Consider the following 71,850-nt stretch of genomic DNA (forward strand, 5'->3'; position numbering starts at 1 on the left):
GTAAGCCAGAGAAAATGTATCCCTGTGCCTTTTTCTCTAAAAAGCTTACCCCCACAGAGAGGAACTATGGAGTTGGAGACAGGGAGCTGTTGGCGGTGGTCCTCGCTCTGGAGAAATGGAGACACTGGCTGAAGGGCGCAGTCCATCCATTCCGGATTCTCACTGACCACCGGAATTTGGAGCACATACGGGCAGCGAAACGAATGAACTCTCGTCAAACCAGGTGGGCCCAATTTCTTGCTCGCTTTCAGTTTATTCTGTCCTACTGCCCAGGATCCCAGAATGTGAAAGCCGACGCACTCTCCAGGCTGCACCATACCGGAGAAAGGAAGGATCTGGGGGGATCCTATCCTGCCTCCGTCTCTCATCGTGGCACCTGTCTCAGGAGGACCCAGCGCCTGCCAACGCCCCTCCGGGGCACGTGTATGTACCCACCAGGGTCCGTGACCGCCTGCTGATCTGGGCGCACACCACCCTTACGGCAGGGCACTCCAGTATTACGCACACCCTACATTCTCTCTCACAAAAATATTGGTGGCCCACCTTGGCTACTGAGGTCTCCCGCTATATCAACTCTTGTTCTGTATGTGCCCAAACGAAGACACCTCAGAACGCCCCGGCAGGCAAACTAGTTCCTCTCCCAGTGCCTCAGCGACCTTGGTCACACCTGTCCATAGACTGTCACCGACCTCCCACGTTCTGATGGCTTCATCATAGTCCTGGTGGTCGTAGATCGGTTCTCCAAATCATGCAATTTTTTGCCACTAACTGGTCTTCCTTATGCTCTCCAGGTCGCTGAGGTCCTGTTCCAAAAGGTCTTCCGGCATTATGGACATCCGGAGGACATCGTCTCGGACCGTGGCCCCCAATTCACCTCCCGAGTGTGGAAGGCTTTCCTGGAGAAGATCGGGGCCACGGCCAGCCTGACTTCCGGGTATAGGCCTCAGTCGAATGGGCAGGTGGAGCGCATGAACCAGGAGCTGGGGAGGTTTCTTCGTTGCCAGTGTCAGGACCGGCAGGGTGAGTGGGCGAGGTTTCTATCCGGCGAATAAATGAGGTATCGTACCGGCTGCTCCTTCCTCCTCACTACCGTGTCTCACCCACTTTTCATGTGTCTCTCCTCAGGCCGGTGGTTCCTGGTCCTCTGGCGGATGCCGTCCCCTGGGGTACGTCCCCCCCCCCCGCCGCCCCTGGACATTGACGGACCTGCTGTACTCCAGGTTCCGTGGTGGACGGCTCCGTTACCTGGGGGACTGGAAGGGTTATGGTCCTGAGGAGAGGAGCTGGGTTCCGGCTGGGGACGTTCTGGACTGTACCTAATTCGGGACTTCCACCGTCTCCGTCCTGACCGGCCTGCTCCTCGTCCTCGGGGTCGTCCTCCTGGCCGGCGACGTCCTGCAGCAGGAGCCGCACGTCCGGGGGGTGGGTACTGTCAGAGTCTCCTCCTGTTGCTCCCCTCCGGTGCTCTGATTCGCCGGTCTACTGTGCCACTGGTCTGAGCGCACCACCTCTGCAACACCGGAATGGAAACCCAACGCACCCTAATCACCTCCAGCGCACCTGCACCTCATCTCATCACCACCCCTATTTTGCCCTGGTCTGTTCAGTGTTTGTGTGTGTGTGTGATTGTTAGTGTCATGTTGTGTATTCTCTCTTTGTTGTTCTCTTGCTCAGTGTTAAGTAAACCTTTACATTGTTGATTCCTGCGTCTGCGTCCTGCCTCTTCGTATCCTCAGTACTCGTCACAGTTTTGAAGGCCTCTATTAAATAGAGGAGGATCCCATCCGCTTTCTATAGGCTAGGCCTACTATATTTATTTCTCAACTTTCCTAATATTAAGCATATTGCTTCACTTTACAACAGGAGTATAGCCTACCTGGCTGGCATGAAAATGAACTATGGGAAAAACATCCTCCATTCGCTATTTAAGTGCATAGATGACATATATTTTTCCCCTGCCCCTGTTTCGAGACAGGTGCATGACACGGTCCATTCTAAATCAAAACTCATTTCACACATACAGCTCTGGGAAAAATTAAGAGACCACTGCAACATATTCTGGAATCAGCATCTCTACATGTATGACAGCCATTCCATTCCAGTGTCTGTTGAATTCCAACACAGGCACACCTTATTCTACTGAATTAGGTACTGATTAGGTGATCACCTGAACCAAATCTTATTTAACGAGGAAAAGTATAAAAACCACTGCTGTGGTCATCACTATCCTCTTGCAATAGGACCAGCTTGATGGCAAAAACAGTGCTAATAGTACCTCAAAAGTAATATTAATCAAAAAATAACTATTGACCATGCCAAAAGAGTTGAAAAGGAAAGTTTTGAGTGAGGAAAAGAAGGGTTCAATTCTGGCTTTACTGGCAGAGGGATACAGTGAGCGTCAGGTTGCTTCCATCCTTAAAATTTCAATGACGGCGGTTCATAAGAACAAGTTCAAGCAGCAGACATTGGGGACAACAAAGCTACAGACCGGCAGAGGGTGAAAACGACTCTCTACTGACCGGGATGACCGCCAACTCATTCGAATCATGTGACCTACAAAAATAATGGCAAACGGCAGCTGGGGTGAAGTGCACGGCGAGGACGGTTTGAAACAGGCTCCTAGGGGCAGGGCTGAAGTCGTGCAAAGCTAGAAAAAAGCCCTTCATCAATGAGAAGCTAAGAAGAGCCAGGCTGAGGTTTGCAAAAGACCATAAGGATTGGACCGTAGAGGACTGGAGTAAGGTCATCTTCTCAGATGAGTCCAATTTTCAGCTTTGCCCAACACCTGGTTGTCTAATGGTTCGACGGCGACCTGGGGAGGACTACAAGCCACAGTGTCTCGCACCCACTGTGAAATTTGGTGGAGGATCGGTGATGATCTGGGGGTGCTTCAGCAAGGCTGGAATCGGGCAGATTTGTCTTTGTGAAGGACGCATGAATCAAGCCACGTACAAGGTTGTCCTGGAACAAAACTTGCTTCCTTTTGCTCTGACATTCTTCCCCAACTCTGAGGATTGGTTTTTCCAGCAGGACAATGCACCATGCCACACAGCCAGGTCAATCAAGGTGTGGATGGAGGACCACCAGATTAAGACCCTGTCATGGCCAGCCCAATCTCCAGACCTGAACCCCATTGAAAACTTCTGGAATGGTGTTTTCCCGCTAATTGATTGCATTTTGGAACATTCGCGCTTATAGCCTACTGCCGTGTACGCATTGCTGCGCTTATGTGAAGAAATAGCCTAATAGTTTCTAAAAAGATTTAAGCTAAACAATCAGCCTCATTGCTTTAAAAAGATGTTTGATGCGAGTGGTTGTAATCATTTGGGATCTATCACATCCCACAACTGTCCCAGAGTATTGGAATATTTATTTATTCCACAGAAGGACAAGTTGACCAATAGAATAGGTCAACTTTTGTACTATGGGGCTAGTGCTTTTGCTGTTCGTTAGGCCTACTCATCTTTTTGGCTGATGAAAAGTGAACGTAGACAGTTCTAAAATCTTCAATATGCGCCTCGGAATTCGATAAGAAGGAAGCACACAGTTGCGTCCCCGATGTGTCTGTATTCACTTGTAGCCTACTTCGGAGCTGAGATGCCTGTGAGAAGGACCAGATCACGTGACGGGCATTGGCTAATAAGAATGTAGATATCTGAGAGAGCCATGTGAGTGAGAGGTGCTTCGGAGCACGGCAATTGGTAGCCGGGAGAAGGTAATTATAATTATTATATTCAGCCTAAGGGCACAACGGCCACTTTGGCAGCAAAACGCATTGATTTATTTTAGGGGGCATTACGGCCACACAAGGGGAATGCCGCAGGGAAATTCGAGACTTGTCAAATTGTGAATGAGAGACTGATGAAGTGTGTGCAGTCTGCACAAGAAACAAAGCAGAGCTCATGCCTTTCATGCAACTTTTTTCAAATCATCATTAGAGTCTCATCATGCAGCCTTAGAATGTTTTTGTTTTTTTCTCAACACATACAGCCCAACGTTTGTATCACAAATAAAGTTGCATAAATAACTGTAAATTAAGCATATACAGTGGCTTGCGAAAGTATTCACCCCCCTTGGCATTTTTCCTATTTTGTTGCCTTACAACCTGAAATTAAAATTGATTTTTTGTGGGCTTGTATCATTTGATTTACACAACATGTCTACCAATTTGAAGATGCAAAATATTTTTTGGGGTGAAACAAACAAAAAAGAAGACAAAAAAACAGAAAACTTGAGCGTGCATAACTATTCACCCCCCCAAAGTCAATACTTTGTAGAGCCACCTTTTGCAGCAATTACAGCAGCATGTCTCTTGGGGTATGCCTCTATAAGCTTGGCACATCTAGCCACTGGGATTTTTGCCCATTCTTCAAGACAAAACTGCTCCAGCTCCTTCAAGTTGGATGGGTTCCGCTGGTGTACAGCAATCTTTAAGTCATACCACAGATTCTCAATTGGATTGAGGTCTGGGCTTTGACTAGGCCATTCCAATACATTTAAATGTTTCCCCTTAAACCACTTGAGTGTTGCTTTAGCAGTATGCTTAGGGTCATTGTCCTGCTGGAAGGTGAACCTCCGTCCCAGTCTCAAATCTCTGGAAGACTGAAACAGGTTTCCCTTAAGAATTTCCCTGTATTTGGGGCCATCCATCATTCCTTCAATTCTGACCAGTTTCCCAGTCCCTGCCGATGAAAAACATCCTCACAGCATGATGCTGCCACAACCATGCTTCACTGTGGGGATGGTGTTCTCGGGGTGATGAGAGGTGTTGGGTTTGCGCCAGACATAGCGTTTTCCTAAAAAGCTCAATTTTAGTCTCATCTGTCCAGAGTACCTTCTTCCATATGTTTGGGGAGTCTCCCACATGCCTTTTGCCAAACACCAAACTTGTTTGCTTATTTTTTTCTTTAAGCAATGGATTTTTTCTGGCCACTCTTCCATAAAGCCCAGCTCTGTAGAGTGTACAGCTTAAAGTGGTCCTATGGACAGATACTCCAATCTCTGCTGTGGAGCTTTGCAGCTCCTTCAGGGTTATCTTTGGTCTCTTTGTTGCCTCTCTGATTAATGCCCTCCTTGCCTGGTCCGTGGGTTTTGGTGGGCGGCCCTCTCTTGGCAGGTTTGTTGTGGTGCCATATTCTTTCAATTTTTTAATAATGGATTTCATGGTGCTCCGTGGGATGTTCAAAGTTTCTGATATTTTTTTATAACCCAACCCTGATCTATACTTCTCCACAACTTTGTCCCTGACATGTTTGGAGAGCTCCTTGGTCTTCATGGTGCTGCTTGCTTGGTGGTGCCCCTTGCTTAGTGGTGTTGCAGACTCTGGGGCCTTTCAGAACAGGTGTATATATACTGAGATCATGTGACACTTAGATTGCACACAGGTGGACTTCATTTAACTAATTATGTGACTTCTGAAGGTAATTGGTTGCACCAGATCTTATTTAGGGGCTTCATAGCAAAGGGGGTGAATACATATGCACGCACCACTTTTCCGTTATTTATTTTTCAGAATGTTTTGAAACAAGTTATTTTTTTCATTTCATTTCACTTCACCAATTTGGACTATTTTGTGTATGTCCATTACATGAATTCCAAATAAAAATCCATTTAAATTACAGGTTGTAATGCAACAAAATAGGAAAAACACCAAGGGGGATGAATACTTTTGCAAGGCACTGTAGGAGGACCTATTTTTTTGTTAACCGCTCAACACAGAATAGCCGCATGTGCGCACTCCCTCCGAAATCGTTTGGGGAAAATATCCTTTCTATTTTATTCAGCTATGTTCAATTGTATTCTACATACTTAAAATAATATAAAATAATGCCACGGAATTCTAAGCAAATCTTGTCTGCTAAATGAACTAGTGTAGCCCACAGCCATTTGGCATAGCCAGATCAGGGCCTAACAATATTCTGTTCTTTTGAAATATACTTTCTTAATATCATGTTTATTTAGACCTGTCTAAAATAAATAATGGATTTATTGTGATGGTATATGATATAAAATGTATTTATTTGATTTTTTTTATGTAGATGTTCCAAAGGTCTGCATCAGTGACTTGTAGGCTATGCGTGGAAGCCAGGAGATGCTAAACATGTTTATGTTAATTAACGGTCAATTACCGTGAGACCGGCAGTTATTTGCTTGACAATTACCGGCTGACCAAATTTCATGACCGCCACAGTCCTATTCATGACAGAATGTTAAAATTAGGTGAAATATCTATTTCTATTTTTTTTTTTACAAAATTACACTACCAACAATAACTCTATTGGTGGAATGACACAAACTTAATTGTTTTCAGCAGCTGTAGCCCTCCTACTGGTCTATCTTACAGAAATAAACTGGCAAAACAAGTTATTATTGAGGCTTTGATCTGCAGGTTACACCTGGTAACACCACAATTGAGAGAAATGTCCTTGTAGCTTCAGGGCAATTCCACAGTAACAGTGTGATGCTGAGAGAGGTTTTTCACTTTAAAATGTTTGTCAAACAAAAATCAATGATCGCAAAGTTAAACAAACCACAACTCTATGCACAAGGACTACTTTTAACAATTTCCACAGATTTATTTTTCTTTCAAAAACACGTTTACTAAACTAACAGTGCGGATGCAAAGTTTGGTAACAGAATGACGGCTTCTGTTGCAATGTACTTTAAGTAAATGTGTTTTTGTAAAATGTTCAGTGGAAATTGTTAAAAGTAATCCTTGTGCGTAGTATTGTATGGTTTAACTTCGCAATCATTGGTTTTTGTATGACAGACATTTTAAAGTAAAAAATCTCAGTCTCAGCATCACCCTGTTACCGTGGAATTGGACTGGAATAATCAGTGGTCTAATGTTACATTTCTTCAATTTCATTTTATCTTTACTTAATGATAGGCTAATTAAAGAGATCAATAATAGTCTAATTAAAGAAATCAATAAACAGAATAATTAGGAGGAGATTACACACTATCACCTGCCTAACCTTTCAAGTAATTTCAAAACCTGTTCTTCCTATTTGTGACAATAGAATACAATAATTATTCATATTTAACCATGTGCATGGAATAATTATGGATGTTGATACAGCTTATACAAAAAGTAGGTGTAGCCTACAAATCTTTTTAATTAGGCGGATTTTGCTGATGCTGCTTGACGCCTACTAAACTGCCTCACTGTAAGACCAACGAGGAATATAGTCAATATTGCTTTGGAAATCTTGTTTATGATAGACGCAATCGCTGACACAGCTCAATTAATAACAATAAATGTCGGTATAAAGCACTGTGTTTTGCTTAAACCTATAGATAGTTTCTAGTCAATTGAAAACGAAATATTGATCAACCTGATGGTAGGCCTATGATTCTGCACTGTGGGTTACATTGGTTGTTGCAAGAGGATCTGTGAATGGGCTGTTTATCACCGTCACATAGGCTACATTTTTGTCGGTCCTGATAGTAAATTTCGGACAAAATATGTCCACGGCCATTCAAAAAGCTAACACCTACTGTAGCCTACAAATCGAATATTTTCAATATTTTCAACTTTCACTAACATTGTGTTCACCTAATTGACTAAATGTAGGCCTAAGGAAAACCATGTGTTTTGCAAAACGTTAAAACATTGGAATAGCCTACATAGCCTAATGGTAGGTAGCCTAGCCTATGTTAAAGAAGAACATTAAAAAAGTTGCACTACATCACAATTAGGCTATGTCAGCCCACCCGAGTCAATGGGACACTGGTTTCACATAATAGAGCCGTTCACTTCAATGTTGTCCTCGCACTTTATTTGGGTTGGGGAGTCGGAGCGTTATAAATGGGCAACCACCTTCCCAACATGACCATAGTTATAGCCTCAGCTTCTGCGTACATTTGAGAAATTAGGCTACATGAGTGTTAGGGAAAGGGGAGTTATGGTTCAGTTCACAATGGAAAATAAATGAATAGAGGCGACATACCATTAATTGACTTGCTCCGATCAGTGTACTCAAATCCATTTGTCCTCTTCTCAATCTCCATCCTCCGACCGCTAAATAGATCTTCGTCTTGATTTTCCTCTGGAAATTACGAAATGTGTTATGTTTTCGTCCAGGTCGCTAATTATAGAAGAACCACTTCATGCCTCTCTGTCAGTTCATAGGAAAAACCTTTTTGCGCCACTCTCGTGCTTCTAACACACCTTGACGTATTCATGATTCAAGTGACGAAACACTATTTGGCGTCTGCATTCTGGGATTTGTAGGATTCAATCATTGTGGGGTTGCATTAGGACAAAATAGTAGTCTAAAATGTCAGAAATAACCTACTAGTTCATCTATTGCATTTAAAACAATGTAATATTTTGTAGTGTCTGTGATAGGGCAAATTACAAATCACAGTAATATAGCTACACTGCATTGACTTTCTTCTCACCTCTGAAAAGCAAAAAATATGTCATCCATAAGAGACCATGACACGACAATGCCTTGTTTGTAATATGGAACTGATTTCATATTAGGTAAAGGGTTTGTGGATGGAGGATCTCTCTCTCTCTCTCTCTCTCTCTCTCTCTCTCTCTCTCTCTTAAAAGTTTGGACATACCTACTCATTCCATGGTTTTTCTTTATTTTTACTATTTTCTACATTGTAGAATAATAGTGAAGACATCAAAACTATGAAATAACACATATGGAATAATGTAGTAACCAAAAAAGTAACCAAATCAAAATATATTTGAGATTCTTCAAAGTAGCCACCCTTTGCCTTGATGACAGCTTTGCACACTCTTGGCATTCTCTCAACCAGCTTCATGAGGTAGTTACCTGGAATGCATTTAAATTAACAGGTGTGCCTTCTTAAAAGTTAATTTGTGGAATTTCTTTCCTTCTTAATGTGTTTGAGCCAATCAGTGTTGTTGTGACAATGTAGGGGGGGGGGGGGGGGGGGGGGGGGGGGGGTATACAGAAGATAGTCCTATTTGGTAAAAGACCAAGTCCATATTATGGCAAGAACAGCTCAAATAAGCAAAGAGAAACGACAGTCCATCATTACTTCAAGACATGAAGGTCAGTCAATACGGAACATTTCAAGAACTTTGAACGTTTCTTCAAGTGCAGTCGCAAAAATCATCAAGCGCTATGATTAAACTGGCTCTCATGAGGACTGCCACAGGAATGGAAGACCCAGAGTTACCTCTGCTGCATAGGATAAGTTCATTAGAGTTACCAGCCTCAGAAATTGCAGTTCAAGTAACAGACACATCTCAACATCAACTGTTCAGAGGAGACTGTGTGAATCAGGCCTTCATGGTCGAATTGCTACAAAGAAACCACTACTAAAGGAAACCAATAAGAAGAAGAGACTTGCTTGGGCCAAGAAACACGAGAAATGGACATTAGACCGGTGGAAATTTGTCTTTTGGTCTGGAGTCCAAATTTGAGATTTTTGGTTCCAACCACCGTGTCTTTGTGAGACGCGGTGTGGGTGAACGGATGATCTCCGCATGTGTATTTCCCACCATAAAGCATGGAGGAAGAGGTGTTATGGTGTGGGGGTGCTTTGCTGGTGACACGGTCTGTGATTTATTTAGAATTCAAGGCACACTTAACCAGCATGGCTACCACAGCATTCTGCAGCGATACACCATCCCATCTGGTTTGGGCTTAGTGGGACTATCATTTGTTTTTCAATAAGACAATGACCCAACACACCTCCAGGCTGTGTAAGGGCTATTTGACCAAGGAGAGTGATTGAGTGCTTCATCAGATGACCTGGCCTCCAGAATCCCCCGACTTCAACCCAATTGAGATGGTTTGGGATGAGTCGGACCGCAGAATGAAGGAAAAGCAGCCAACAAGTGCATATCTGTATTCCCAGTCATGGGAAGTCCATATATTAGAGCCTAATGACTGATTTCCTTATATGAACAGTAACTCAGTAAAATCTTTGAAATTCTCGCATGTTGCGTTTATATTTTTAATCAGGAGATTATATACAGTACCAGTCAAAAGTTTGGACACACCTACTCATTCAAGGGTTTTCTTTATTTTTACTATTTTCTACATTGTACAATAATAGTGAAGACAAAACTATGAAATAACATATGGAATCATGGAGAAACCAAAAAAGTGTTAAACAAATCAAAATATATTTAGATTTTAGATTATTCAAAGTCGCCACCCTTTGCCTTGATGACAGCTTTGCACAATCTTGGCATTCTCTGCAAATAGTCCGGGTAGCCATGATTAGCTGTTCAGGAGTCTTATGGCTTGGGGGTAGAAGCTGTTGAGAAGCCTTTTGGACCTAGACTTGGCACTCCGGTACCGCTTGCCGTGCGGTAGCAGAGAGAACAGTCTATGACTAGGGTGGCTGGAGTCCTTGACAATTTTTAGGGCCTTCTGTTGACACCGCCTGGTATAGAGGTCCTGGATGGCAGGAAGCTTGGCCCCAGTGATGTACTGGGCCGTACGCATTACCCTCTGTAGTGCCTTGCGGTCGGAGGTCAAGCAGTTGCCATACCAGGCGGTGATGCAACCAGTCAGGATGCTCTCAATGGTGCAGCTGTAGAACTTTTTGAGGATCTGAGGACCCATGCCAAATCTTTTCAGTCTCCTGAGGGGGAATAGGCTTTGTCGTACCCTCTTCAAGACTGTCTTGGTGTGTTTGGCCCATGATAGTTTGTTGGTGATGTGGACACCAAGGAACTTGAAGCGCTCAACCTGTTCCATTACAGCCCCTTCGATGAGAATGGGGGCGTGCTCAGTCCTCTTTTTTTTCCTGTAGTCCACAATCATCTCCTTTGTCTTGATCACGTTGAGGGAGAGGATGTTATCCTGGCACCACACAGCCAGGTCTCTGACCTCCTCCCTATAGGCTGTCTCATCGTTGTCAGTGATCAGGACTACCACTGTTGTGTCGTCAGCAAACTTAATGATGGTGTTGGAGTCGTGCCTGGCCATGCAGTCATGGGTGAACAGGGAGTACAGGAGGGGACTGAGCACGCACCCCTGAGGGGCCCCCGTGTTGAGGATCAGCGTGGCAGATGTGTTGTTACCTACCCTTACCACCTGGGGGCGGCCCGTCAGGAAGTCCAGGATCCAGTTTCAGAGGGAGGTGTTTAGTCCCAGGGTCCTTAGCTTAGTGATGAGCTTTGAGGGCACTATGGTGTTGAACGCTGAGCTGTAGTCAATGAATAGCATTCTCACGTAGGTGTTCCCCTTGTCCAGGTAGGAAAGGGCAGTGTGGAGTGCAATAGAGATTGCATCATCTGTGGATCTGTTGGGGCGGTATGCAAATTGGAGTGGGTCTAGGGTTTCTGGGAGAATGGTGTTGATGTGAGCCATGACCAGCCTTTCAAAGCACTTCATGGCTACAGACGTGATTGCTCCGGGTCGGTAGTCATTTAGGCAGGTTATCTCAGTGTCCTTGGACACAGGGATTATGGTGGTCTGCTTGAAACATGTTGGTATTACAGACTCAGTCAGGGACATGTTGAAAATGTCAGTGAAGACACTTGCCAGTTGGTCAGCGCATGCTCGGAGTACACGTCCTGGTAATCCGTCTGGCCCTGCGGACTTGTGAATGTTGACCTGCTTAAAAGTCTTACTCACATCGGCTACGGAGTGCGTGATCACATAGTCATCCGGAACAGCTGATGCTCTCATGCATGCTTCAGTGTTGCTTGCCTCGAAGCGAGCATAGAAGTGATTTTGCTCGTCTGGTAGGCTTGTGTCACTGGGCAGCTCGCGGCTGTGCTTCCCTTTGTAGTCTATAATAGTTTTCAAGCCCTGCCACATCCGGCGAGCGTCAGAGCCGGTGTAGTACGATTCAATCTTAGTCCTGTATTGACTCTTTGCCTGTTTGATGGTTCATCAGAGGGCATAGCGGGATTTCTTATAAGCGTCCGGGTTAGCGTCCCACTCCTTGAAAGCGGCAGCTCTACCCTTTAGCTCAGTGCGAATGTTGCCTGTAATCCATGGCTTCTGGTTGGGGTATGTACGTACGGTCACTGTGGGGACGTCTTATTGATGAAGCCAGTGACTGATGTGGTGTACTCCTCAATGCTACTTCACATCCAGGCATTACTGTAACCTGACTGTGGTCAACTCAGGGCTAGTACATTCCCCCCATTCCCCTGTATATTGCTGCCCTCTAGTGATGTCATTACATACTTGCTTTGGTTTAGTCCAGCAGACTAAAAATAAAGAAGATACTACATGTAACAAAACAGCAAGGGACCATTGAAAATGCAGGTTTTCTAATTCTACCCACAGTTTGAATGTACAACCTTGTCCTAGGCTTACCCTGCCAACCACCCTCACATCCTCACATGTGAAATTCATGGGATTTTGCTGGAACATTGTCCCTATTTATAATAAATAAATACATGTTGAATTGTGTTTTGCTTACTTGTAATGTGTTATGCTGACATTTGACATTACATTTTAGTCATTTAGCAGACGCTTATCCAGAGTGCTGTACAATCCGTGCCATCAACTAAGGTAGGTAAAACAACCACATCTCACAATAATTGTTTTTATAGTAGTAGGCCCATAATAAGCATTTTCCATAGTTTTTGCCTGCATAATTGGCACTGGCTTACATATTATGTACAGTAGCATCAAAGTCGGAAATAAAATAAAGAAAAACACAGAAAGGAAAAGTTTATTGATTATTGTGAAAACAATGTATGGCCTATGCTGTCTTCAGAGGTAAAACCTCTAAAACATTAGGTAGATTAGATATGAATACATTTATTTTCCCGGTGAGAACTTCATTTTCACAAACCTAGAATTTGGGAGAAATAACCTCTAATCTATCTAGACTACAGAGAGCTTAATCTGTGACAGTCAACCTTCTGAGATTAATTTATCGGCAGGTAGCATAGCGGTTAAGAGTGTTGGGCCAGTAACCAAAAAGTCGCTGGTTCGAATCCCTGAGCCGACTAGGTGAAAAATCTGTTGATGTCCCCTTGAGCAAGGCACTTAACCCTAATTGCTCATGTAAGTCGCTCTGGATAAGAGCATCTGCTAAATTACTAAAATGTACAAATGTATAATCGATTCACAGAATAGGGCATGGTAAAGCATCACTCTGACAGGGGAGGAGAGAGACAGAGAGAGTTTGACAGTCAATCAATTAAGCTCTTTGATGTTCTACAAGAGGTGTGAGTCTAGGTCGGCAAGATAAATAGTGTTCTATATGTACTACTAGCTACCTATGAAGAATTTGGGAAACCCACCCCAGAATAATGAGTACCTTTTTCCAATAACAGACAGACAATCATTCAGTGAGGTTACCTCCAGGAAATGGATGTGAGCCTCTGTGTGAGCTTCTCCAGCTCAACTTCTCTCTTCTTCAACTCAGCGATCTCCTGCTCCAAATGCTCCATGAAGGCTTCAGCTTGACTCACAGCTGCGTTCTCCTGGGCTACAATCAGCTCCTTCACCTCAAAGCGTAAGTCTTCTCTCAATGGCGTTGATCAGCTCAGATCCTCTCACTTTCCTCCACTGCGGAAACACCCAGGTTCATTGCTGCTAATTTTGATGCCTTTCCACAAATATAGGGCCTCAAAATTAGCAGAGTCGACCCTGGGTGTTTAAACTCTGTGGATTTGGATACTAGAGGTTCTCCTGAGTACAACGGACCCCACTTTTGCTGTCTGTATGTTCAATTTGCAAAACCCATTTAAGCTGATTTCCCATGCTTTAAAGGCCACAATAATAGCAGCGACGACCCTGGGTGTGTTGATCATTTAGGCTTAAAAAATATAAATGAAACAAATAATATCACATGCAATCTTTTAGAAATACTTTTAGCAATTCTTTGTTTGATAATTAGTATAAAATATATCAATAAATGTGCATATTTCCCATAATTTTCGCCTTAATTATTCATTGACAAAGTATACACAGCACCATCATTATGTTCGCCGACGACATGAAGGTGGTAGGCCATATTACCGACAACAATAAGACAGCCTATAGGGAGGAGGTCAGATACCTGGCAGTGTGGTGCCAGGACAACAACCTCTCCCTCAACGTCAGCAAGACAAAGGAGCTGATAGTGAACTACAGGAAACGGAGGGCCGTGCACGCCCCAATCCACATCACGGAGCTGTAATGGAGCAGGTCAAGAGCTTTAAGTTCCTCTGTGTCCACATCACTAAGGAATTATCATGGTCCACACACACCAACACAGTTGTGAAGAGGGCACGACAACACCTCTTCCCCCTCAGGAGGCTGAAAAGATTTGGCATGGGCCCTCAGATCCTCCAGAGTGTAGTGCGTACGGCCCAGTACATCACATTGGCCAAGCGCCCTACCATCCAGGAGCTCTATACCAGGCGGTGTCAGAGGAAGGCCCTAAAAATGTTAAAAGACTCCAGCCACCCAAGTCATAGACTGTTCTCTCTGCTACTGCACAGCAAGCGGTACCGATGCACCAAGTCTGGAACCAACAGGACCCTAAACAGCTTCTACCCCCAAGCCATAAGACTGCTAAATAGTTAGTTAAATAGTTAACCAATAGCTACCCAGACTATCTGCATTGACCCATTTTGCACTTACTCTTTTGACTAATCACATACGCTGCTGTTACTGTTTATTATCTATCCTGTTGCCTAGTCACTTTATCCCTACCTATATGTACAAATCTACCTCAATTACCTCGTCCCCCCTGCACATCGACTCGGTACTGGTACCCCATGTATATAGCCAAGGTATCGTTACTCATTGTGCATTTTTCCTTGTGTTATTATTTATATATTTTTTGTTTTGTTTTTGTTTCACTCTGCATTGTTGGGAAGGGCCTGTAAGTAAGCATTTCACTGTTAGTCCACACCTGTTGATTACGAAGCACGTGACAAATAACGTTATTTGATTTGATACACGACTCTTATTCTGAAAGATTCCCAAAAATCTGACCCGGAAGTACTTACTCATTCTGGCCTACTTCGCAGCAGTTTCTATACCTAGCTAGCTAGCTATAGCAACTATTGAGCAGCACAAAAATCAATAACTTCTCCCACTCTTTTCCTCCCCAAAATGTCTAAACTACAGCTACTTAATGAGGTTCTAGATCAAAAATTAGCTGCAGTTCCCCTGGAGATATCCGTGGTAGTTAAAACAACGATAGCAGAGTACCAGGGAGAAATCTACCGTTTGAAGCGGGCAATTGCACGTCTACGAAATCTGCTGGATTTGGTGTTCAAACCAGAGATAAAATTGCAAAGATTAGCAGGTTTGTGACTACGTCTCTCTATTTGACATGCATTTTACAGTGTAGCCTAATTTTAATCATTGAAATTTGAGGCTTTCATTAGCCATATACTGCCTAGTAGCAATAAAAGATGTGGGGGATATAGCAATAAAAGATGTGGGGGATTCGCAAGCAGTATGGCTAGCTAAGTACATAACGTTAGCTAGCTATCAAAGTATATACCTGCATGTACAATTACTTCAATAGGATACCAATTTCATGCCAGAAAAATGTGTCCATTTTAAGAAAGTGTTGTGAATATCACAAATGTTCTATATGCCACTTTGTCTTAAATTGTCTTTAATCCGTTTTTGAAAAGGTATTATTTTCTGGGACACGTGTGTTCTCAAGTTGCGTCAATTCAAATCTGGTATAGGAACAAAAACAGGTCAATACACGTCTAAAATAGACTAGTATTTTAATTAATGCAAACACTTGAATGGTAAATATGATGTTCGTATATACGGGCCCACTGAAAAACCACGATGGGCAGAAAGAGAACTGAGCTTTTGTTATAAGTTCTTCTTTAAATACTCTGACAGAGATAGTTCCCGCTCCCTGCTGGGCCTGTCAGAGTAGAGGCTGGGTGTGGTTTAAACTTACCCAAGCTATCGTTGGCGCACAGGCTGGTCCCAGCCCCTTGGCGCTTCACTGTTGCCGGGCATTAGTTGTTATCTTTACAACTTGTCTCGAGTCAGCATCCTCAGACATAGTTTGTTCTTCTTCATTGTAGCAGAACACATGTCCTTGAGCGGTTTAACAAAGAGGCAGTGTGTGTATCTCAGTCTCTCAGCCTGCATCGGAGTGTTAGCTGTGCCACTAGAGATCCTGGTTCGAATCCAGGCTCTGTCGTAGCCGGCCGCGACCGGGAGACCCATGGGGCGGCGCATAATTGGCCCAGCGTCGTCCAGGGTAGGGGAGGGAATGGCCGGCAGGGATGTAGCTCAGTTGGTAGAGCATGGCGTTTGCAACGCCAGGGTTGTGGGTTCGATTCCCACGGGGGGCCAGTATGATAAAATATAAAATAATGTATGAACTAACTGTAAGTCGCTCTGGATAAGAGCGTCTGCTAAATGACTAAAATGTAAATGTAAATTAATCACAGCTTGTTATGTTAAACAATCTATATCAGTACAGCACAAACCTATTATGTTTAATCATTAATGTATTCTTTCTAAGCTAGGCATCACATCTAGTTGTAAGAAAATAGATCCCCACAGTGTTCAGTCCAATAATCAGTCAAAGGTAGGAAGTAGTCCTATTTCTTGTCTCGTTTCGGCATTTAAGTTATCACTTTTTATCCTTTCTCCTTCCCTCCAGACCTCCAGCAGCTCACTCTCACTGAAGATGAGGTTATTCCTGAGCAGGAATGGAGCCCTGGTCTGGGGCCAGTGGAGTCGGACACCGAAGAGTCTATATGGGACTCTTTCAACATCATAACTGTGGAGAACCAAACAGAATCTGATGACGAGAGCAACAACAGAGAATCTGAATCCACCAGTGACTATGAGCCCCCCTCTGAAGTAAGTCCAGACAGTGACAACAGTGAAAATGGAAGAGTGGAGAGTAGAATACCACTGTCAGGATTAAAGCCTCTCAAATCAAAGAGAGGAAGAGGACGGCCAAGGAAAGGAACCAGTGAGTTGCCTGATCTGAAATGTGACATGTGCGGGAAATGCTTTACAGCAGCACGTAGTCTGAAAAGGCATCAGCTAAATCTGCACAGCGAAGAGAGATTAACAGGACAGCCAAAGAAAAAAACCTGTGAGTTTCCTGATCTGAAATGTGATGTGTGCGGAAAATGCTTTCAGAAAGCACGTAATCTGAAACGGCATCAACAATATCGGCACAGTGAGGAGAGAAGACACATGTGCGACACATGTGGGAAATGTTTCATCCGGAAGGACCATATGACCCAGCACATGAAGCTTCACACGGAAGAGAAAAAACACTGCTGCACCGAATGTGGCAAACGTTTCCTTCACAAGTCCATCCTGAAAAATCATATGGGTACTCATACAGGGGAGGCTTTTAAATGTGATGTGTGTGGAAAATGCATGACAACTGCAGGTGGTCTGAAAGTGCATCAGAAAAACCACACTGAGAAATCACATCAGTGCAAAGAATGTGACAAAGCCTACACCTTTAAGGGGGACCTGATAAAGCATATGAGGATTCACACTGGGGAGAAACCATTTCAGTGCAAAGAATGTGGCAAATGCTTCAGCGACAAGGGAAGCCTTCCAAAGCATATGATGACTCACACAGAGGAGAAACCACATCGCTGCAACGTATGTGGCAAATGTTTCAGTCTGAAGGGAAGCCTGACAGCGCATATGAAGATTCATACAGGGGAGGGAGTTCAATGTCATTTGTGTGGAACTCACCTGAAGTTAAAATCAAGTCTAAAAAGACATCTGCGAACTCATAGAAGGAATATTCACAATGAATGAGAACACGTAAAAATGTTTTGGAAAGATTCAAGCTGAATATTAATTATAATTGTGATTTCTGTGGAATGGAGAAGCAGACCATTTTTCATAAATGTTTTACCTGTATTTATAGTGGAATGTTTTGGATTGACTAACAGGACATGTGGAACAATTGAATGGCTTTGATAATTATTTCAGAAATGAGATTGATAAGGATTGAGTATATTTAATTCAACTGCAAATAATTATAGGTATATTTCATATTTACAAAAACAAATGGTCTGATTCAAAACCTAACTTTTTTCATTTTATAAATGAATTCAACTAATATGGCACTACTTTAACTAAAATTAAAAACAAAAAGGCAGTAAAACCCTGTACTATTATTAATCAATATGATTTGTTTGTGTAGGATCCCTGGCAATGTAAAAAGTTTCTTTTTTTGTATGTGACTATTCCTCTTTCACTGTTTGTTAATAAAAAAAACACAGGATAAAAGAGGTAAGGCCCACTTGTGTCATGTCATACCTGGACCACCTATTGAAATGTGTATAAAAATAAAATAAAATAAAAGTCAATCGGGTGTTAAGAGGTGAAAAGGAGACTGTAGGAGGTCTTTAAGCAGATTTCCAACTCTTTAAGGGACAACAAAATTGCACAACGACCCTGGCTGTGTAAACTGGATTTAGAAACTATAGAGGTGCTCCTGGGTTGAATGGACCCCACTTTTAATGTGACACAATCTACAGAAATGTGTGTACAGTCCAAAAATGATTTTATTTTTTCAAGCCTAAATGGTCAACTAAGAAATCACAATATCTTAGAAATACATTTAATAATTATTTGTATGATAACTAGTATGAAATATATCGGTAATAGTGCACATTTTCTCCCTAATTATTCGTTTACAAAGTGAACAGGACAGGACTCTTATTCTGAAGGATTCCAAAATGATCCGCGCTACCTCACGGATCATTTTGGAATCCTTTGGACGTCCCTACCACATTGAAATTTTAAATGGTTAAGTAAGGTTAGGGTTTTCGATAGGATCCCGGATAGCACTGACCAGAGTTTGAGTTAGGCCAGGTTTTAGAACGGACGCCATTTTAGCGCCCATATAGAACTTTATTCTTGAAATGTTGGTGATTTTTCAATAAATTGGAGACCACCTGGCCGGCAGTGGATTTTGGTGGACATTCTGCTAATTTTCTTATCGATTAAACATTTGATCTCCATACAGTTTTCTGTTTCCAAAACTATAATCTGTAACAGAATGGACTGCGTTTTTTAGACTTTACCCTTTACCAAAGTTTCAAAAAAGTTGCGTTGTTTAGGAGGAGTGCAAGGGTGAATTTAGTTATTGCACACGCCACAGTTTCTAAACCCAGATGCGCAACATCGCGAGAATTCCGGAAACGCTTGCGAAACAGACCAGGTTTGAGAAGTCAATGAGAGAAGTGAAAAATTAATCCTTAGTTGATCATTTTCTCGAAATCTAAAGACACACAACCAATATTTGAGACAGTGTCTTAAGTAGATGAACGTATTATTAGTCCAACCAAGTGAAAGTGAATATCTGACGTTTTCATTCTTCTTCTGTGGATTTTATATGGCGGTTGGCAACCAACTTTAAGGTGCATTACCGCCACCAACTGGAGTGTGGACCAGAGACAGTGAAGGTCTAAATCCTACCCAATAATCTCGTCTCCCTAAGGAAACGAAATACGTAATTAAATACTACATCCCCTGAAGATTTCCCCAGCAATTCACTTAATCCTGGCTCTTCAACCGCATTACTCCTCAAATCTAGTAACAATCTCTCCCTTTCTCTCACATTTCTGGCATTGAAATAGAACATGTTCCACTGTCTCCATCTCCTCCTGACAATGATCACACCTCCCAGTCGGATGTTTCCCCACCAATTTCAATGTACTATTTGGCCTTGTGTGTCCTAGTCTCAGCCTTGTGACTACACTTTCCTCTCTTCTCTCTCGGCCTGAGGACCTCCCTACCCCAACTTTTCCTGGATCTTATACAGGTGTCTTCCCTTAATCTACCTGTTCCACAACTCTTGCCACTTATTTTTTAACCACTGTTCTTATTAATCCCTTGGCTTCTGCTTTTGACACTTTCATTTTTAGTCAAAAAACACTATATCGAAGGAGTGCCTTGGATTTGACGGCCTACACATGGGCGAGACAACCGTTTGATACACTTTACCGGGTCTACGCATGAGTTTATGCCGCGTTGAAAACCACTGGGAACTCGGAAATCTCCGACTTCCGAGCGTTAAACACAACTAGGGGAAAATACGAGCTCCGACTGGGGAAAAAATCGATTTGAGTGGTCATCCAACTCCGAACTCGGGCCTCTTTCTAGAGCTATGACTTTCCGATATGAAAATCACTGAGGTCATGATTTGACATCATATTTTTTTAGTTCCCAGTGGTTTTGAACGCGGCATAAACTAGCCAACGTCGCCATGACATCGCATACAAGTGTGATTGGGGATTTCTATCGGAGAAGCAGTTTCTGTCCATCTTCATACTGTACTGTCTTTGGCCTAACTCTATTGTTCTGGCACTTACCATTCCCGGAAGTGTGTCGTTATTTTTGCCACAGATAGAACAATGAGATAGATATTTCACCGGATGTATAAATGTGAAGCATCCGCTTGCGTTTCCACTCACTACCAAATATGGTAGTGAGAGGAAGCCCAGTAGCCGGCAGTGGAAGAAGATGGATTTTGACCAACATTCTGCAAGTTCTCATCGATTAAACATAATCGATGCAAAGGCGAATTGAGTTATTGCACACACGCACTTCAGAGTAGGCGTTCTCTAACAGAAATATGCAGATACATGGTAGAACGGGCCAATAGGATCTCGCTAGCTCGTGCTTGTTCAGCCCACTATGATTCATTTGTTCACATTGGAAACGACAGGCTGTAGTCCATCTTGGTTTATTTATAAAACATCTTTGCCATAAGTATTTTAAGAAATTAGGAGGTGGTGAACATAAACTATATTCGTATTAACACCCATTTGCTGTATTCAAAACAACTGGGATCTTCGAAAAATACAAGGTGAAGGCATGACGCCAGTGATCTTCAGGTCGGAGCTTTAGAAAGAGGCCCAAGTTCCGGAAATAGGAAGATGGCGGAAACGGATGATGAAGTGGAATCTGAATACAATGGCGGTAGAATCAAGGAGAATTGGAGTATTGTTAAAAACAATGGAAAACTGAGCAAAGTAGGGTACAGTGATGACAATGACCCTTCGTATCTAGTAGGAGTACGGTTTGTTAATAAGGGGCAGCTGAAGAAACCATTTGAGTTATCCAAACTGGTGGAGAGAGTGCTGGGTAAAGTGAAGGATGTGAGGATCACGAGAGGCGGGCTTGATTTGATTTTTTGTGATTCTGCGGATCAGAAGGAACGTGCGTTGTGTCTTACTCGATTTGATAAGTTTGAAGTGTTGTGTGTGTCTCTTCGGAACAGGGCACCCCTCTCAGTGCTTGAGGCGTCACTACAGACCCGCTGGTTCGATTCCAGGCTGTATCACAACCGGCCGTGATTGGGAGTCCCATAGGGCGGCACACAATTGGCCCAGCGTCGTCCAGGTTTGGCCGGTGTAGGCCGTCATTGTAAATAAGAATTTGTTCTTAACTGACTTGCCTAGTTAAATAAAGGTTAAAAAAAAAACTTCAACTTCCCTTCTATGGGAAGTTGATTTGGAAGAGATGAAAAATATTCCTGGAGTGATTGAAGCACGTCGGATGAATCGAGTGGTGAATGGGGAAAAAGTGAAGAATTTCTGTTCTTTTGTTTTTTGAAATGGAGTCTCTCCCTAATGAAGTGTGGTTAGGGTATATTAACTACAGAGTTAGAACATTTATCCCAAGACCAAAGCAGTGTGAACATTGTAAAGCTTTTGGTCATGTAGAAAGTGTTTGCAGAAGGGAGAAGTCGAGATGTACAAGATCTACAGTCCCCTGTAGCTCAGTTGGTAGAGCATGGCGCTTGCAACGCCAGGGTTGTGGATCGTTTCCCACGGGGGGCCAGTATGAAAATGTATGCACTCACTAACTGTAAGTCGCTCTGGATAAGAGCGTCTGCTAAATGACTAAAATGTAAGATGTGGAAAAGATCATATGTGTTATAAAAGTGAAGAAAATTTGACATGTTGTAATTGCGGTGGGAATCATGAAGCCACGTCTTCTGAATGCCCCACAAGGGTAAAAGAGAATGACATGGCCAAAGTCAGGGTTGTACGAGCATTTCATATGCAGGAGCTGTGAAAAGGGTTGAGGGTTTGAATGTTGTACTAGAAGAGTCCATGGTAGTGGATAGGTCTTTACTGCAGACTGCAGGGGTTGTCTTACACCAATAATATCCTGACATTTTAATGGTTAAAAAGGTGGACTTTGTGGTCTTTATCATAATGGTGATAAATGGTACTGCCAGGGTGGAGAAAAGATCTAGGAAGATTGAAATCATTGTGATTGTGGCGGAGCGGTTCCTGGGGCTGAAAGATTTCACAGCAAAGGAGTTACATGGAATATTAGCAAAAGCGGTACCACCTTTTCAGGTCCTAGAGCCTGAGAAGGGAGATATGGAGAACTAAAAGAAGGAAGAAGTGGATTGTTAGAATGACTATTAAGAATGGTCTATTTAATCGTCCAGTTGGTGGCGGCAATACAACATTTTGATGTAGTCGGCCATAAAACCCTGGTTGGACCTTTTTTTCCCCCGAGGTCCCAGTTGTTTTGAATCTAATGTCATTGTTCCATCTGTGACTACACCCTGACTTTTTACAAGGGTTTTCGTGACGCACCATGACAACGTGAACGCGATTGGTCGACAGTATGCTGGGCGGGCGTTATACTTTCCTCCATTTATTAACCAAAGAGAAGACTATCCTTTGGATATTTCTGTTATTGCCTGCTTCACATCGGTAGCCAACAGATGCTAGCTAACACATGTAGCTAGCTATAGTTTTTATTTTAACGTTACGTGGATGAGTGAGGGCAAAATGTCATCTTACAATATGTTCCAGTCAGAAACAACATCGATTATGGCCTTTGTCGTCGAGACTGTAATGACAGAAATTAGCCAACTTTTGCCAAACACACCAAACTCTGACGCTAACGAAAGCAGTAAACCGGAGAGAGAGGTGAGCACAGACAAATACTGTACAGAGCAGCGTGATGACGGGCGCGTAGTGACTACAACCAGCTAGCTAACAGTTAACGTCGATTAGGTAAATTAGCTTCCTCATTTGTTTAGCTAGGTATCATTACTACTGCAAGCCCTTATGCTGCGTTCATGGCCTAGTCGGAACTACGAAACTCGGAAATGTCCGAATTGACAACTGGTTGAACGCGGCACGTGTATAATTTAAACCAGTTAGCAAGACTAATTTCCGAGTTTCCTATTTCCGACTAGCACGTGAACGCGGCATTAACTACCAAACTCTAGGCTGCATTCTGCCTTCTCCCTACAGTCATTAGCTTCGCCCACTACTACCTCATGTGAACTACAATCCCTACGCTGTGTTATAACGTTTAGAAACGTCAATCGCTAAATAGCTAATTAGCACAGGTGGTTGCTTCTTGTCTAACGTAAACAAGCGCTGTAACATGGCGATATGGCCCAGTGGGAGCACGAACCCTAACCCTATCAAGGTATCAATTTATCCATACCTCAAGCCACAAGTGTTAATGTTCAGATTGAGCTTTGGGCTCTTAAAGGTGCAATATGCAGAAATCACTCCACAATATCCTGGTTGCTAAAATTCTAATAGTTTGCCTAATTTCAGTTTATGGGACATGCAATGTATAGTGTAGAGAACCATTGTACCATCTAAACTGCTGTGAAATATATTTTAAAAAACCCAAAATATTGTTTTTTCAGCTGTTTGATGATGGTGTGCAAAACTGAAAGTTTCCCGAGTGGCGCAGTGGTCTAAGGCACGTGCTAGCTGTGCCACTAGAGATCCTGGTTCGAATCCAGGCTCTGCTGTAGCCGGCTGCAACCGGGAGACCAATGGGGCGGCGCACAATTGGCCCAGCGTCGTCCAGGGTAGGGGAGGGAATGGCAGGCAGGGAGGTAGCTCAGTTGATAGAGCATGGTGTTTGCAACGCCAGGGTTGTGGGTTTGTTTCCCACGGGGGGCCAGTATGAAAATAATAATGTAAGTCGCTCTGGATAAGAGCGTCAGCTAAATGACGTAAATGTAATGTAATGAAAGTAAAAGACTAAAAAATTAAACTTAAGAACGGGAAGCATAGAAATAGCGCAGATCTACCACTTCTTAGACTTGCTTTCAATGAGAATGACTCCCATTTCTATGTGATTATTGGTCTGGTTGGCCAAAAAGTTACATATTACAGCTTTAACAAATCTCCTGTACATTACACTTGTTTACACTGAGCTGCACTGGGATCGGAACGCAATCATGGTTACATTAATTAAGACACCGTGGAGCCGGCACAAGATATGGGTCAGAAAACGTACCTCAATGCAGGGATGGAATGGATATGCCACTGTACTCAAAAGTGTACCTCTAGCCACACTGATACCCCGAGAAGATTGAAATACTGCTAGAAAACTAGCAGTATTTCAATCTTCTCAATGGAGCAGTGTGGATAAAGGTAACATTTGGAGTACAGTGGCATGTCCCATCCTTACATTGAGGTATGTTTTCTGACCCATATCTCGCATCTGCTCCACGGTGTCTTAATGTAACCATGATTGCATTAGACCCCAGCGCAACTCAGTGTAAACAAGCTTAACGGTAGGGTCGGTATATCCTGGCAAGCCCTAAGCTATGTTGCTAGGTAGCTATGGTTTCACATCCTCTGCTGTAGCTGGCTGTATAATGTTAGGTAGTCTAATATCCACAGGAAAGTATTGTTTACCTGACTTTTTAGAGAGCTGGTAGGTATATGGTTCGGTTTGGTACAGAGGGAAAGTTGGTTTTATATTGGATATTCTGTTTTATCTCGTCAATAACTATTGAACCAAGATGCCATGACAATGAAAATTGTATATTCTGAATCTGGGGAGGATAGAAAACAATGTTCGTTGTCCGTAGCTAATGCCTGCCCATACCATAACCCCACCGCCACCATGGGGCACTCTGTAAACAACGTTGACGTCAGCAAACCGCTCGCTCACACAACGCCATACACGTTGTATGCCATATGCCCGGTACAGTGGAAACTGAGATTCATCTGTGAAGAACACACATCTCCAGTGTGCCAATGGCCATCGAAGGTGAGGATTTGCCCACTGAAGTCGGTTACAACCCCGAACTGCAGTCAGGTCAAGACCCTGGTAAGGACGACGCGCACGCAGATGAGCTTCCTTGAGACAGTTTGTGCAGAAATTGTTCGCTTGTGCAAACCCACAGTTTCATCACCTGTCCAGGTGGCTGGTCTCAGACGATCCCCCAGGTGAAGAAGCCGGATGTGTGGAGGTCCTGGGCTGACGTGGTTACACGGGGTCTGCGGTTGTAAGGCCGGTTGGACGTACTGCCAAATTCTCTGAAATGACGCTATGGTAGAGAAATGAACATTAAATTCTCTGGCAACAGCTCTGGTGGACATTGCTGCAGTCAAATTTACATTTACAAATAAAATACAATTGTATTTGCCACATGCGCCGAATACAACAGGTGTAGACCTTACAGTGAAACGCTTACTTACAAGCCCTTAACCAACAATGCAGTTAAGTAAAATAAGTGTTAAGTAAAAAATAGATAATTAAAAATAATTAAAGAGCAGCATTAATGCCAATTGCACGCTCCCTCAACTTGAGACATATGTGGCATTGTGTTGAGTGGCCTTTTATTGTCCCCAGCACAAGGTGCACCTGTGTAATGATCATGCTGTTTAATCATCTTCTTGATATGCCACACCTGTCAGGTGGATGGATTGTCTTGGCAAAGGAGAAATGCTCACTAACAGGGATGTAAACAGATTTGTGCACAATTTGAGAGAAATAAGCTTTTTGTGCGCATGGAACATTTCTGGAATCTTTTATTTCAGCTCATGAAACATGGGACCAACACTATACATGTTGCGTTTTTATATTTTTGTTCAGTGTAGTGACTTTTTACACATTTCTCTACACAGCTTTGCACCATAATGAATCAGGTGATGGGGGAGGCTATTCGTAAAATTTGCCAACTATTCCTGGTGTCCTCCTCACGTTTACAAAATGAAAATGAGAAATTGAAGACCAAGGTGGAGCAGATGGAGGAAGATATGAAGACAATGACTGAGAAGGCTGAACATTATAGAACATCTCTAGCTAAAGTGCAGGCACAAGCAGAACCGAAAGGACCAACCCATGTTCTGCACAATGGAATCATCTTTGCAATTAAACCAGTTGGTGAGTGTTATAGACCAACAGTCATTACTGTCTTTAGCAAGTTAGTTAAATTATTGTTTTTCCCCGTATCTTTGATAGTTTTGTTTGTATCAACTTACATCACACACATTGTGTGGAAAGAAAAGTGAGACAGAGTTGTAAATGTTTCAATGTAATTTTGCTTGTTATGTTTTAGATCTCCCAATGTTGCCTGGAATGACAGCGGCTTCAGCATTGCCAGGGAATGCCAGTCAAGCAAACCCCGTCACTAACGCAACATCAGTCCGTGCAGGTAATATCCTCAAGTTGGTGTGAATTTGAATAATTGTTGACCAACCAGGGGTGCATTCAGTTTAGTTCAATATTGTCTACGGTTTAGTTCAATATTTGTTCAATGGCTGCGTGATGGTTTGTACCTGAACTAGATGTTTTCCCAGAACGGTGCGCGCTATTCTTCAATCTTTTAGGTATGTTTAATCCCATTTGGTGGGTCAAGTGGGTTTGGCCTGATCAATATGTGTGACTGTTTCAAATCGCGAAACTTGTACTGCAAACAATCACCCTCTGGGCCAACTTAATCACAACATTCTTGAACTGGTCGTTCAGAACAGCACTGTTTCTGTTGAATCAAACGTTGCACACCGTTGTGTCCTGCTGAATGTGCTCCAGCATTCAGCAGGACACTAGGAACCAAACTGGCGAGTGACTACCTGAACTTGTCCAAGAAACGCTTGTGTTCATTTTGTTGCTAAATATTTTGCTGCGGTGTGCACTAATGAATAGGACCCAGTTGTTTGAAAACAATACACAGGCTGTTACTACCATGTTTATTTTAAGGCTCATGTGAAAAAATGTCTATTGCCATATATTGGTTGATTTATTTGGCTAATTAACCAAATTGGTTTTGGACAACTTCGTTTTCTTATATCCTCTTAACTTGGGCCATAGTTTTACAATGTGTATCATCATATTCCTTTTATATTTAGGTCCTGTAAAGGTTTGCAGTAAACCCACAGGGACGTCTTCATTGGAGAATGACTCCACTCTGGGAGACACATATGGACTGAATACAGACCCCTCCCCAAGAGACTCTGAATCCAACATTGAGCATATGAGAGCTGCTCTGCCAGAGGGCAACGAGAGAGACGGCCATGAAAGCCAGAAAAACAACAATACTACTAAAGGGACACGATCCAAAGAAATCAAGCGCTTCAAGTGTGATATGTGTCAGAAGACCTTCACCAGGAAGGGGTTACTGGAAGCTCACAAGCTAAGTCACACAAGACCCTTCAAGTGTGATGTTTGTGACAAGATCTTCAACCTGAACCGCTTGCTTGTACGTCACATGCTAATTCACACAGGAGAGAGGCCATTCGCTTGTGGTCAATGTGGCAAAACATTCAGAATGTCCAAGCAGCTCGAACATCACATGTTGCGTCATAGAGAAAAAACATTCAGTTGCAAAGTCTGCGAAAATATATTCCCTACCAAGAAAGATCTGGTACAACATCGGCTTGTTCATGCATTGGAGAGACCATTCAAGTGCCTTACTTGTGGAAAGGGATTCACAAAAAGGGCCGTGCTTATGGGGCACGAGAGAATCCACACCGGTGAAAAACCACACTGCTGCGCTGAATGTGGGAAGAGTTACAGACTGTCTTATGACCTTAGTGTTCATATGCGAAGACATACAGGTGAACGTCCGCACTTATGCTCAGAGTGTGGTAAGCGCTTTATAACTAAATCCAGCCTTGAAAACCACAAGGTAATCCATACAGGGGAGAAGCCATTTAAATGTGAGACATGTGGAGCTGCTTTTGGCCATAAAGCAAACCTTCAGAGACACCAAGTGCTTCACACAGGGGAGAGACCGTACAAATGTAAAGTGTGTGGGAAAAGCTACCTTCAGTCCACCGACCTAAAAGCTCACATGCACCATCATGGGGCAACCAAACCATTTATGTGTGACCTATGTGGGAAGACTTTTATTTACAATTTCCAAATGAGACGACACCATCTAAAATGGCACACAGCTGAAGGAGAGAACATTCCTGGGGAAGAGGGAACCTCAACAAAGCCATTCAGTTGCGACAAATGTTTGAACTGCTTCAGCTCCATGCTAACTCTGAAAAAGCATCAACGAATTCACACGGAACAAAATCAACACTCTTGTTCCATTTGCGGAAAGACCTTCGCCTATAAACATACTTTTGACTATCACATGAAACTACACAGTGGAGAGAAGCCCCATGAATGTAAATACTGTGGAAGGAAATTCATTCTAAAGCAAGCTCTCAAAGGACATGAGCGTACCCATACAGGTGAAAAGCCCTTCAAATGTAGCTATTGTGACAAGACTTTCTCAGTCAACAGCAATCTCAAAAGGCATGAGCGAGTCCACACGGGAGAGAAGCCATTCAAATGTGATGTCTGCGGGAGAGGTTTCAGCCAAGCCAACAACGTCAAAGCCCACATGCAAGTCCACACTGGAGTGAGGCCTTACTATTGCAAGATATGTGGAAAGGGCTTTTCTGACATAAGACACTACAAAAACCATAGCTGTAATGGTGTGGCAGCGACACGCGATCAGTCCCGTAAATCTTCTGACCGCACTTTCAGAAATAAGAAAGGAGAAAGAAGGTAGAGACAGGAGTGCTTGCCATAATGCTGCTGTTATGTACAGTGAGGGAAAAAAGTATTTGATCCCCTGCTGATTTTGTACGTTTGCCCACTGACAAAGACATCAGTCTAATTTTAATGGTAGGTTTATTTCAACAGTGAGAGACAGAATAACAACAAAGAAATCCAGAAAAACGCATGTCAAAAATGTTATAAATTGATTTGCATTTGAATGAGGGAAATAAGTATTTGACCCCTCTGCAAAACATGACTTAGTACTTGGTGGCAAACCCTTGTTTGGCAACTCGAACCTTCAGCTCTCTCCACAGATTTTCTATGGGATTAAGGTCTGGAGACTGGCTAGGCCACTCCAGGTCCTTAATGTGCTTCTTCTTGAGCCACTCCTTTGTTGCCTTGGCCGTGTGTTTTGGGTCATTGTCATGCTGGAATACCCATCCACGACCCATTTTCAATGCCCTGGTTGAGGGAAGGAGGTTCTCACCCAAGATTTGACAGTACATGGCCCCGTCCATCGTCCCTTTGATGCGGTGAAGTTGTCCTGTCCCCTTAGCAGAAAAACACCCCCAAAGCATAATGTTTCCACCTCCATGTTTGACGGTGGGGATGGTGTTCTTGGGGTCATAGGCAGCATTCCTCCTCCTCCAAACATGGCGAGTTGAGTTGATGCCAAAGAGCTCCATTTTGGATGTTCAGATGTTCATTGGCAAACTTCAGACAGGCCTGTATATGTGCTTTCTTGAGCAGGGGGACCTTGCGGGCGCTGCAAGATTTAAGTCCTTTACGGCGTAGTGTGTTACCAATTGTTTTCTTGGTGACTATGGTCCCAGCTGCCTTGAGATCATTGACAAGATCCTCCCGTGTAGTTCTGGGCTGATTCCTCACCGTTCTCATGATCGTTGCAACTCCACGAGGTGAGATCTTGCATGGAGCCCCAGGCTGAGGGAGATTGACAGTTCTTTTGTGTTTCTTCCATTTGCGAATAATCGCACCAACTGTTGTCACCTTCTCACCAAGCTGCTTGGCGATGGTCTTGTAGCCCATTCCAGCCTTGTGTAGGTCTACAATCTTGTCCCTGACATCCTTGGAGAGCTCTTTGGTCTTGGCCATGGTGGAGAGTTTGGAATCTGATTGATTGATTGCTTCTGTGGACAGGTGTCTTTATACAGGTAACAAGCTGAGATTAGGAGCCCTCCCTTTAAGAGTGTGCTCCTAATCTCAGCTCGTTACCTGTATAAAAGACTCCTGGGAGCCAGAAATCTTTCTGATTGAGAGGGGGTCAAATACTTATTTCCCTCATTAAAATAAAAATTAATTTATAACATTTTTGACATGTGTTTTTCTGGATTTTTTTGTTGTTATTCTGTCTCTCACTGTTCAAATAACCTACCATTAAAATTATAGACTGATCATTTCTTTGTCAGTGGGCAAACTTACAAAATCAGCAGGGGATCAAATACTTTCTTCCCTCACTGTAGACTCAGTGATATCATCTCTATCATTCATAGTGGGGCAACTTCCTGCTTTCAGACATCAGGAACAACAGGGATGTATTCAGTAGAGTGAAAAGTTCTGGGGTGAGTTTCTGGAAAGCCCTGTAGGAAATGAGATAAAGCGTTCTTTAGGAAATGAGATGCGTACCTGCCATAATGCTTAGAGATCTTGCTATGTCTTAGGGTCAATGTTCATGAGCCCACATTCTCATTTACGCTGTTATTTATTTATATTGTGTGAAAATATCAGAACTACACATTTATACTCTTGTCCGTCAGCTACATAGGACCGCTAGATTATTCAGGTGACTGAAAAGGTTATTGGGCAAGAATTTTGAAGGAATTGTTGTTTTTAAAGGTCCTAATCAGCTGTTTTTATATCAATATATAATTTCTGGGTAACAATTAAGTACCTCACTTTGATTGTTTTCAATTAAAATGGTAAAGAAACAAATAGCTTCTTAGCAAAGAGCAATTTCTCAAGCAAGAATATTTCTGGGACTGTCTGAATTGGGAGGGGATGGTTGCTTTAATCAGTGAGAATATTTTATACACTGATGGACGGTTTCCCGAACAGAGTTCACTAATAGGGATGTAAACAAATTTGTGCACAGAATTTGAGAAGCTTTTTGTGCGTATGGAAAAGCTATTTTTTTTCGGCTCATGAAACATGGGACCAACGCTTTACATGTTGCATTTATATTTTTGTTTAACATAATTGTCTTTCAGTTCACATATAGCATTGCAGACTTTGTGGACCATTCTGAATACTGTCGGTTCACTTCCACCACACAAATCTCCTGTTTCACAATGAAGGTTCCAGATGCCAAAAACCTCAAGATGGTTAGTACTTGTAGGGAAGGAGGGATGGGCCTTCCCCAAAGAGAGTCAGATGAAAGCCTTGGCTCAAGCAAACAAGTGTTGGCTGCAATTTCTTTGTACATATGGAAATGGTCACTGAAATTGATTTAATCAAAATCATTCAGTGGGTTGCTCCTGTCTATAACTGCGCCTTCTGTCTGGCCTTGGTGGTGCTTTCTGATAATCATTCAAACAGTCCAAGTAATCAATTGTCCTCTATTGCCAAGGTGAACCTGGGGGCCAACATCCATTAATCTGAAGTTAAACCTGCCTCTAAACCTTCACTTAGATCTAGATTAACTCTAATCGTCCTTCTGGAAATCTGACTTTTTAAATCTAGACTTATTAAACCATGTCTGAGAAAAGCCATTTCAGTTAGTCCAGTTTAAAAGAGCAATTTAGTCAAGGATAGTCTGAGAAAACACCCCTGAGTGTACAAAACATTAAGGACACCTCCCTAATATTGAGTTGCATCCCCACTTTTTTGCCCTCAGAACAGCCTCAATTCGTTAGGGCATGGACTCTACAAACTGTCGAAAGCATTCCACAGGGATGGTGGCCCATGTTGACTCCTACAGTTGTCAAATTGGCTGGATGTCCTTTGGGTGGTGGACCATGCTTGATACACACGGGAAACTGTTGAGCGTGAAAAACCCAGCAGCGTTGCAGTTTGACACAAACCAGTTCGCCTGGCACATACTACCATACCCCGTTCAAAGGCACTTTTTTTATTTTTATTTTTTATTTAACCTTTATTTAACCAGGTAAGCCAGTTGAGAACAAGCTCTCATTTACAACTGCGACCTGGCCAAGATAAAGCAAAGCAGTGCGCTAAAAACAACAACACAGAGTTACATATGGGGTAAAACAAAAACATAAAGTCAAAAATACAACAGAAAATATATATACAGTGTGTGCAAATGTAGCAAGTTATGGAGGTAAGGCAATAAATAGGCTATAGTGCAAAATAATTACAATAGTATTAACACTGGAATGCTAGATGTGCAAGAGATTATGTGCAAATAGAGATACTGGGGTGCAAAAGAGCAAAATAAATAACAATATAGGGATGAGGTAGTTGGGTGGGCTAATTTCAGATGGGCTGTGTACAGGTGCAGTGATCGGTAAGGTGCTCTGACAACTGATGCTTAAAGTTATTGAGGGAGATAAGAGTCTCCAGCTTCAGAGATTTTTGCAATTCGTTCCAGTCATTGGCAGCAGAGAACTGGAAGGAATGGCGGCCAAAGGAGGTGTTGGCTTTGGGGATGACCAGTGAGATATACCTGCTGGAGCGCAGACTACGGGTGGGTGCTGCTATGGTGACCAATGAGCTAAGATAAGGTGGGGATTTGCCTAGCAGTGATTTATAGATGGCCTGGAGCCAGTGGGTTTGACGACGAACATGTAGTGAGGACCAGCCAACAAGAGCGTACAGGTCACAGTGGTGGGTGGTGTATGGGGCTTTGGAGACAAACCGGATGGCACTGTGATAGACTACATCCAATTTGCTGAGTAGAGTGTTGGAGGCTATTTTGTAAATGACATTGCCGAAGTCAAGGATCGGTAGGATAGTCAGTTTTACGAGGGCATGTTTGGCAGCATGAGTGAAGGAGGCTTTGTTGCGTAATAGGAAGCCGATTCTAGATTTAACTTTGGATTGGAGATTCTTTATGTGAGTCTGGAAGGAGAGTTTACAGTCTAACCAGACACCTAGGTATTTGTAGTTGTCCACATACTCTAGGTCAGACCCGTCGAGAGTGGTGATTCTAGTCGGGTGGGCGGGTGCCAGCAGCACTTAAATATTTTGTCTTGCCCATTCACCCTCTGAATGGCTTTCACCTGGAATCACCTGGTCAATCTATCTCAGGGTTCCCCAACTGGCGGCCCGTGTGTGGCTTTATTTGGCCCCCGAAGTTTGCTGAGGAAAAAAACTACTATTTTCATTATTGGACATAAAATACTAAAAACACCAGGAAATCAGCTCGAGGTGATTTTAATTTTGGAAATCTATTCCCAAGTATTCCCACACAACAGAGAGACGTGATCGTATAGAAATGTAAGCAAGTTTTGAGATTGTTTTAGTGAAATATTATATATGTTTGGGCTTCTTGCAGTCAATTTGACATCTACAAATTATTTTTAATTATGTTCCGGCCACCCGACCATCCGCTCAAGAAAGAAATCGGCATGCGGCTGAATCTAGTTGATGATCCCTGGTACAGCGCATTCGGAAAGTATTCAGACCCCTTGACTTTGTCCACATTTTGTTATGTTACAGCCATATTCTAAAATGTATTAAATACATGTTTTTCCTCATCAATCTACACACAATACCCCAAAATGACAAAGTGAAAACAGGTTTTTAGAAATTTTTACAAATGTATTAAAAACATACCTTATTTACGTAAGTATTCAGACCTTTTGCTATGAGACTCGAAATTGAGCTCAGGTGCATCCTGTTTCCATTGATCATTCTTGAGATGTTTCTACAACTTGATTGGAGTCCACCTGTGGTAAATACAATTGATTGGACATGATTTGGAAAGGCACACACCTGTCTATATAACGTCCCACAGTTAACAGTGCATGTCAGAACAAAAACCAAGCCATGAGGTCGAAGGAATTGTCCATAGAGCTCCGAGACAGGATTGTGTCAAGGCACAGATCTGGGGAAGGGTACCAAAAAATGTCTGCAGCATTGAAGGTCCCCAAGAACACTATGGCCTCCATCATTCTTAAATGGAAGAAGATTGGAACCACCAAGACTCTTCCTAGAGCTGAGCAATTGGGGGAGAAGAGCCTTGGTCAGGGAGGTGACCAAGAACCCGATGGTCACTTTGACAGAGCTCCAGAGTTCCTCTTTGGAGATGGGAGAACCTTCCAGAAGGACAACCATCTCTCCAGCATTCCACCAATCAGGCCTTAATGGTAGAGTGGCCAGACGGAAGCCACTCCTCAGTAAAAGGCACATGACAGCCCCCTTGCGAGTTTGCCAAAAGGCACATAAAGACACTCAGACCATGATAAACAAGATTCTCTGGTCTGATGAAACCAAGATTGAACTCTTTGGCCTGAATGCCAAGCGTCACATCTGGAGGAAACCTTGCACCATCCCTACGGTGAAGCATGGTGGTGGCAGCATCATGCTGTGGGGGTGTTTTTGAGCAGCAGGGACTGGGAGACTAGTCAGGATCGAGGCAAAGATTAACGGAGCAAAGTACAGAGAGATCCTTGATGAAAACCTGCTCAGGACTTCAAACTGGGGCGAAGGTTCACTTTCCAACAGGACAACGACCCTAAGCACACAGCCAAGCTAACGCAGGAGTGGCTTCGGGACAAGTCTCTGAATGTCCTTGAGTGGCCCAGCCAGAGCCCGTACTTGAACCCGATCTAACATCTAGAGAGTCCTGAAAATAGCTGTGCAGTGACACTCCCCATCCAACCTGACAAGCGCTTGAGAGGATTTGCAGAGAAGATTGGGAGAAACGCCCCAAATACAGGTGTGCCAAGCTTGTAGCATCATACCCAAGAAGACTCAAGGCTGCCAAAGGTGCTTCAACAAAGTACTGAGTAAAGGGTCTGAATACTTACGTAAATGTGATATTTAACTATTATATACACTGCTCAAAAAAATAAAGGGAACACTTAAACAACACAATGTAACTCCAAGTCAGTCACACTTCTGTGAAATCAAACTGTCCACTTAGGAAGCAACACTGATTGACAATAAATGTCACATGCTGTTGTGCAAATGGAATAGACAACAGGTGGAAATTATAGGCAATTAGCAAGACACCCCCAATAAAGAAGTGGTTCTGCAGGTGGTGACCACAGACCACTTCTCAGTTCCAATGCTTCCTGGCTGATGTTTTGGTCACTTTTGAATGCTGGCGGTGCTTTCACTCTAGTGGTAGCATGAGACGGAGTCTACAACCCACACAAGTGGCTCAGGTAGTGCAGCTCATCCAGGATGGCACATCAATGCGAGCTGTGGCAAGAAGGTTTGCTGTGTCTGTCAGCGTAGTGTCCAGAGCATGGAGGCGCTACCAGGAGACAGGCCAGTACATCAGGAGACGTGGAGGAGGCCGTAGGAGGGCAACAACCCAGCAGCAGGACTGCTACCGCCGCCTTTGTGCAAGGAGGAGCACTGCCAGAGCCCTGCAAAATGACCTCCAGCAGGCCACAAATGTGCATGTGTCTGCTCAAACGGTCAGAAACAGACTCCATGAGGGTGGTATGAGGGCCCGACATCCACAGGTGGGGGTTGTGCTTACAGCCCAACACCGTGCAGGACGTTTGGCATTTGCCAGAGAATACCAAGATTGGCAAATTCGCAACTGGCGCCCTGTGCTCTTCACAGATGAAAGCAGGTTCACACTGAGCACATGACAGTCTGGAGACGCCGTGGAGAACGTTCTGCTGCCTGCAACATCCTCCAGCATGACCGGTTTGGCGGTGGGTCAGTCATGGTGTGGTGTGGCATTTCTTTGGGGGGCCGCACAGCCCTCCATGTGCTCGCCAGAGGTAGCCTGACTGCCATTAGGTACCGAGATGAGATCCTCAGACCCCTTGTGAGACCATATGCTGGTGCGGTTGGCCCTGAGTTCCTCCTAATGCAAGATAATGCTAGACCTCATGTGGCTGGAGTGTGTCAGCAGTTCCTGCAAGAGGAAGGCATTGATGCTATGGACTGGCCCGCCCGTTCCCCAGACCTGAATCCAATTAAGCACATCTGGGACATCATGTCTCGCTCTATCCACCAACGCCACGTTGCACCACACTGTCCAGGAGTTGGCGGATGCTTTAGTCCAGGTCTGGGAGGAGATCCCTCAGGAGACCATCCGCCACCTCATCAGGAGCATGCCCAGGCGTTGTAGGGAGGTCATACAGGCACGTGGAGGCCACACACACTACTGAGCCTCATTTTGACTTGTTTTAAGGACATTACAAAGTTGGATCAGCCTGTAGTGTGGTTTTCCACTTTAATTTTGAGGGTGACTCCAAATCCAGACCTCCATGGGTTGATAAATTTGATTTCCATTGATAATTTTTGTGTGATTTTGTTGTCAGCACATTCAACTATGTAAAGAAAATGTATTTAATAAGATTATTTCATTCATTCAGATCTAGGATGTGTTGTTTGTGTTCCCTTTATTTTTTCCCGAATGGACTGTATGTCATGGAAAGAGTAGGTGCCCTTAATGTTTTCTGCACTCAGTGTACAATTGCCATTGAGCAATAGATCCTCTTGTGAGGAATTAACTTTCATCTGTTGATTCAATTCTGATGGACAGCAGCGGATTTAGGTCCATTGTCATGGTTTAGAATGTTGAATTTATTTCACCTCTACATTTACTGATGACCTGACACTCCCATCCTCTGTTTGAGCTATGTTTTGTTATTATCAGAATTTTCTACATCATAATCATTATTTAGGTTACAAGTTTGAGTTGCTGTACTCATCTTGTTTTCAACAATTAATTCCACTTAGAAAAGCTGAAAATCCATGTCCTCTATTGGCATGGTTTCTAAGACCATTGATGTTGAGTCTTGACTTTGTTTTTGATCAGTCTTTATTGGTAATCTGACACCTTCATCCTCTGTCTGAGCGTCTGTCTGATTATCAACATCATGATCTGTATCTAAGTGACTCGTTTCAGTTTTCATGATGGTCAACACCATGATCTGTATCTAAGTGACTAGTTTGATGTTCCATAATGATCTTGTTTTCATCAATTGATTCCACTTTGATAGACAAAAATATATATTTCCTCCACTGACATGGTTTTCAAGTCCATTGATTCAGAATCTTTTGTTTTAGCTTGACCATCATCCTGCATTCATCTAGGTTCAGGTGACAGTATCTGTACCCCATAAAAACGCCCCAAATGATGCAAACTTGAATGGTTTGACACATTTGAGTTATTTAGCAGACACTCTTATCCAGAGCGACTTACAGGAGCAATTAGGGTTATTTGGATAGATTTTTCATCTAGTTGGCCGGAGATCCCAACCAGCAACCTTTCAGTTACTGGCCCAACGCTTTTAATTGCTAGGCTACCTGCTACACTGGATCCTATGGTGCTTTCAAGACACCTCGGAACCTCCGAATTAAAATGTGCATATGTTTTTTTGCATAGAGCTTCCTATTTGTTGATTCTAATACTTTCCTAGTGGGAAACTGAGATCATCTTTCGACACTGTTTCCAAGTCGGACATCTTCTAGTTGTCTTGAACGCGGCACTATTAGTGGAGGGTCTGAGGATTCTGAAACACCCCATTCACTTGAACAACTTCTATAGTTTGAAACGGTACAGAAGCAAACGTGTGGGTATGAAAATGTTCTCTTCAAACAAATTAATCCTGTTTGACAGTAGTTAACTTTTAAAACCTCCAACAGTGTTGTTGTTTTTCACAGGGGATTATAATTAAAAGCATCACCAATATACTATTAAATACAGTATAACTTTGATAATTGATTTAAACATTTGTTTGCATTTCAATAAATGTATGTTTAAGTTCAAACGATCATTGTGTTTTTTTAAATCAGAAAACCACAAAGGTAATAGTCAATAAAAATAAATAAATAAAAGTCAGGGGGACTTTTATTTAGAAAATTAGGCGCATGATCACGTGACCAAATTTGAACTAGCTTCAATGCTGGCAAGTGCTGGGTTTCCACTAGATAGTACGCCACAAAATTGTCTGCCTTAATTTAAGGTTAGCAGTGTGGTTAAGTTTAAAATCACGTTTTAATTATATACATTGTAGAAAGGCGAGGTTTTATTTATTTTTGCACCAGGAGCTGCCAATGTTGGCTGCCTAGATGGTTAGCGTGCTTGGTTCGTATTCTATGCGAATGAGTCAGTCTGAGCGCAAAATGGCTACAGCTTGTTACAATATGTTTCAGTTAGAAACAACATCGATTATGGCCGTTGTCGTCGAGACGACAATGACAGAAATTAGCCGATTTCTGCCCTCAGTTCCAAACTCTTACCCGAACGTTAGTAATCCGGAGAGAGAGGTGAGTAGCTGTAGGATACAGCGCAAATTGTACTACAGCAAAGACTATGGATCTCTGACTACAATCATTGGTACATGGCGGACAGCGTTGAAAAACTACGTAACGTCTAACTTTAGCTAACTAGCTAATGTTATACCACAGAACAATGATTAAAAAAATATGTGCTTATACGTTACGTTGTCTGGTAGCAGAGAGGAAGAGGTAAAGGGATGCCTAACTCGGCGGAAAGTCAGTCTCCCTCCGGCATGTGGCGTTTTTTCGCCAACCAAGCAAGCAAGGAGTTTTTGTGTGAGGTCAAGGAGTGTCGAATTTGGTCATCAAAAAAGTGAATGGCTTATTTGCTATGTGAGATTTATTTGATTAGAAATGCCGTAATGTTCATAGGTTGTTACGAGTGTACTGATATAAGTAGGACACGTGACAGACCCGCAACTTTGAGATAAAAAAAAAACGTTATTAGAGTTGTCTCCAGATGGCTATACATATTTATAGCATGAGGCCTAGTAGCATAGCATCTCTCTCCATTGAATACAGGCGGTTGACGTTAACCCTCAACGAATATTGAAAAAAGTATCGCTTTGTGGGCAACGACTCTCGTTGTTTGGGCGGAGAGACAAGTATCTTGTCAGTATAACGTTACCCATTATCTTTTTTAAATTGTATCTTTATTTAACTAGGCAAGTGAGTTAAGAACAAATTCTTATTTACAATGACGGCCTACACCGGCCAAATCCGGACGACGCTCGGCCAATTGTGCGCCGCCCTATGGGACTCCCAATCACAGCCGGTTGTGATACAGCCTGGAATCGAACCAGGGGGTCTGTAGTGACGCCTCATGCACTGAAATGCAGTGCCTTAGACCGCTGCGCCACTCGGGAGCCCGAGTAGTTTATCCACTATGATAATCTTTGGTGTAACTATGGCAAGTTAGCTAACTAGCTCTACTTATAGAGAGCAACAACAAAGACCATACAGTATGAAGATGGACAGAAACTGCTTCTCCAATAGAAATCCCCGATCGTGCTTGTAAGCGATGTCAATGTGACTTTGGCTAGCAATGCCGCGTTCAAAATAACTGGGAACTCGGAAATATCTGACTTTAGACTTCAATTTGGAATTCCAACTCAGGAACTCGTGCCTCTTTCTAGAGCTCAGACTTTCCGACCTGAAGATCACTGACATCATGATTTGACCTTGTATTTTTCATCAAAGTTCCCATGCTGTGTTCAAAACAACTGGGAACTGGGATCTCGGAAATCTCAGACTTTCGACTTCAGTGTGTTCAAAACAACTGGGAACTGGGGAAAAAACAAGCTCTGACTCTGAAAAATTTACCAGTTCCAGCTATCTTGAAAGCACCACCAGTTGGCTTGAAAGCACCATTAAGCTCATGAGCAGAAACACGTCATCGGGTCTGATGGTCATCCCACGCCTAACTGCTCATGTGCAGGCTGTCAAATCAAAGGCACTCCTTCAATATAAAGTTGTTTTGGACGAAAACGTGTCGGTTTGTAACTTTCAGGAGGTCTGAGTAATAACATGTTCTACTACTTAAAGGAACATTTCACTCAAACTTTTTTGGTATTTATTTTCATTAGTCCACTGTTGATAGAGTTCCTAAATGTTTTGCATGTCAGCGGTCAAGTTATCAAGGTATTGGACTTTTAAGAAGCAGTGTCACCGGATTGTGCCTTTTTAGATTTTGAGAAAATGAACAACTAAGGAAGAATTTTTCACTTCTCTCATTGACCACATTTACATATACACCAATATCCCGTTATTATTCGGGGATACTCAAGTATTCTGTTTTTAAGTTGACACATGTAAACATCATATCACGTTTACAATAACCCGAAAAAGCTTGTATCCCGGTTATGAGAAACCTGGGTAAGATGCCTGGTATATGCTGATCTTAGACATGATACTGTGGCATGTAAACATCTTATCACGTTTCGCATATCATGCATGGGTGTTGTGTGATGTTTTCAAACAAATCGCTTCAAAAAGTAGGCTACCTGTGCAGTTCGATCTACATCATTTCATAATTTATTTTGCTGATACTCTGTACTGGACCATATAGCCTACTGGCTACTTTCACCCCCAATTTAGACAACTTTCTGCTTATTTCCGACATTTGGTAGGCTATTTGTTTGTCAACTATAGTTTGATACATGCAGCTTCTCTTCTGTCATAACTTGTTGCCCCAGAAGACTAAAGTATTGCTCACTAGAAATGTAGTTAACACTGGTAAAGTTGGAGGTTTTGTTTAGGGACCGGAGAGAGAACGCATTAACTCAAACAGTGGAAAGGTTGGTCCTGTGCAAAATGTCCAAATGTCATCAGTTTGACTGGTTTTAAGGAAATGAAAAGCTGGGAAAACGATGAAACACGTTTCTGATAAGACTTAAGTTTGTCTTGGGTGCATATTTTATGTGGTTGAAATACTGTCTGCATAAGTGTCAAATATAACATATTACACGCGCATTCGCATTTTCTCAAGAGATGCCGAAATAAATAAATCATATTTCTCCACTTCTGTTCCCGAGAAAAAATAAACATTTGTTGTATAATTTTACTGCAAGAAATGCATAATTCTGCAGAAGTTAATATTATATTATGCTACATGAGGTTATAGGCCTACAGTCAGTGTCCATATTTCAATTACTATTCAATTGAACCCATATTAACTTAAATGAGGAATATTCTGTTTATTCAATAGTAATGTCAGAGTTTCTAAACCCAGAGGCGCAACATCGCGAGACTTCCGGGAACACTTGCGAAACAGATTAAGCAGACTGGTTTGGGGTTTGAGAAGTCAATGAGAGAAGTGAAAACTTCTTCCAAATCTAAAGGCACAACCTAGATTTGAGCCATTGTCTTAAGTAGTTGAACATGTTATTACACCAACCTCGTGAAAGTGACAAACTGACATGTTTTAATTTTAGTCAAAAACTGCTTTATATATCGAAGGAGTGCTTTTGATTTGACGGCCTGCACATGAGCAGTATTGCGCGAGACGACCGTTAGATCCAATGACGTGTTTCTGCGCATGTGCTTAACTAGCCTACAAGCGTGATCGGGATTTCTATTGGAGAAGCAGTTTCTGCCTATCTTCATGCTGTACTGTCTTTGGTAATGTCATCTTTTTGTAGGCATAAACACCGCCATGGGTTCGTTAGTCAAAGCCTATGGGGAAATGAATGGAGTTTTTTGTAGGGTTTTTGGATAAACGGCAGAAGTTAGGTCTGTGGTAAACACAGGCTTAGGAGATCGTATAAGTTTTGTTCTATGAGATAATCTTAATCAGCTAACTTTACTTTTTGTGAATTTTGAAGTGTTTGTCATCAGAAAAAGCACAAAGGCTTCATAGTTCATAAAGGCCAGGTTAACTGACTAATATTATATCATAGAACAAAACCTATAAGATCCCCTAAGCCTGTGTTAACCTCAGACCTTTTTTTCTGTGTTTATTTCAAAACCCTATTCTTTCCCCATAGGAATGGCTGAACAAACCAGAGGTAACTTATTTCCATTTTCTATGACTACAAGCTGGCGAGCTCTATTGCTAGCCCATCTAGTTAGCTAACTTACTGGTTTCATATCCTCATTTCAGCGTAGCTGGCTGCACAGCTAGCTACTTAGGTAACCTTTTTTTCAATTTCTCTTCACAGCTTTGCACAATTATGAATCTGGTGACAGGGGAGGCTATTCGTAAAATTTGCCAACTATTCCTAGTGTCCTCCTCAAGTTTACAAAATGAAAACGAGAAACTGAAAACCAAGGTGGAGCAGATGGAGGAAGATATGAAGACCAAGGTGGAGCAGATGAATGAAGATATGAAGACCAAGGTGGAGCAGATGAATGAAGATATGAAGGCAATGACTGAGAAGGCTGAACATTATAGAACGTCTCTGGCTAAAATGCAGGCTCAAGCAGAACCGAAAGGACCCACGCATATTCTGCTCAATGGAATGATTTTTGCAATACCACCAGTTGGTGAGTGTTATAGACCTAGCTAGCTACTTAGCTAGCCTACATTCATTACTGCCTATGCTTTATCTATAGCTAGCAAGTTAGCTATTAGTCCTTGGCCTGTTGATGTTCTTTTGTATCAATTTAGGCCTACATTACTTACATCACACACCATTTTGTGGAAAGAAAGTTAAAATGCGAGTATGCTTGTTATGTTTTAGATCTACCAATGTTGCCTGGAATGACAGCGGCTTCAACATTGCCAGGGAATGTCAGTCAAGCAAACCCGGTCACTAACGCAATGTCGGTCTCTGCAGGTAATCCTTAAAATGATTTTATTTTGAATAATGGTTACCAAACCAGGGTCTTATTCACTAGGAACCAAAAGGAAGCAAATGGGCCAAAATGGAAAGAGCATATGCGGCGAGTGAGTTTCAAGTTTGGGGACGCTATTTTTGTATTTATCATCACATTTGCAGACTAATGTAAAATAGCCTAATATTCAAAATGTGGTTGGATAGTCATAAATTAGGAATATAATAACTCACTGTTCACAAAAAATAGCATTCTGAACAATGCTTTTCTATCTTTGCACACATTCGGAGCTCAGCCCCAGCTAAAGGAACATTTCCTAGGAGGATCTGGGAAAAATATGGCCTTTTATAAACACATTTCATGCGATTATGACAGGGTACCCTACTCTGCTGACACTAAAAAACTGATATCAATAAAAACGACCTCATCCTGAATGCGATCATCTAATCTAGGCCTACGAAAAGGGGATTGACATCCATCTAGCCTGGAGGAGGAAATTATACTGTCCTAAAAATAACTTTCCAGTTGCACGGACTCACCCAATGATAAAGACAGTGAGTATGCACACTCACCGGGTAAATGGGCGATGCTCTCCACTAGCAATAGGCTATAGGCCTACTGTTCACTCAATTTGAGAGTTACATTTGAGTTTTTTCTGTCTTTTGTGTTTTCCCCATGATTGTATTTTGGAAAATTGTGATACGCCTAGGACTATTATGTTCTCAGTCACATGTATTTATTTTCCAAGCTATAGCACACATTTTACATACAGCAGCTTCTTAAAGGACCAAAGAGTTTGGTCTGCTTCGTGCTTTCATTTTTGTCACAACCCTACTTCCCAACTGTAGGCTATTCGCTTCAGATTTAAAACAAACCAGAGCAATTGTATTTTTGTAAAATATTTTTTATTTTAATTGAATTTTGAATGAAATTTAGATGATGTAGTATATATTAATATTATTTTTTGTTAATTTTTTATTTTACCCCCTTCTCCCCAATTTCGTGATATCCAATTGCGATCCAATTACGATCTTGTCTCATTGCTGCAACTCCCCAACGGGCTCGGTAGAGACGAAGGTCGAGTCATGCGTCCTCCGAAACATGACCCGCCAAATCGCGCTTCTTAACACCTGCCTGCTTAACCCGGAAGCCAGCCGCATCAATGTGTCGGAGGAAACACCGGTCAAAGTATGTTGATTTTAATGCTCATGTAAACAAATATTTAGATTTCCATATATTGGTAGAGTTATTTGATTAACGAAATTTGACTAGCGTCCTGTCCAGCTAGTGTATTTGTATATCAAGATGCCTCATGCTACATAGAAATTAGCTCTATAGTAGGGCAAGGCAATATATCGAATTCATTCTATTATTTCAAATGCGTGTGTTAGTGCGACGTTCCAAATGCCTGTATCGCAAGAATCTAGGTTTGAATTTATTTCCCATTTTTATGAGCATTTGTCTTCTTGGTCTCCTTCGCTCATCCTGTGCTGTGTGCACTTTGATAAAATAATGACATTATTAGTGTGTCTTATGGTTGTGGAAGGATTTTTAGCCTAGGTATAACTTCAGAAGTCCTGAAGTCATTAGATTATTGCTGACTGTTTGAAATGCAGTCTATTTTACCTTTTAATTGTACAACAAAGCTTATTTAGAGGACTTTTTAAAATCTCTCTCTCTATATATATATACATACATACATACATACACACACACACACACACACACACACACACACAGTGAGGGGAAAAAAGTATTTGATCCCCTGCTGATTTTGTACGTTTGCCCACTGACAAAGAAATGATCAGTCTATAATTTTTATGGTAGGTTTATTTGAACAGTGAGAGACAGAATAACAACAAAACAATCCAGAAAAACGCATGTCAAAAATGTTATACATTAATTTGGATTTTAATGAGGGAAATAAGTATTTGACCCCCTCTCAATCAGAAAGATTTCTGGCTCCCAGGTGTCTTTTATACAGGTAACAAGCTGAGATTAGGAGCACTCCCTTTAAGAGTGTGCTCCTAATCTCAGCTCGTTACCTGTATAAAAGACACCTGTCCACAGAAGCAATCAGTCAATCAGATTCCAAACTCTCCACCATGGCCAAGACCAAAGAGCTCTCCAAGGATGTCAGGGACAAGATTGTAGACCTACACAAGGCTGGAATGGGCTACAAGACCATCGCCAAGCAGCTTGGTGAGAACAGTTGGTGCGATTATTCGCAAATGGAAGAAACACAAAATAACTGTCAATCTCCCTCGGCCTGGGGCTCCATGCAAGATCTCACCTCGTGGAGTTGCAATGATCATGAGAACGGTGAGGAATCAGCCCAGAACTACACGGGAGGATCTTGTCAATGATCTCAAGGCAGCAGGGACCATAGTCACCAAGAAAACAATTGGAAACACACTACGCTGTGAAGGACTGAAATCCTGCAGCGCCCGCAAGGTCCCCCTACTCAAGAAAGCACATATACAGGCCCGTCTGAAGTTTGCCAATGAACATCTGAATGATTCAGAGGAGAACTGGGTGAAAGTGGTCAGATGAGACCAAAATGGAGCTCTTTGGCATCAACTCAACTCGCCGTGTTTGGAGGAGGAGGAATGCTGCCTATGACCCCAAGAACACCATCCCCACCGTCAAACATGGAGGTGGAAACATTATGCTTTGGGGGTGTTTTTCTGCTAAGGGGACAGGACAACTTCACCGCATCAAAGGGACGATGGACGGGGCCATGTACCATCAAATCTTGGGTGAGAACCTCCTTCCCTCAGCCAGGGCATTGAAAATGGGTCGTGGATGGGTATTCCAGCATGACAATGACCCAAAACACACGGCCAAGGCAACAAAGGAGTGGCTCAAGAAGAAGCACATTAAGGTCCTGGAGTGGCCTAGCCAGTCTCCAGACCTTAATCCCATAGAAAATATGTGGAGGGAGCTGAAGGTTCGAGTTGCCAAACGTCAGCCTCAAAACCTTAATGACTTGGTGAAGATCTGCAAAGAGGAGTGGGACAAAATCCCTCCTGAGATGTGTGCAAACCTGGTGGCCAACTACAAGAAACGTCTGACCTCTGTGATTGCCAACAAGGATTTTGCCACCAAGTACTAAGTCATGTTTTGCAGAGGGGTAAAATACTTATTTCCCTCATTTAAAATACAAATCAATTTATAACATTTTTGACATGCGTTTTTCTGGATTTCTTTGTTGTTATTCTGTCTCTCACTGTTCAAATAAACCTACCATTAAAATTATAGACTGATCATGTCTTTGTCAGTGGGCAAACGTACAAAATCAACAGGGGATCAAATATTTTTTTCCCTCACTGTATATATATATCTATAGTGAATCGCCCATAAATTTGAAAAAATAGAGATGTGATTTTTAGGCCATATCGCCCAGCTCGACTCCATAGGCTCTGGACTTATGGGCCGTGGTGGCACAGACAAGGCTACTTACTTTCAATAAATGAAATTAGTTTTGTATAATCCTCACATTTGAAAAACCTGTTTTAATTTATAGTTTTATAATGTGTATATGCTCATATTCCTTATCTTTAGGTCCTGCAAAGGTTTGCAGTAAGCCCACAGAGATGTCTTCATTGGAGTGTGACTCCTCTCTGGGAGACACAGATGGACTGAATACAGACCCCTCCCCAAGAGACACTGACTCCAACGTTGAGCATATGAGAGCTGCTCTGCCAGAGGGCAACGAGAGAGACTGCCAGGAAAGCCAGATAAACAGCCATACTACTAAAGGGATACGATTCAAAGAATCCAAATGCTTCAAGTGTGATGTTTGTGAGAAGACCTTCAGCCGGAACAACCTGCTGGTACAACACAAGCTAACTCACACAAGACCCTTCAAGTGTGATGTTTGTGAAAAGACATTCAGCAGGAAGGGGTCACTGGAAGCTCACAAGCTAAGTAACACAATACCCTTCAAGTGTGACGTTTGTGAGAAGAACTTCTGTCTGAACCGCATGCTGGTACGTCATATGCTAATTCACACAGGAGAGAGGCCATTCGCTTGTGGTCAATGTGGCAAAACATTCAGAATGTCTAAGCAGCTTGAACATCACATGTTGCGTCACAGAGAAAAAACATTCAGTTGCAAAGTCTGTGGAAATGCATTGTCTACCAAGAAAGATCTGAAACGACATCAGCTTGTTCATGCAGTGGAGAGACCGTTCAAGTGCCTGACTTGTGGAAAGGGTTTCACATCAAGGGCTCTGCTTATCGAGCACGAGAGAATCCACACCGGTGAAAAACCATACAGCTGTGCTGTATGTGGGAAGAGTTACAGACAGCATGGTGGCCTAAATATTCATATGCGAAGACATACAGGTGTACGTCCACACTCATGTTCTGAGTGTGGTAAGAGCTTTGTGACAAGCAGCAGCCTCAAAAACCACATGGTTGTTCACACAGGGGAGAAGGCATTTACATGTGAGACATGTGGAGCTGCTTTCGGCCATAAAGGAAACCTTGTGAGACACCAAGTGCTTCACACAGGAGAGAGACCGTACAAATGTATAGTGTGTGGAAAAAGCTACCTTCAGTCCACCGACCTAAAAGCTCACATGCACCGTCATGGGGCAACCAAACCATTTATGTGTGACCTATGTGGGAAGACTTTTATGTACAATTTTCAAATGAGACGACACCATCTCAAATGGCACACAGCTGAAGGAGAGAAGCAGAGAGAACGAAAGAGGAAAGAGCGAACGAGAACTGCCAAGAGACCAGGAACCTCAACAAAGCCATTCAGTTGTGACATATGTTTGAACAGCTTCAGCTCCATGCTAACTCTGAAAAACCATCAACGAATTCACACGGAACAAACGCAATACTCTTGTTCCATTTGCGGAAAGACCTTTGCCTATAAACATACTTTTGACTATCATATGAGACTTCACAATGGAGTGAAGCCCTACGCTTGTAAATACTGTGACAAGAAATTTGTTCTTAAGCAAGCTCTTGAAGGACATGAGCGTACCCATACAGGTGAAAAGCCCTTCAAATGTAGCTATTGTGACAAGACTTTTGCAGTCAACACCAATCTCAAAAGGCATGAGCGAGTCCACACAGGAGAGAAGCCATTCAAATGTGATGTCTGCGGGAGAGGTTTCAGCCAAGCCAACAATGTCAAAGCCCACATGCAAGTCCACACTGGAGTGAGGCCTTACTATTGCAAGAGATGTGGAAAGGGCTTTTCTGACATAAGACACTACAAAAACCATAGCTGTAATGGTGTGGCAGCGACACGCGATCAGTCCCGTAAATCTTCTGACCGCATTTTCAGAAATAAGAAAGAAGGTAGAGACAGGAGTGCTTGCCATAATGCTGCTGTTATGTAGACTCAGTGATATAATCTCTATCATTCACAGTGGGGCAACTTCCTGCTTTCAGACATCATGAACATCAGGGATGTAGTCAGTAGAGTGAAAAGTTCTCGGGTGAGTTTCTAGATAGCCTTGTTGAAAATTAGATAACGTTCTTTAGGAAATGAGATGCATGCCTGCTGTAATGCTTGAAGATCTTATTATAAGTCTTAGGGTCAATGTTCATGAGCTCACATTTTCATGGAGACGTTTATTTCTGACAGTGTGCTGAATCATTTACAATATATATTTTTCTATTGTGTAAATCATTAAACACCTAATTCATGTGAAAATATCAGAACTACTCATTAACATTTTTGTCCGTCAGCTACATAGGACCGCAAGATTAGTTATTCAGGTGACTGAAAAGGTGATTGTCCTGATTGGGCAAAAATTTGGAAGGAATTCTTGTATTTTTACAGAATACATTTTTATACATGTGTATATACATACACTGAGTGTACAAATCGTTAAGAACACCTGCTCTTTCCATGACATATACTGGGTCAATGGGCAAGACAAAAAATGTAAGTGCCTTTAAACGGGGTATGGTAGTAGGTGCAACGCAGCTGGGTTTTTCATGCTCAACAGTTTCCTGTGAATGGTCCATCACCCAAAGGACATCTAGCCAACTTGACACAACTGTGGGAAGCATTGGAGTCAACATGGGCCCGCTTCCCTGTGGAACACTTTCGACACCTTGTAGAGTCCATGCCCCGACGAATTGAGTCTGTTCTGATGACAAGGGGGGGTGCTCAGTATACTCAGTGTATATATGTTGGCATTAAAATGCACCTATAGCCCTTTTTTCCTGGTTTCTAAACTTTATACTGATATTCATTGCCATCACCGCTCGCATGGTTGTCTCCCTGGATTCTGGTGCTTTTACATTTTTTATTGGGCAGGCAGGTAATTGCCAACTTGGGAATACTGGGAAAAGCTTAAAAAAAATATTTGACCTTTCTGTTTGACAAAAACCTTGCATCAGTCCTACTTTTATAATTATTACATTTACAATGAATATATTCATAATTATTTACGGTGCGTAATATAGATTTGTGTGCTGTAGAAGCAGCACTTCATCGGCTTAAAGGGCACAGTGTGGAAAAAATAATCATACAAAATTGTTCAAAGCCCCATCAACAAAACCTTCTGCGATAGTGCTTACTGGTCTTTTCTATGAAGAATCTGAAGTGAAAGTGGACAATAGTGAAGCAATAGGTCTTGACCTCAACCTAGTCCTATTGACTCATTTGTTTTGTAATTGGGGACTGAATAACTTATATGTCCTAGATGGCAACGGTTCAGTGCATTTCTTAACGTACAATACTATAGCAGGCTATTTTAGTAGGGTCAATACAATTGAATCAGTATTTCATTTATATTAACTAGTTTGTGCCATATATCCTCTTGATTAAGGTGACTAATGTCTACTATCATTTATTGAGTGGTATGATGCATTGCATTCATTCCGCTGGGATTCCCTGTTTATTGGTCATCGGTGTCCCGGACAACAAAGAAAACGCCTCATAATTGTACAGGAAGCAACTCCACCAGTGCTGTAGGTAAGACTTACCATTCATCTCAGACTCTCTTCCATGCAGACTGAGCCTGTTATGTCTCATGTCGACAAGTGAAGGGAAAAGGTGAGCTGAGGAGAGCGCGTAGATGCGAGAAGGAATGATCCAGTGGTCAGAGGGGTCATGCTGTTTTCATATGGCTGCTATGAAAGTGATCGGTGTTTGCGTGTGATCAGGGGTGTATTTATTCCACCCATTCTGTTAAAACGAAGTGAACGAAATGGGGATAGACACTGAGATTTGTCCAATAGAAACTCTTGTTTGCAACTGTTGGACTAATGAGTACACCCTAGATCAGCTAAATACAGACAAGATTGTGCAAGGTAGTATTGAATGTGTATGTCTGTCACCTTGATTACTCAAATTTGTCTTGACCTTTACACCTACAGTACATCCGGAAAGTATTCAGACCCCTTGACTTTTTCCACATTTTGTTACGTTACAGCCTTATTCTAAAATTGATTAAATCGTTTATTTTCCTCATCAATCTACACACAATACCCCATAATGACAAAGCAAAAACAGGTTTTTAGACATTTTTGCACATTAAAACTAATAAAATGATCACATTTACATAAGTATTCAGAACCTTTACTCAGTACTTTGTTGAAGCACCTTTGGCAGTGATTACATCCTCGAGTCTTCTTGGGTATGACGCTACAAGCTTGGCACACCTGTGTTTGGGGAGTTTCTCCCATTCTTCTCTGCAGATCCTCTCAATCTCTTGTCACCTTGGATGGGGAGCGTCGCTGCACAGGTATTTTCAGGTCTCTCCAGTCCAGACTCTGGCTGGGCCACTCAAGGACATTCAAAGACTTGTCCCGAAGCCACTACTGCATTGACTTGGCTGTGTGCTTAGGGTCGTTGTCCTGTTGGAAGGTGAACCTTCGCCCCAGTCTGATTGGTGGACTGCTGCAGAGATGGTTGTCCTTCTGGAAGGTTCTCCCATCTCAAAGAGGAACTCAGAGGCTCTGTCAGAGTGACCATCAGGTTCTTGGTCACCTCCCTTACCAAGGCCCTTCTCCCCCATTGCTCAGTTTGGCCGGGCGGCAAGCTCTAGGACGAGTCTTGGTGGTTCCAAACTTCTTCCATTTAAGAATGAAGGAGGCCACTGTGTTCTTGGGGACCTTCAATACTGCAGACATTGTTTGGTACCATTCCCCAGATCTGTGCCTCTACACAATCCTGTCTCGGAGCTCTACGGACAAATCCTTCGAACTCATGGTTTGGTTTATTGCTCTGTCAACTGTGGGACCTTGCATAGACGGGTGTGTGCCTTTCCAAATCATGTCCAATCAATTGAATTCACCACAAGTGGACTCCAATCAAGTTGTAGAAACGTCTCAAGGATGATCAATGGAAACAGGATGCACCTGAGCTCAAATGTGAGTCTCATAGCAAAGGATCTGAATACTTATGTAAATAAGATAATTCTGTTTTTTATTTGTAATAAATTTGCAACAATTTCTAAAAACCTGTTTTCGCTTTGTCATTATGGGGTATTGTGTGTAGATTGACATTTTTATTTATTTAATCAATTTTAGAATAAGTCTGTCACGTAACAAGATGTGGAAAAAGGGAAGGGGTCTGAATACTTTACGAATGCACTGTGTGTATGTACAGTTGAAGTCGGAGGTTTACATACACCTTAGCCAAATACATTTAAACTCAGTTTTTCACAATTCCTGACATTTTATCCTTTTAAAAATTCCCTGTCTTAGGTCAGTTACGATCACCACTTTATTTTAAGAATGTGAAATGTCAGAATAACAGTAGAGAGAATGATTTATTTCAGCTTTTATTTCTTTCATCGCATTCCCAGTGGGTCAGAATTTTGTATACACACAATTAGTATTTGGTAGCGTTGCCTTTAAATTGTTTAACTTGGGTCAAATGTTTTGGGTAGCCTTCCACAAGCTTCCCACAATAAGTTGGGTGAATTATGGCCCATTCCTCCTGACAGAGCTGGTGTAACTGAGACAGGTTTGTAGGCCTCCTTGCTCGCACATGCTTTTTCAGTTCTGCCCACAAATGTTCTATAGGCTTGAAGTCAGGGCTTTGTGATGGCGACTCCAATAACTTGACTTTGTTGCCCTTAAGCCATTTTGCCACAACTTTGGAAGTATGCTTGGGGTCATTGTCCATTTGGAAGACTCATTTGCGACCAAATTTTAACTTCCTGACTGATGTCTTGAGATGTTGCTTCAATATATCCACATAATTTTCCTTCCTCATGATGCCATCTATTTTGTGAAGTGCACCAGTCCCTCCTGCAGCAAAGCACCCCCACAGCATGATGCTGCCACCCCGTGCTTCACGGTTGGGATGGTGTTCTTCGGCTTGCAAGCACCCCCTTTCTCCTTCAAACATAACGATGGTCATTATGGCCAAACAATTCTATTTTTTTTTCATCAGACCAGAGGACATTTCTCCAAAAAGTACGATCTTTGTCCCCATGTGCAGTTGCAAACCGTAGTCTGGCTTTTTTATGGCGGTTTTGGAGCAGTGGCTTCTTCCTTGCTGAACGGCATTTCAGGTTATGTCGATATAGGACTTGTTTTACTGTGGATATAGATACTTTTGTACCTGTTTCCTCCAGCATCTTCACAAGGTCCTTAGCTGTTGTTCTGGGATTGATTTGCACTTTTCGCACCAAAGTACGTTCATCTCTAGGAGACAGACGCGTCTCCTTCCTGAGCGGTATGACGGCTGCATGGTCCCATGGTGTTTATACTTGCGTACTATTGTTTGTACAGATGAACGTGGTCGGCTAAATTACTAAAATGTAAATGTACCTTCAGGCGTTTGGAAATTGCTCCCAAGGATGAACCAGACTTGTGGAGGTCTACAAGTTTTTTTTTTTGTCTTAGGTCTTGGCTGATGTCTTTTGATTTCCCCATGATGTCAAGCAAAGAGGCACTGAGTTTGAATGTAGGCCTTGAAATACATCCACAGGTACACATCCAATTGACTCAAATGATGTCAATTAGCCTATCAGAAGCTTCTAAAGCCATGACATAATTTTCTGGAATTTTCCAAGCTGTTTAAAGGCACAGTCAACTTAGTGTATGTAAACTTCTGACCCACCGGAATTGTGGTACAGTGAATTATAAGTGAAATAATCTGTCTGTGAACAATTGTTGGAAAAATTACTTGTGTCATGCACAAAGTAGATGTCCTAACCGACTTGCCAAAACTATAGTTTGTTAACAAGAAATTTGTGGAGTGGTTGAAAAACTAGTTTTAATGACTCCAACCTAAGTGTATGTAAACTTCCGATTTCAACTGTATGTATGTATGTACAGTACCAGTCAAGTTTGGACACACCTACTCATTCAAGTGCTTTTCTTTATTTTTAAAGACATCAAAACTATGAAATAACACGGAATCATGTAGTAACCAAAAAAGTGTTAAACAAATCAAAATATATTTTATATTTGAGATTCTTCAAATAGCCACCCTTTGCCTTTATGACAGCTTTGCACACGCTTGGCATTCTCTAAACCAGCTTCACCTGGAATGCTTTTCCAACAGTCTTGAAGGAGTTCCCACAAATGCTGAGCACTTGTTGACTGCTTTTCCTTCACTCTGCTGTCCGACTCATCCCAAACCATCTCAATTGGATTGAAGTCGGGGGATTGTGGAGGCCAGGTCATCTGATGCAGCACCCCATCACTCTCCTTCTTGGTAAAATAGCCCTTACACAGCCTGGAGGTGTGTTGGGTCATTGTCCTGTTGAAAAACAAATGATAGTCCCACTAAGTGCAAACTAGATGGGATGGCGTATCGCTGCAGAATGCTGTGGTAGCCATGCTGGTTAAGTGTGCCTTTTTAATTCTAAATAAATCACCTACAATGTCACCAGCAAAGCATCCCCACACCATAACACCTCCTCCTGCATGCTTTATGGTGGGAACTACACATGCAGAGATCATCCGTTCACCCACACCACGTCTTACAAAGACACGGCGGTTGGAACCAAAAATCTCCAATTTGGACTCCAGACCAAAGGACAAATTTCCACCGGTCTAATGTCAATTGCTCGTGTTTCTTGGCCCAAGCAAGTCTCTTCTTCTAATTGGTGTCCTTTAGTAGTGGTTTCTTTGCAGCAATTCGACCATGAAGGCCTGATTCACATAGTCCCCTCTGAACAATTGATGTTGATGTGTCTGTGACTTGAACTCTGTGAAGCATTTATTTGGGCTGCAATTTCTGAGGCTGGTAACTCTAATGAACTTATCGTCTGCAGCAGAGGTAACTCTGGGTCTTCCATTCCCGTGGCGGTCCTCATGAGAGCCTGTTTCATCATAGCGCTTAATGGTTTTTGCGACTGCACTTTAAGAAACTTTCAAAGTTCTTGAAAGTAATGATGGGCTGTCGTTTCTCTTTGCTTATTTGAGCTGTTCTTGCAATAATATTGACTTAGCCCTATTTGGTAAAATACCATCTTCTGTATACCCCCCCTAAGAAGGAAAGCAATTCCACAAATTAACTTTTAAGAAGGCACACCTGTTCATTGAAGCTGGTTGAGAGAATGCCTAGTGTGCAAAGCTGTCATCAAGGCAAAGGGTGGCTATTTGAAGAATCTCAAATATATTTTGATTTGTTTAACACTTTTTGTTTACTACATGATTCCATATGTGTTATTTCATAGTTTTATTCTACAATGTAGAAACTAGTAAAAATAAAGAAAAACCCTTGAATGAGTAGGTGTGTCCAAACTTTTGACTGGTACTGTAGGTGTGTGTGTGTGTTATTTTTATTTTATAAACCAAGGTCCGGTCCTTGGTGTCCTCGTATCACACTGTTAACCCTAACCCTGACCTTTTATTAAGAACAAAAAGGAATTTGTTGTTTTTTTATGATTTTTTTTAACGATATAGACCTTGCCAATTTTGACTTTGTGGCTGTTTTATCTGGTGGAAACCGAGGCTATGCGAGAGGGTCCTATCCCGTCAAAATCTGTCCACAGCGGTTGCCTGACAACTCAAACTAAATTATTCCGCTGCTCTGTGTTCGCTACATACAGTGCATTCGGAAAGTATTCAGACAACTTGACTTTTTCCACATTCTGTTACGTTACAGCCTTTTTCTAAAATGGATTAAATAAAAAAAGGTCCTCCTGAATTTACACACAATACCCCATAATGACAAAGCGAAAATAGGTTTTTAGACATTTTTGCAAATGTATTAACAATAAAAAAACATACCTTTACATAAGTATTCAGACCCTTTGCTTTGAAACTCGAAATTGTGCTTGGGTGCATCCTGTTTCCATTGATCATCCTTGATATTTGTAGGACTTGATTGGAGTCCACCTGTGGTAAAGTCAATTGATTGGACATGATTTGGAAAGGCACACACCTGTCTATTTAAGGTCCCACTGTTGACAGTGCATATCAGAGCAAAAACCAAGCCATGAGGTCGAAGGAATTGTCCGTATTGCTCCGAGACAGGATTGTGTCAATGCACAGATCTGGGGGAGGTTACCACAAAACGTCTGCAGCATTGAAGGTCCCCTAGAACACAGTGGCCTCCATCATTCTTAAATGGAAGAAGTTTGGAACCACCAACACACTTCCTAGAGCTGGCCGCCTTGCCAAACTGAGCAATCGGGGGAGAAGGGCCTTGGTCAGGGAGGTGACCAAGAACCCGATGGTCACTCTGACAGGGCTCCAGAGTTCCTCTGTGGCGATGGGAGAACCTTCCAGAAGGACAACCATCTCTGCAGCACTCCACCAATCAGGCCTTTATGGTAGAGTGGCCAGACTGAAGCCACTCCTCAGTAAAAGGCACATGACAGCCCGCTTGGGGTTTGCCAAAAGGCACATAAAGACTCTCAGACCATGAGAAACAAGATTCTCTGGTCTGATGAAACCAAGATTGAACTGTTTGGCCTGAATGCCAAGCATCACATCTGGAGGAAACTTGGCACCATCTCTACGGTGAGGCATGGAGGTGGCAGCATCATGCTGTGGGGATGTTTTTCAGCGGCAGGGACTGGGAGACTAGTCAGGATTTAGGGAAAGCTGAACGGAGGACAGTACAGAGATCCTTGATGAAAACCTGCCCCAGAGCGCTCAGGACCTAAGACTAGGGAGAAGGTTCACCTTCCAACAGGATAACGACCCTAAGCACACAGTCAAGACAATGCTGGAGTGGCTTCGGGACAAGTCTCTGAATGTCCTTGAGTGGTCCAGCCAGAGCCCGGAATTGAACCCGATCGAACATCTCTGGAGAGACCTGAAAATAGCTGTGCAGCGACGCTCCCCATCCAACCTGACAGAGCTTGAGAGGATCTGCAGAGAAATATCGGAGAAACTCCCCAAATACAGGTGTGCCAAGCTTGTAGCGTCATACCCAAGAAGACTCAAGGCTGTAATCACTGTAAAAGGTGCTTCAACAAAGTGCTGAGTAAAGGGTCCTAATACTTATGTAAATGTGATATTTCAGTTTTCTAAAATTTCTAAACCGGTTTTTGCTTTGTCATTATTGGGTGTTGTGTGTAGATTGATGAGGGGGAAAAAACAATTTAATCCATTTTAAAATAAGGCTGTAACAAAATTTGGAAAATGTCAAGGGATCTGAATACTTTCCGAATGCTCTGTACTTCAGTCTGAGACTGCCATCGATGAAGTCGTTTGTGGTGATGTCAAAATGAGGAGTGTTGTGTATATAACAAAAGTAATCAGCAATTGGATCATCTCTAATCAATCAGAGTATCAAAGCCAATTACATATTTTCAAAACTCCCCTTTACCCATGTGTTCAGGCTCTGGCCCAACCCATCGGTTTTTGGGACCAATCAGAACAGTTCGAATGTGTTTGCGTTCTAGAAAGTGTCAGGGATGTACTGACGTCCGTGGGCATGGCGTAGCGTTTTTGCCAGAGCAAGGAGTTTGGGCAGCCAGGTAAATGCAGCGATAAGCAGAATGAGACCGCCTGACTATAGGCGTGTGCAGAGGCCCGCCGGTCAGAGGCTTGACAACTTTGAGCAGGCCAAATCGGACATACCTGCCACAGACAGAAAACTCCAGGGGTTGCTAAAACTGCTGTCCTCATCGCTTAAAATAACCCTCATCAAGATCTGTTGCCAACGCCTAATAGTCCTACCCATCACTTATTACAACTAGAAAATTACTTTTCTTGAAGAAAATGTGGTGTGCTTGCTAGCTTGTTTTAAAGTATTTATGGTTTTGAAATAAGTTATAGGAGTGGTACTGACTGCAGTAGTAATGGTGGTGACTGGTTATAGTTGGAAAAAGTAGATAGATGTAAAAAAAGTATTGATTGATTTGGCTGATTGTTTGGATAGAATAGCCTAAACATGTAAAAGTTGGTTTGGTGTCTCTATCTTGAACCGTCCATGAGTTACTGTTGGTGGGTTATATTATGCTAATTTATGAGAATGTATATAGTTGATAAAAGTTACGAATTTGAAGTTAATATAGCCTGAACATGACAGTTGGTTTGGTGTCTTTTAGCTTGTATGGTTAAAGAGTTACTGTTGGTGAGTTATTTTATGCTAATTATGCAAGAACTGCAACGCTGCTGGGTTTTTCATGCTCAACAGTTTCCCCTTGTGTATCAAGAATGGTCCACCACCCCAAGGACATCCAGCCAACTTGACACAACTGTGGGAAGCATTGGAGTCAACATGGGCCAGCATCTTTCAACACCTTGTAGAGTTCATGCCCCGACGAATTGAGGCTGTTCTGAGGGCAAAAACGAGGGTACTAGGAAGGTACTGTTTTGTACACTCAGTGTATGTCATATCAATATTAATATAATCCAGGTTTTTCTCATAATAGTAGAAACAAGTGTCATTATTAGTCACCCACGGACTGGTTCATAATAATTGACTATTCCACCCTGACAGATTTCCGGTATATTGTTTCATGCGATATGATTGCAAACGTGACTTTAATTTAAATTAAGCTGCAGCAATGAGGCAGCAATGAGGCACTTTAAGTGCGGGGCAGAGAAAGGAAAAATAAATAAATAATTAATTTTAAAAGAAATTACATTTACATTTTAGTCATTTAGCAGACGCTCTTATCCAGAGCGACTTACAGTGAGTGAGTGCATACATTTTTCATACTGGCCCCCCGTGGGAAACGAACCCACAACCCTGGCGTTGCAAGCGCCATGCTCTACCAACTGAGCTACAGGAGGCCTATGATCAATCCATACATCACATACACATACCGCATACGCACTCTATGACACAAATTCCCTGACTGCAAATGTATAAAATATTTCTAGGCCTTGAAGGCTCAAATTGAAATCCACAAGTGGGCAGGGATACTGTAAACGCCTCCTGTGTTCTCCAGCTGGTTTTCAGTTAACTCTTTCAGGATAACAGGGGCCACACATGCCCATATGGCGGGATCTCTGCACACTGGACTGGAGGTATATAAGTACTGTAAAGGGCTGTGGGTGGGGGGCCATGGAGTCAGCGGTGTTGTCTATAGAGTTTTATCTGGCAGCTGGGGTTGAGTGAACTGGTTCTGATGGGGGCCTTATGGTAAGTTATGTTGGCCCTATGGCACTACCTGATGGCCTGGTGGCAGATCCTGGAGACGTGGTTGGGACAAATCCTGGATGTTGTGGGGTATTTGGTTCTGGAGGGGGTTGTCTTGCTTCATACCCGGGTGGTTTTGGGACATATCTTGGTGGCCTGGGGGCAAAGGATGGTACTCTCCTTGTGGCTCTGGGATAGCATTCCCTTCTACATGAACCTCTGGAGGGGGCTCAACTTTCTGGGTTTTCAACCGTTCCATGTGTTCTACTGCCTGCTGAAGCTCTACTTTCTGTGAGTTGAGCTGTTCCTGCTGCCTCTCCAACTCATCCCTATGTTTCTGGAGTTCTGATGCTTTCTGGTTGAGGTCCTCTTCCTGCTGGGCCAGGTGGTCCTTAAACTCCCTTGTCTGTGTAGGCCTGGTTCTGCTCTAGGGTCTCCCAACTATCTGTGTCCAGAAATTCATTTTTCTTTGTGGCAATCAGGAACTCTTCTACGGAGACCAGTCTGTCTTTGTTGGTGTCCACCTCGTTCATGACGTGCTCTCTCATACGCATGCACTCCTCCTCCATCTCCACCATATCATCCTCTTCATTGGTAGGATCATAGATCTTCTCCAGCTCCTTTATAAACAACGCCTCCAATTCCTGCTCATCGAAGAAGCCATCTCCATTGGAATCATGCAGCTTGAAAAAGGTATTGGGGTCAAAATCTTCAGGGTCAAGACCATCTGCTTTCTCCCACAACTCTTTGAACTGATTCTGGCTGCCTGGATGGTTGACTTTGGGATGGTCTGCATGTTTCTTCTTCATCTCCTCGTAATGTTCTTCCTCCCTTCATCATCTAGAGTCTTGAGGTGTTCCATTCGCTCATGGTCTTTCGTCATCTCGTACTTCTTGAACTCCTCATGGTGCTCCTTGTCATAGTTCTCCAAATTTTGTTTGTGGCTGATTTGATGAGTCTGTCCAGATCCTCCACTTCAAAGGTGTGAGGATTCATGTGGTTCAGGTACTCAAACTGTTTCAGCTTGGTGGTCTACTGCCACATCGTTCCCTCCTTCGATGTCTTGCTTGGCTTTGATCAGTGTCCGTAGCCGGCTAACCTCCTGCCTTTTTTAGCTCGTCCAGTTGTGTCCTTACATGGTGGCTGACAAATTCCAGCTCTTTGGCCAGCTTCCCCATCTTGATGTCCTCCATATTTGTGTTATGGAGCTTCTCTCTGAAATGCTGGTCTTTTTCCAGAAAATCTATGACTTCCTTGAGATAACGGTCATAGTGGAGTCCAGTGTCCACACTTGGCGGCGGCTCTGAGGCTTTGTCCTCCAGCTGGTTCACCTTGGTCTTGTCCACAATGATGGGCACTGCCTCCAGACAGAGCAGCTGTACCAGAAGCACAAGGCAGCTGGTGTGGAGTACCCGACTCCAAGACATTTTTTGGTCGGAATCCCTGTGAATCGGTTGTCACTAGTTACTACAGTCAAAAAGTCATAACCTCCACCTTTTTCTACACTTTCTCTTCTTAAAATGTGATTTTAAACCTAACCTTAACCCCAGTGCTAACCTTATGCCTAACCTTAACCCCATTGCTAACCTTATGCCTAACCTTAACCCCAGTGCTAACATTATGCCTAACCTTAACCTCAGTGCTAACCTTATGCCTAACCTTAACCCCAGTGCTAACCTTATGCCTAACCTTACATTAACACCAATTTTGTTTTCATTAATGTTTACGAAATAGTCAATTTTGATTTGTGGCTGTGCTATCTAGTTGGAAACCCCAGAGTCAAGCTAATTTAACTAGCTAACTAGTCTCCTCCCTAGCTGATAACTCGCCCTCTCGTTCCTTCCTTGGTGCTACCTAAGTTAATGCATTGCTTTAGTAAAAAGACGGGTGTTGCTGATAATACTGCCATAGTTGTCGAGGCAAAGGACATGTATCTGGCCAAAAAGAGTATGGTATGTCAGTCTTTTTGGCCAGACAGCATCAAATACATGGGCTACATATACACTGCTCAAAAAAATTAAGGGAACACTAAAATAACACATCCTAGATCTGAATGAATGAAATAATCTTATTAAATACTTTTTTCTTTACATAGTTGAATATGCTGACAACAAAATCACACAAAAATTATCAATGGAAATCAAATGTATCAACCCATGGAGGTCTGGATTTGGAGTCACCCTCAAAATTAAAGTGGAAAACCACACTACAGGCTGATCCAACGTTGATGTAATGTCCTTAAAACAAGTCAAAATGAGGCTCAGTAGTGTGTGTGGCCTCCACGTGCCTGTATGACCTCCCTACAACGCCTGGGCATGCTCCTGATGAGGTGGCGGATGGTCTCCTGAGGGATCTCCTCCCAGACCTGGACTAAAGCATCCGCCAACTCCTGGACAGTCTGTGGTGCAACGTGGCGTTGGTGGATGGAGCGAGACATGATGTCCCAGATGTGCTCAATTGGATTCAGGTCTGGGGAACGGGCGGGCCAGTCCATAGCATCAATGCCTTCCTCTTGCAGGAACTGCTGACACACTCCAGCCACATGAGGTCTAGCATTGTCTTGCATTAGGAGGAACCCAGGGCCAACCGCACCAGTATATGGTCTCACAAGGGGTCTGAGGATCTCATCTCGGTACCTAATGGCAGTCAGGCTACCTCTGGCGAGCACATGGAGGGCTGTGCGGCCCCCCAAAGAAATGCCACCCCACACCATGACTGACCCACCGCCAAACCGGTCATGCTGGAGGATGTTGCAGGCAGCAGAACGTTCTCCACTGCGTCTCCAGACTGTCACGTCTGTTACATGTGCTCAGTGTGAACCTGCTTTCATCTGTGAAGAGCACAGGGCGCCAGTGGCGAATTTGCCAATCTTGGTGTTCTCTGGCAAATGCCAAACGTCCTGCACGGTGTTGGGCTGTAAGCACAACCCCCACCTGTGGACGTCGGGCCCTCATACCACCCTCATGGAGTCTGTTTCTGACCGTTTGAGCAGACACTTGCACATTTGTGGCCTGCTGGAGGTCATTTTGCAGGGCTCTGGCAGTGCTCCTCCTCCTTGCACAAAGGCGGAGGTAGCAGTCCTGCTGCTGGGTTGTTGCCCTCCTACGGCCTCCTCCACGTCTCCTGATGTACTGGCCTGTCTCCTGGTAGCGCCTCCATGCTCTGGACACTACGCTGACAGACACAGCAAACCTTCTTGCCACAGCTCGCATTGATGTGCCATCCTGGATGAGCTGCACTACCTGAGCCACTTGTGTGGGTTGTAGACTCCGTCTCATGCTACCACTAGAGTGAAAGCACCGCCAGCATTCAAAAGTGACCAAAACATCAGCCAGGAAGCATAGGAACTGAGAAGTGGTCTGTGGTCACCACCTGCAAAACCAGTCCTTTATTGGGGGTGTCTTGCTAATTGCCTATAATTTCCACCTGTTGTCTATTCCATTTGCACAACAGCATGTGAAATTTATTGTCAATCAGTGTTGCTTCCTAAGTGGACAGTGTGATTTCACAGAAGTGTGATTGACTTGGAGTTCCATTGTGTTGTTTAAGTGTTCCCTTTATTTTTTTGAGCAGTGTAGTAAGACAGAGGGGTGCGGTTTCACTTGCTCGGATGCTTTCTCCGGTGAGAGAGTTTCAGCCTCTTGCGAATTGAAAGACAGTTGCTGGGTGCACAGTGCACTGTTCAGATGCTGAAATAATTTGGATTAACGTGCGAAGGTAACCTACTTTTTGAGGTGACTTGTTCGACAATATGATAACATGACTGGTTGTGTTCATGGCACATTAAAAGGTAATACATTTTTACAGTTAAGTCTTTCCTATAAGAGCACCTCCTCCCAGCTGCCCACTGCACTGAGGCTAGGAAACACTGTCACCAACGATAAATCTACGATAATCGAGAATTTCAATAAGCATTTTGCTACGGCTGGCCATGCTTTCCACCTCGCTACCCCTACCTCCGCTGCAACTTGCCCATGCCCCCCCCCCCCCCCCCCCGCTTTTCCTTCACCCAAATTCAGATAGCTGATGTCCTGAAAGAGCTGCTACATCTGGACCCCTACAAATCAGCTGGGCTAGACAATCTGGACCCTTTCTTTCTAAAATTAGCCGCCTAAATTGTCGCAACCACTATTACTAGCCTGTTCAACTTCTCTTTCGTATCGTCTGAGATCCCCAGAGATTGGAAAGCTGCCGCGGTCATCCCCCTCTTCAAAGGGGGTGACACTCTAGATCCAAACTGTTAGAGACCTATATTCATCCTGTCCTGCATTTTCGAAAGTATTTGAAAGCTAAGTTAACAAACAGATCACCGACCATTTCAAATCCCACCATACCTTCTCCGCTATGCAGTCTGGTTTCCGAGCTGGTCATGGGTGCACCTCTGCCACGCTCAAGATCCTAAACGATATAATAACCGTGATCGATAAAAGACAGTACTGTGCAGCCGTCTTCATCGACCTGGCCAAGACTTTCGACTCCGTCAATCACCGCATTCTTATTGGCAGACTAAATAGCCTTGGTTTCTCAAATGACTGCCTCGCCTGGTTCACCAACTACTTCTCAGATGTCAAATCAATGTCAAATCAGAGGGCCTGTTGTCTGGACCTCTGGCAGTCTCTATGGGGGTGCCACAGGGTTCAATTCTCGGGCCGACTCTATTCTCTGTGTATATCAATGATGTTGCTCTTGCTGCTGGTGACTCTCAGATCCACCTCTACGCAGACGACACCATTTTGTATACATCTGGCCCTTCATTGGACACTGTGTTAACAAACCTCCAAACGAGCTTCAATGCCATACAGCACTCCTTCTGTAGCCTCCAACTGCTCTTAAATGGTAGTAAAACTAAATGCATGCTCTTCAATCGAACGCTGCTTGCACCCGCCCAGCCGACTAGAATCACTACTCTCGGCAGGTCTGACTTAGAATATGTGGACAACTACAAATACCTAGGTGTCTGGTTAGACCGTAAACTCTCCTTCCAGACTCACATTGAGCATCTCCAATCCAAAGTTAAATCTAGAATCGGCTTCCTATTTCGCAACAAAGCCTCTTTCACTCATGCTGCTAAACATGTCCTCGTAAAACTGACTATCCTACCAATCCTTGACTTCGGCGATGTCATTTACAAAATAGCCTCCAACACTCTACTCAGCAAATTGGATGTAGTCTATCACAGTGCCATCCGTTTTGTCACCAAGGCCCAATTTACTACCCATAATAATAATATGCCATTTAGCAGATGCTTTTTTCCAAAGCGACTTACAGTCATGTGCGCATACATTTTTATGTATGGGTGGTCCCGGGGATCAAACCCACTACCCTGGCGTTACAAGTGCCATGCTCTACCAATTGAGCTACAGAGGACCACATCATTGTGACCTGTACGCTCTCGTTGGCTGGCCCTCACTACATATTCGTCGCCAAGCCCACTGGCTCCAGGTCATCTATAAATCACTGCTAGGCAAATCCCCGCCTTATCTTAGGTCATTGGTCACCATAGCAACACCCACCCGTAGTATGCGTTCCAGCAGGTATATCTCACTGGTCATCCCCAAAGCCAACACCTCCTTTGGCCGCCATTCCTTCCAGTTCTCTGCTGAAAATGACTGGAACGAACTGCAAAAATCTCTGAAGCTGGAGACACTTATCTCCCTCACTAACTTTAAGCATCAGTTGTCAGAGCAGCTTACCAATCACTGCACCTGTACACAGCCCATCTGTAATTAGCCCACCCAACTACCTCATCCACATATTGTTATTTACATTATTTATTTTGCTAATTTGCACCCCAGTATCTCTATTTGCAGATCATCTTTTGCACATCTATCACTCCAGTGTTAATACTAAATTGTAATTATTTTGCACTATGGCCTATTTATTGCCTTACCTCCATAACTTACTACATTTGCACAAACTGTATATAGATTTTCTATTGTGTTATTGACTGTACGTTTTGTTTATTCCATATGTAACTCTGTGTTTGTTGTTTTTATCACACTGCTTTGCTTTATCTTGGCCAGGTCGCAGTTGTAAATGAGAACTTGTTCTCAACTGGCATACCTGGTTAAATAAAGGTAAAATAAAATAAATAAATAAAACCCTCAGACTGGCCTCTGCCTGGGGCCTCCAAATATTCACTAAGTCCGCACCTGAATGATATTGTCCCGTCCTCCCAGCCTGCCAGCCAAGTGTAGGATCAGATAGGGCCAAAGTAGTGGAACAGTGGTGAGTTTTTAATGGATATAGGGTTAAGGTTACTACAAGCTTCACGCCGTTGATCTACATGCGTGCGTGCACGTGTGAGAGTGGAATTTTTGGAGTAGCGGACACCTTTTGATAACATGCTATCCTCACTGGTCCCACTCCCATTCACAAGGGGGCGATAGCAAAGTTTTATTTTTGTATTTTCATTCTGTGAGAACAAGGAAGAGGAAGGGTCGCCTTCGCCTACCCTTGCTTCCCCTGTCCCGTGTGGCTCAGTTGGTAGAGCATGGCGCTTGCAACGCCAGGGTTGTGGGTTCAACTCCCACGGGGGACCAGTACAAAAAAAAGTATGAAAATGTATGCACTCACTACTGTAAGTCGCTCTGGATAAGAGCGTCTGCTAAGTGACTAAAATGTAGTGGTCCTCTGTAGCTCAGCTGGTAGAGCAGGGCGCTTGTAACGCCAAGGTAGTGGGTTCGATCCCCGGGACCACCCATACACAAAAATGTATGCACGCATGACTGTAAGTCGCTTTGGATAAAAGCGTCTGCTAAATGGCATATTATTATTATAATTATATTATTATAGTAGTAGCTAGCTGGCAGCTGGGCTAGCTGGCTTTAGCCTGGCTCAAAACATAGCAAGCCAGCTAGCCTTTTTAGCTTCCCATATCTCCATGTGAAAAGAAAAAAAAAGGTTTACAGTGTCCGCCGTAATTATTGGGACCATGAGCTTTAATTTGAGGGTATTTTCATCCATATCGGGTGAAACGTTTAGAAATTACAGCACCTTTTGTACATAGTCCCACCATTTTAGGGGAGCAAAAGTATTGTGACAAATTCACTTATGTGTATTAAACAGTGGAGGCTCCACAGAGGAGGAAGGGGAGGACCATCCTCAGTGAATTTAATAAAAATTGTGAAAAATTGTTAACCATTTTAGATATATTCACGTTACCAAATAATTTATCAAAACACGATGTTTTGCAACGAAGGTCTACAGCAGCCTCAGCAGCACTCTGTAGGGTAGCACCATGGTGTAGCCAGGAGGACAGCTAGTTTCTGTCCTCCTCTGGTTACATCGACTTCAATACAAAACATAGGAGGCTCATGGTTCTCACCCCCTTCCATAGACTTACACAGTAATTATGACAACTTCCGGAGGACGTCCTCTAACCTATCAGAGCTCTTGCAGCATTAACTGACATGTTGTCCAGCCAATCAAAAGATCAGAGAATGAATCTAGTACTGAAAGCATAAGCTACAGCTAGCTAGCACTGCAGTGCATAAAATGTGGTGAGTAGTTGACTCCAAGAGAGAGAAAGACAATAGTTGAACAGTTTTGAACAAATTCATTTCTTCCAAAATTAAGGAGCACTTTCTCTTAGCTAGTGAATGCAGCTAGCTAGTTTAGCATGCTCAAACAGAGAGGGATGGTGTGTTAGCTAGCTGGCTATGGCTATCCAACACTGGAACTCTTCCAAGTCAAGGTAAGCTTTTGGTTGTATTAATTTATTGCCACTGGGGCCACCGGTGTAACTGCTTTCTGACTCTACACTGTACTGCATGATTGTAGCTAGTGGGTTTACGAACACGTTAATTCTAGTAGGCTGTGTGTAGCAGTTACAGTGCATTCGGAATGTATTCAGACCCCTTTCCACATGTTACGTTATTCTAAAATTGATTAATTTTGTATTTTTTTTTTCATCAATCTACACACAATTCCCCATAATGACAAAGCAAAAACAGGTTTTTATAAATGTTTTTTTACATAAGTATTCAGACCCTTTACTCAGTACTTTGTTGAAGCACCTTTGGCAGCGATTACAGCCTCAAGTCTTCTTGGGTATAACGCTAGAAGCTTGGCACACCTGTATTTGTCTCTGCAGATCCTCTCAAGCTCTGTCAGGTTGGATGGGGAGCGTCGCTGCACAGCTATTTTCAGGTCTCTCCAGAGATGTTTGATTGGGTTCAAGCCCGGGCTCTGGCTGGGCCACTTAAGGACATTGAGACTTGTCCCGAAGCCACTCCTGCGTTGTCTTGGCTGTGTGCTTAGGGTCGTTGTCCTGTTGGAAGGTGAACCTTTGCCCCAGTCTGAGCGCTCTGGAGCAGGTTTTCATCAAGGAGCTCTCTGTACTTTGCTCCGTTCATCTTTCCCTCGATCCTGACTAGTCTCCAAGTCCATGTCGCTGAAAAACATCCCCACAGCATGATGCTGCCACCCACCATGCTTCACCGTAGGGATGGCACCAGGTTTCCTCCAGACGTGACGCTTGGCATTCAGGCCAAAGAGTTCAATCTTGGTTTCATCAGACCAGATAATCTTGTTTCTCATGGTCAGAGTCCTTTAGGTGCCTTTTGGCAAACTCCAAGCGGGCTGTCATGTGCCTTTTACTGAGGAGTGGCTTTCGCCTGGCCACTCTACCATAAAGGCCTGATTGGTGGAGTGCTGCAAAGATGGTTGTCCTTCTGGAAGGTTCTCCCATCTCCACAGAGGAACTCTGGAGTTTTGTCAGAGTGACCATCGGGTTCTTGGTCACCTCCCTGACCAAGGCCCTACTCCCACGATTGCTCAGTTTGGCTGGCCAGCCAGCTCTAGGAAGAGTCTTGGTTTCAAACTTCTTCCATTTAAGAATGATGGAGGCCACTGTGTTCTTGGGGACCTTCAATGCTGCAGAAATGTTTTGGTACCCTTCCCCAGATCTGTGCCTTGACACAATCCCATCTTGGAGCTCTACGGACAATTCCTTCTACCTCATGGCTTGGTTTTTGCTCTGATATGCACTGTCAACTGGTGCACAGGTGTGTGCCTTTCCAAATCATGACCAATCAACTGAATGTACCACAGGTGGACTCCAAGTTGTAGAAACATCTCAAGGATGCACCTGAGCTCAATTTCGAGTCTCATAGCAAAGGGTCTGAATACTTATGTAAATCGGGTATTTCTGGTTTAAATTTTTAATACATTTGCCAAAGAAAAACTGTTTTTGCTTTGTCATTATGGGGTATTGTGTGTGTATATTGATGAGGGGAAAACAATTATTTAATACATTTTAGAATAAGGCTATAATGTAACAAAATATGGAAAAAGTGAAGGGATCTGAATACTTTACGAATGCACAGTATAGCGGTCATGATATGAAGGTTTGGCTTGGAAAGTATTTTTTTGCCTGGTCACAGACAGCTAATATGTTGTGCACTGATGTCTACAAGCGAAGGGAAAAGGTGAGAGGAGGAGAGCGAGTAGATAGTTGCGAGAAGTAATTATATATACAACGAGCAAAGTGATCATGCTGTTTTTATGTGGCTGCTATGAACGTGAACTGTGTTTGCGTGTGATCAGGGGTGTATTCATTCCGCCGATTCTGTTGAAAAACGTTTCTTAAACTGAAGCAAACGGAATGAAAGGGGGATAAAAATACCTGAATTTGTCCAATATAAATTCACATTTGCAGCTGTTGGACTAATGATCACTTCCTAGATCAGCTAGACGCAGGCAAGAGTGTGCAAGGCGGTTTTTGTGTCCCTGTCTGTCACCTTGATTACTGAAAATTCTCTACGTTGTAAACTTTCCTACATAGGCTAGGTTGTAGAAACGTAATGAGGGAACATTTGAGTATCATGTAGTAGCCTAAACCTATCAATGTTACATTTAGCTGGGTGACTGGAATATGAATGACAGTCATCCAGTATGCAGTCATAGAAATAAGGCCATGCTCATAAAAAAATCAATAATCTTCCCTCATTTTAAACTGCACCGACTGCCACTGTTATTAAAGTAGTACAAAGTTAAATATTTGGTCCCATGTTCATAGCAAGCAATGACTACACTTGTGATTCTACACATTTTTTGGATGCATTTGCTCTTTGTTTTGGTTGTGTTTCAGATTATTTTGTGCCCAATAGAAATGAATGGTAAGGGAGACCCATGGAGCGGCGCACAATTGCCCCAGCGTCGTCCAGGGTATGGGAGGGAATGGCCGGCAGGGATGTAGCTCAGTTGGTAGAGCATGGCGTTTGCAATGCCAGGGTTGTGGGTTCGATTCCCACGGGGGGCCAGTATGAAAAAATAATGTATGCACTCACTAACTGTAAGTCGCTCTGGATAAGAGCGTCTGCTAAATGACTAAAATGTAAATGTAAATGTATTGTGTCATTTTGTAGTCACTTTTATTGTAAATAAGAATATAATATACTTCTAAACACTGCTACATGAATGTGGATGCAACCATCAGTACAGATAATGCTGAATGAATCGTGAATAATGAGTGAGAAAGTTAGACACACAAATATAATTGTCTTAAGAAGTTTAACATTTAACAACTAAGGAATATTTTTTCATTTATCTCATTTACTTCTCAAACCCCGGCCTGGTCGGCTTTGTCTGTTTCGCAAATGTTCCCAGAAGTCCTGCAATGTGTCGCCTCTGGGTTTAGAAACACTTAGTTGGTAGGGAAGTAGTTGGTAGGGAAGTTCTTCTTCCTTTCCCCCTGTCCTTTTTCTGTCAGAAAGTATCATGAATTCACACTCCAGAACAGCCCGTGCAATAGATGACAGCATGCACCTCTAACGTATGTTTGCAGACCGCCATAATACCATAGAAGAAGAACGAAAAGAAGACCACAGCCACAAAGTTATAAACTCGCTTTTTTTTCCTACAATGTCTCTTCTTAAAATACGAGTTTAAGGCTAACCGTAACCACACTGCAAATCCTAAATTAAGACCAAAAAGCTGTATTTTGTTTTCATACATTTTTACGATATAGCCTATTTTGACTTTGTGGCTGTGGTAACTAGTGACAACCGAAGACTGCCTGCCTTCCGGTCATGTCTAGAAGGTATACACAGATATGAGACAGATATTTTACCGGATGTATAAATGTGAAGCATCCGGTTGGCGTTTCCACTCACCACCAAATAGGGTGGTGAAAGGAAGCCCAGTGGCCGGGAATGGGAGAAGATGGATTTGGGGCGACATTCTGCTAATTTTCTCATCGATGAAACATTTGATCTCCATAGTTTTCTGTTTCCCAAACTAGAATCTGTTACGGACAGCGTGGACTAGGTTTTTTTGTAGACTTTGTCAAAGTTAATTTTATTTTAAATGCGTTGTTTAGAAGGAGTGGAAGGGCGAATTGAGTTAGTGCACACGGGCACTTCAGAGTAGGCGTTGGAAACAACCGCCTGTGGTCTATCTTGGGTTAGTTATAAAAAATCTTCGGTATACAGTTTGTCATTTTTTTGTTGCATTTTAGCTAACCCTAACTCTTTTCCTAACTTTAACCTAATAATATCCTAACCTGTTACGTTAATTATTCTAATCTGCTGCGTACGTTCTCCTAATTTGCTACGAAAAGTCAATTTTGACAAAAACTGTATCCCTTCTAGCCAAAACCCTGCCTTCCCACGTTTGGGACAACTGCTTCCATTGTTAGACGGAGTCAAGACCATTTTAGTATCTCTGACGACTAGCGTCCCATTGCTGGCAGATGCTAGCTACATAGTTAGCTTGGTTGTTATTCTATGCAAATTAGTCTGAGGGCAAAATGGCTACATTTTACAACATGTACCAGTCAGAAACAACATCGATTATGGCCGTTTTCGTCGAGGCGGCAATTACAGAAATTAACAAACTTTGGCCAAACTCTTACGCTAACGTTAGCAATCCGGAGAGAGAGGTGAGCTAAAGTTACGTCAAGATACTGCTAAACTACGTTACGCTGTCTAGTTGCTAGCTAGTTTACCTAACGTCGGTTTTTAAGCACATGATGTAACTATGCCTAAATTAGCTAGCTAAGTTAGCTAGCGTCCTGTAATTTGCTTCTCTAGCTGGCTAACATTAGCTAGCTAGCTACTAACGTTAACTAGTTTGCTAACTTTATTGGTCTCACGTCCTCTTTGCTGTAGCAGCATATAGCTAGCTAGCTATTAAGGTAACATTTTTCAATTTCTCTACACAGCTTTGCACAATTATGAATCTGATGATGGAGGAGGCTATTCGTAAAATCTGCCAACTATTCCTAGTGGCTTCCTCGAGTTTACTAAATGAGAACGTGAAACTGAAGACCAAGGTCGAGCAGATGACCCAGTTGTTTCAAAACAATACACAGCCTGGTAAAAGTATGCTTATTTTAACGCTCATGTAAAAAAAAATATTGAAATTGCCATTAGGGTTGGGTCAGTGCAATCCGGAATCCTAACCATTTAAAATGTCAACTTCATTGGGGTAGGGACGTCCCAAGGAACTGGATTGCACGGACCACCATATATATTGGTAAATGTATTTTACTAACTAAATTAGACTAGTGTCCTTTCCAGCTGGTCTATTTGTACATCAAGATGCCTAATGCAACAGAAACAGGACATATATAGGCTCCGGCTCAATGGGGCGTTCAGTATGGAGCGATTTCAGTGCCAACAGAAACTGTATTTGAATTCAATATTTTGAATGTAATGGACAAATTGAATCATTCATACAGTGAACTTGATTTTCATGATTTAAAACTGAAATGAATTAATACAAGACAACGTATTTTTTATTAATGAAATTAGTTTGGTATAATCCTCAAATGTGTAAAACCTGCTTAATTTATAGTTTTGTGTGTATATACTCATATTCCTTTTATCTTTAGGTCCTGCAAAGGTTTGCAGTAAACCCACAGAGACGTCTTCATTGGAGAATGACTCCTCTCTGGGAGACACAGATGGACTGAATACAGACCCCTCCCCAAGAGACACCGAATCCAACGTTGAGCATATGAGAGCTGCTCTGCCAGAGGGCAACGAGAGAGACGGCCATGAAAGCCAGAAAAACGGCAATACTACTAGAGGGACACGATCCAAAGAAACCAAACGCTTCAAGTGTGATATTTGTGAGAAGACCTTCAGCCGGAACAAACGGCTGGTACAACACAAGCTAACTCACACAAGACCCTTCAAGTGTGATGTTTGTGAAAAGACCTTCAGCATGGAAGGGTCACTGGAAGCTCACACGCTAACTCACACAAGACCCTTCAAGTGTGATGTTTGTGACAAGGCCTTCAGCCGGAACCGCTTGCTGGTACGTCACAAGCTAATTCACACAGGAGAGAGGCCATTCGCTTGTGGTCAATGTGGCAAAATATTCAGAATGTCTAAGCAGCTCGAACATCACATGTTGCGTCACAGAGAAAAAACGTTCAGTTGCAAAGTCTGTGAAAATACATTCTCTACCAAGAAAGATCTGAAACGACATCAGCTTGTTCATGCAGTGGAGAGACCGTTCAAGTGCCTGACTTGTGGAAAGGGTTTCACAGCAAAGAAACTGCTTATCGAGCACGAGAGAATCCACACCGGTGAAAAACCATACAGCTGTGCTGTATGTGGGAAGAGTTACACACAGAGTGGTGGCCTGAGTTATCATATGCGAACACATACAGGTGAACGTCCACATTCATGCTCAGAGTGTGGTAAAAGCTTTATGACTAAATCCAGCCTTGAAAGACACAAGGTAATTCATACAGGGCAGAAACCATTTACATGTGAGACATGTGGAGCTGCTTTCGGCCATAAAGGAAACCTTGTGAGACACCAAGTGCTTCACACAGGCGAGAGACCGTACAAATGTAAAGTGTGTGGAACAAGCTACCTTCAGTCCACCCTCTTAAAAGCTCACATGCACCGTCATGGGGCAACCAAACCATTTATGTGTGACCTATGTGGGAAGACTTTTATGTACAATTTTCTAATGAGACGACACCATCTAAAATGGCACACAGCTGAAGGAGAGAAGCAGAAAGAACGACAGAGAAGAGAGAGAACGAGAGAGAGACCA

The 71,850-nt window shown here is 42.9% G+C and overlaps 4 protein-coding genes and 1 pseudogene across 10 annotated transcripts in view; 3 read left to right on the plus strand and 2 right to left on the minus strand.

Annotated features, from left to right (window-relative positions):
- Positions 1–8,013, minus strand: part of LOC311127232 (nuclear receptor subfamily 6 group A member 1-A-like) — a gene marked incomplete at both ends in the record, with an annotated part of 181,756 nt that extends 173,743 nt beyond the window's left edge. Inside the window, one exon of the mRNA XM_084159031.1 lies at positions 7,953–8,013. Coding sequence (XP_084015157.1) covers positions 7,953–8,013 — 61 coding nt within the window. The remainder of the gene's footprint in view (positions 1–7,952) is intronic.
- Positions 8,014–14,961: 6,948 nt separating this feature from the next.
- On the plus strand, positions 14,962–18,172 carry LOC311127595 (uncharacterized protein). The gene is made up of 2 exons (XM_084159413.1): positions 14,962–15,213; positions 16,552–18,172. The coding sequence occupies exons 1-2, from the start codon at positions 15,018–15,020 to the stop codon at positions 17,682–17,684; spliced, it is 1,329 nt and encodes a 442-aa protein (XP_084015539.1). The 5' UTR covers positions 14,962–15,017; the 3' UTR covers positions 17,685–18,172.
- A 4,380-nt stretch (positions 18,173–22,552) lies between these two features.
- On the plus strand, positions 22,553–48,059 carry LOC311128037 (uncharacterized protein). Of its 3 annotated transcripts, XM_084159981.1 has the most exons (6): positions 22,553–22,837; positions 25,802–26,060; positions 26,236–26,331; positions 41,726–42,050; positions 42,248–42,343; positions 45,906–48,059. In XM_084159981.1, exons 3-6 carry the CDS (start codon positions 26,284–26,286, stop codon positions 47,702–47,704), a joined length of 2,268 nt encoding a protein of 755 aa, XP_084016107.1. In that variant the 5' UTR covers positions 22,553–22,837; positions 25,802–26,060; positions 26,236–26,283; the 3' UTR covers positions 47,705–48,059. The 3 variants fall into 3 exon arrangements, with proteins under 3 accessions (XP_084016107.1, XP_084016108.1, XP_084016106.1); XM_084159982.1 differs by lacking the exon at positions 22,553–22,837 and having other exon boundaries at positions 25,743–26,060; XM_084159980.1 differs by lacking the exons at positions 22,553–22,837; positions 25,802–26,060; positions 26,236–26,331 and adding an exon at positions 37,678–38,054.
- A 9,791-nt stretch (positions 48,060–57,850) lies between these two features.
- LOC311128039 (nucleobindin-2-like) lies at positions 57,851–59,258 on the minus strand (annotated as a pseudogene). Its single transcript has one exon. The product of its transcript is annotated as a nucleobindin-2-like (transcript).
- A 10,033-nt stretch (positions 59,259–69,291) lies between these two features.
- Positions 69,292–71,850, plus strand: part of LOC311128038 (uncharacterized protein) — a 3,448-nt gene continuing 889 nt past the window's right edge. The window contains exons 1-4 of one of the 4 annotated variants that reach the window (XM_084159985.1): positions 69,293–69,715; positions 69,998–70,157; positions 70,268–70,311; positions 70,670–71,850. The exon at positions 70,670–71,850 is cut by the window's right edge and continues 889 nt beyond it. In XM_084159985.1, coding sequence (XP_084016111.1) covers positions 70,795–71,850 — 1,056 coding nt within the window. In that variant the 5' untranslated portion in view covers positions 69,293–69,715; positions 69,998–70,157; positions 70,268–70,311; positions 70,670–70,794. Of the gene's footprint in view, positions 69,716–69,997; positions 70,158–70,267; positions 70,312–70,669 lie in introns of all 4 variants that reach the window. The other 3 variants (XM_084159986.1, XM_084159984.1, XM_084159983.1) reach the window with 3 other exon arrangements.

Source organism: Coregonus lavaretus, assembly GCF_964263955.1.
Source record: "Coregonus lavaretus genome assembly, chromosome: 4".
Lineage (NCBI taxonomy): Eukaryota > Metazoa > Chordata > Actinopteri > Salmoniformes > Salmonidae > Coregonus > Coregonus lavaretus.

Coding starts and splice junctions, on each gene's coding strand:
- LOC311127595 (XM_084159413.1), top strand. CDS start 15,018: ATGTCTAAACTACAGCTACTTAATGAGGTTCTAGATCAAAAATTAGCT. Junction 15,214..16,551: donor AAAATTGCAAAGATTAGCAG/GTTTGTGACTAC, acceptor CCTTCCCTCCAG/ACCTCCAGCAGCTCACTCTC.
- LOC311128037 (XM_084159980.1), top strand. CDS start 37,857: ATGGTTAGCGTGCTTGGTTCGTATTCTATGCGAATGAGTCAGTCTGAG. Junction 38,055..41,725: donor TTAGTAATCCGGAGAGAGAG/GTGAGTAGCTGT, acceptor TTCTCTTCACAG/CTTTGCACAATTATGAATCT. Junction 42,051..42,247: donor TTTTGCAATACCACCAGTTG/GTGAGTGTTATA, acceptor GTTATGTTTTAG/ATCTACCAATGTTGCCTGGA.